Source organism: Lolium perenne, chromosome 6 (genome assembly GCF_019359855.2).
Source record: "Lolium perenne isolate Kyuss_39 chromosome 6, Kyuss_2.0, whole genome shotgun sequence".
Lineage (NCBI taxonomy): Eukaryota > Viridiplantae > Streptophyta > Magnoliopsida > Poales > Poaceae > Lolium > Lolium perenne.
In genome coordinates this window covers 202,113,319-202,185,407 of record NC_067249.2, presented here as the reverse complement: position 1 = coordinate 202,185,407, position 72,089 = coordinate 202,113,319, and the positions used below count along the sequence as shown (strand labels likewise).

At 43.2% G+C, this 72,089-nt stretch overlaps 2 protein-coding genes across 2 annotated transcripts; one reads left to right on the top strand and one right to left on the bottom strand.

Moving 5' to 3' along the window:
• Positions 1-23,527: 23,527 nt before the first annotated feature.
• Positions 23,528-25,269, bottom strand: LOC127306380 (aspartyl protease family protein At5g10770). The gene is made up of 2 exons (XM_051337005.2): positions 24,973-25,269; positions 23,528-24,880 (listed from the first exon to the last, which is right to left on the bottom strand). The coding sequence occupies exons 1-2, from the start codon at positions 25,097-25,099 to the stop codon at positions 23,658-23,660; spliced, it is 1,350 nt and encodes a 449-aa protein (XP_051192965.1). The 5' UTR covers positions 25,100-25,269; the 3' UTR covers positions 23,528-23,657.
• A 10,049-nt stretch (positions 25,270-35,318) lies between these two features.
• Positions 35,319-35,939, top strand: LOC127310105 (aspartyl protease family protein At5g10770-like). The gene has a single exon (XM_051340807.2). The coding sequence runs from the start codon at positions 35,319-35,321 to the stop codon at positions 35,931-35,933; it is 615 nt and encodes a 204-aa protein (XP_051196767.1). The 3' UTR covers positions 35,934-35,939.
• Positions 35,940-72,089: the final 36,150 nt, after the last annotated feature.

Sequence of the window (72,089 nt, the reverse complement as noted above, 5' to 3'; positions counted from 1 at the left end):
TAACATAGTATTCTCTATCCATCGGATCCCAACAAACACAACATATAGTATTACAGATAGATGATCTTGATCATGTTCGGCAGCTCACAAGATCCGACAATGAAGCATAATGAGGAGAAGACAACCATCTACCTACTGCTATGGACCCATAGTCCAGGGGTAGACTACTCACTCATCACTCCGGAGGCGACCATGGCGGTGTAGAGTCCTCCGGGAGATGAATCCCCTCTCCGGCAGGGTGCCGGAGGCGATCTCCTGAATCCCCCGAGATGGGATTGGCGGCGGCGGCGTCTCCGGAAGGTTTTCCGTATCGTGGCTCTCGGTACTGGGGGTTTCGCGACGAAGGCTATTTGTAGGCGGAAGGGCAGGTCAAGGGGCGTCACGAGGGGCCCACACCATAGGGTGGCGCAGCCAGGGCTTGGGCCGCGCCGCCCTATCATCTGGCCGCCTCGTGGCCCCACTTCGTTAGCTCTCCGGTCTTCTGGAAGCTTCGTGTGAAAATAGGCCCCTGGGCGTTGATTTCGTCCAATTCCGAGAATATTTCCTTACTAGGATTTCTGAAACCAAAAACAGCAGAAAACAGCAACTGGCTCTTCGGCATCTCGTTAATAGGTTAGTTCCAGAAAATGCATAAATATGATGTAAAGTATGCATAAAACATGTAGATATCATCAATAATGTGGCATGGAACATAAGAAATTATCGATACGTCGGAGACGTATCAGCATCCCCAAGCTTAGTTTCTGCTCGTCCCGAGCAGGTAAACGATAACAAAGATAATTTCTGGAGTGACATGCCATCATAACCTTGATCATACTATTGTAAGCATATGTAATGAATGTAGCGATCAAAACAATGTAAATGACATGAGTAAACAACTGAATCATATAGCAAAGACTTTTCATAAATAGTACTTCAAGACAAGCATCAATAAGTCTTGCATAAGAGTTAACTCATAAAGCAATAATTCATAGTAGAGGCATTGAAGCAACACAAAGGAAGATGAAGTTTCAGCGCTTGCTTTCAACTTATAACATGTATATCTCATGGATATTTGTCAATGCAAAGTAATATAATAAGTGCAATATGCAAGTATGTAGGAATCAATGCACAGTTCACACAAGTGTTTGCTTCTTGAGGTAGAGAGAAATAGGTGAACTAACTCAACAATAAAAGTAAAAGAAAGGTCCTTCAAAGAGGAAAGCATCGATTGCTATATTTGTGCTAGAGCTTTGATTTTGAAAACAAGAAACAATTTTGTCAACGGTAGTAATAAAGCATATGTGTTATGTAAATTATATCTTACAAGTTGCAAGCCTCATGCATAGTATACTAATAGTGCCCGCACCTTGTCCTAATTAGCTCGGATTACCTGGATTATCATCGCAATGCATATGTTTTAACCAAGTGTCACAAAGGGGTACCTCTATGCCGCCTGTACAAAGGTCTAAGGAGAAAGCTCGCATCGGATTTCTCGCTATTGATTATTCTCAACTTAGACATCCATACCGGGACAACATAGACAACAGATAATGGACTCCTCTTTTATGCATAAGCATTCAACAATTAATTTTCTCATATGAGATTGAGGATATATGTCCAAAACTGAAACTTCCACCATGGTTCATGGCTTTAGTTAGCGGCCCAATGTTCTTCTCTAACAATATGCATGCTCTAACCATTAAATGAGTGGTAAATCTCCCTTACTTCAGACAAGACGGACATGCATAGCAACTCACATGATATTCAACAAAGAGTACTTGATGGCGTCCCCAGGAACATGGTTATCGCACAACAAGCAACTTAATAAGAGATAAAGTGCATAAGTACATATTCAATACCACAATAGTTTTTTAGGCTATTTGTCCTATGAGCTATATATTGTAAAGGTAGAGGATAGAAATTTAAATGTAGCACTCAAGCAATTTACTTTGCAATGGCGGAGAAATACCATGTAGTAGGTAGGTATGGTGGACACAAGTGGCATAGTGGTTGGCTCAAGTATTTTGGATGCATGAGAAGTATTCCCTCTCGATACAAGGTTTAGGCTAGCAAGGCTATTTGAAACAAACACAAGGATGAAGCTGTGCAGCAAAACTCACATAAAAGACATATTGTAAACATTATAAGACTCTACACCGTCATCCTTGTTGTTCAAATTCAATACTAGAAATTATCTAGACCTTAGAGAGACCAATTATGCAAACCAAATTTAAGCAAGCTCTATGTATTTCTTCATTAATAGGTGCAAATCATATGATGAAAGAGCTTAAACATGAGCACAACAATTGCCAAGTATCACATTATTCAAGACATTTTACCAATTACTACATGTAGCATTTTCCAATTCCAACCATATAACAATTTAACGAAGAAGAAACTTCGCCATGAATACTATGAGTAAAGCCTAAGGACATACTTGTCCATATGCAACAGCGGAGCGTGTCTCTCTCCCACACAATGAATGCTAGGATCCATTTTATTCAAACAAAACAAAAACAAACCGACGCTCCAAGCAAAGCACATTAGATGTGATGGAATAAAAATATAGTTTCAGGGGAGGAACCTGATAATGTTGTCGATGAAGAAGGGGATGCCTTGGGCATCCCCAAGCTTAGACGCTTGAGTCTTCTTGATATATGCAGGGGTGAACCACCGGGGCATCCCCAAGCTTAGAGCTTTCACTCTCCTTGATCATGTTGTATCATCTCCCTCTCTTGATCCTTGAAAACTTCCTCCACACCAAACTCAAAACAACTCATTAGAGGATTAGTGCACAATCAAAATTTACATGTTCAGAGGTGAAATAATCATTCTTAACACTTCTGGACATTGCACAAAGCTACTGAAAGTCAATGGAATCGAAAAATCCATCAAGCATATCAAAACAGGCAATGCGAAATAAAAGGCAGAATCTGTCAAAACAGAACAGTTCGTAAAGACGAATTTTATTGAGGCACCAGACTTGCTCAAATGAAAATGCTCAAATTGAATGAAAGTTGCGTACATATCTGAGGATCACTCACGTAAATTGGCATAATTTTCTGAGTTACCTACAGAGAATTTTGCCCAGATTCATGACAGCAAAGAAATCTGTTTCTGCGCAGTAATCCAAATCTAGTATGAACCTTACTATCAACGACTTGACTTGGCACAACAATGCACAAAACTAAGATAAGGAGAGGTTGCTACAGTAGTAAACAACTTCCAAGATACAAAATAAAAATAAAATTACTGTAGTAAAAACATGGGTTGTCTCCCATAAGCGCTTTTCTTTAACGCCTTTTAGCTAGGCGCAGAAAGTGTGTATCAAGTATTATCAAAAGATGGTGCATCTACAGCGGGGTGTGGAGTTTTCTCAACTATGCATTTTATATTTTCTATGTGAGTTTCAGAGGCTCCCTTTTCATTAGTCTTAGGTTTGCTATCCTCATCAAACAAATTTTCAGGTACAAGCCAATCATAATTATTTTCTAGAGCGTCACTCATTCCTAGGAGCTTACACGGTATTGTTGTCTTAATCTCTCCACCATCATTAATATTATTAGTGTACCTTACTCTCTCCATGTCCATCTTTTCAAGGATACTAACAAAATTGGTATAAGAACCAAGCATCTTATATTTAATAAAGACCTTTCTAGCCTCTCTTGCTACACCACCAAATTCTTTAAGAAGGGTTTCTAAAACAAAATCTTTCTTTTCCCCTTCTTCCATATCACCGAGTGTAAGAAACATGTGTTGGATTATAGGATTTAGATTAACAAATTTAGTTTCCAACATGCGAACTAAAGAAGCAGCAGCAATTTCATAAGTAGGAGCAAGTTCTACCAAGTGTCTATCTTCAAAACCTTCAACGGTACTAACATGATTGAAAAATTCTTCTATATTATTTCTCCCGATTATAGACCCACGTCCTACCGGTATGTATTTTAGGGTGAACTTAGGAGGAAACATGATGAAATAAACTAAAGGTAAATAAAGTAAATGCAAGTAACTATTTTTTTTGTGTTTTTGATATAGAGTGCAAGACAGTAAATAAAGTAAAGCTAGCAACTAATTTTTTTGTATTTTGATTTAGTGCAGCAAACAAAGTAGTAAATAAAATAAAGCAAGACAAAAACAAAGTAAAGAGATTGGGATGTGGAGACTCCACTTGCAGCGTGTCTTGATCTCCCCGGCAACGGCCAGAAAAAGAGCTGCTGGCGTGCAGTTGACGTGGGAGTTAGAAATCTCTGTGGTGTAATTTTCCTTCACGTTCCCCGGCAACGGCGCCAGAAAAAGAGCTTGATACGCGTACAGCACGCGTCCGTTGGGAACCCCAAGAGGAAGGTGTGATGCGTACAGCGGCAAGTTTTCCCTCAGTACGAAACCAAGGTTTATCGAACCAGTAGGAGCCAAGAAGCACGTTGAAGGTTGATGGCGGCGAGATGTAGTGCATCGCAACACCAGGGATTCCGGCGCCAACGTGGAACCTGCACAACACAACCAAAATACTTTGCCCCAACGAAACAGTGAGGTTGTCAATCTCACCGGCTTGCTGTAACAAAGGATTAGCTGTATAGTGTGGATGATGATTGTTTGCAGAAAACAGTAGAACGATTGCAGTAGATTGTATTCCAGATGTAAAGAATGGACCGGGGTCCACAGTTCACTAGAGGTGTCTCTCCCATAAGATAAATAGCATGTTGGGTGAACAAATTACAGTTGGGCAATTGACAAATAGAGAGGGCATGACCATGCACATACATGATATGATGAGTATTGTGAGATTTAATTGGGCATTACGACAAAGTACATAGACCGCTATCCAGCATGCATCTATGCCTAAAAAGTCCACCTTCAGGTTATCATCCGAACCCCTTCCAGTATTAAGTTGAAAACAACAGACAATTGCATTAAGTATGGTGCGTAATGTAATCAATAACTACATCCTCGGACATAGCATCAATGTTTTATCCCTAGTGGCAACAGTACATCCATAACCTTAGAGGTTTCTGTCACTCCCCCAGATTCACGGAGACATGAACCCACTATCGAGCATAAATACCCCCTCTTGGAGTTAAGAGTAAAAACTTGGCCAGAACCTCTACTAATAACAGAGAGCATGCAAGATCATAAACAACACATAGATTGATAATCAACATAACATAGTATTCTCTATCCATCGGATCCCAACAAACACAACATATAGTATTACAGATAGATGATCTTGATCATGTTCGGCAGCTCACAAGATCTGACAATGAAGCATAATGAGGAGAAGACAACCATCTAGCTACTGCTATGGACCCATAGTCCAGGGGTAGACTACTCACTCATCACTCCGGAGGCGACCATGGCGGTGTAGAGTCCTCCGGGAGATGAGTCCCCTCTCCGGCAGGGTGCCGGAGGCGATCTCCTGAATCCCCAGAGATGGGATTGGCGGCGGCGGCGTCTCTGGAAGGTTTTCCGTATCGTGGCTCTCGGTACTGGGGGTTTCGCGACGAAGGCTATTTGTAGGCGGAAGGGCAGGTCAAGGGGCATCACGAGGGGCCCACACCATAGGGTGGCGCGGCCAGCGCTTGGGCCGCGCCGCCCTATCATCTGGCCGCCTCGTGGCCCCACTTCGTTAGCTCTCCGGTCTTCTGGAAGCTTCATGTGAAAATAGGCCCCTGGGCGTTTATTTCGTCCAATTCCGAGAATATTTCCTTACTAGGATTTCTGAAACCAAAAACAGCAGAAAACAGCAACTGGCTCTTCGGCATCTCGTTAATAGGTTAGTTCCAGAAAATGCATAAATATGATGTAAAGTATGCATAAAACATGTAGATATCATCAATAATGTGGCATGGAACATAAGAAATTATCGATACGTCGGAGACGTATCAGAGAGTACCACCATATATTTTTGATTTAGTGCACTAATCTACTAACGATGTCTGCTAGTGATCATAGAATTGTTAACCAGGAAAACAAGAGTGATGCAGATATCATCACATGGAGGGAGTATGAGGCTCTTCGTAATGAGATGCGACGTGAATTCCGCGCTCAGGACGAGGTGCTTAATGGGAAGATTGATGAGATTTCCCAAAAGCTGGATGCTACTCATGTGACCGTCACTACAGTGCAAGATCAAATGACGGATGTACAACGCAATCTTGCTGATTTGCGCTTAGCTGTTGAGAACTTGACCACGCAACAACAACAAGATGATGACGATGATCCTGAGCTTCAAGATGACGCACACAATGCTCGTGATGCGCCCCGTGGTAATCGTGCTCGTGGTTGGGTTCCACTTGGCCGCAATGGTCGTGGACAAGATGAAGAAGATGGTTTGGGTAAGCCCAAATTTTCTATACCCAAGTTTGAAGGAGGAGCTGATGTTGAAGAATACCTCACTTGGGAGCTGAAGATTGAGAAGTTGTGGAGCTTACATCCGCATTATACTGAAGACCGGAAGATCAAGCTTGCTTCTTCCGAATTTGATGGCTATGCTTTGCGTTGGTGGGATGCTTTTTTTCGTAACCGCGAAGAGGATCGTGAGCAGCCTATACGCACATGGCGTGCCATGAAGGAGGCGATGACTTCTCGCTTTGTGCCTACAAATTACTTGCGGAATATATATGATAAGCTGACTCTTTTGAGACAAGGTGTGGAGACTGTGGATGAATACTACATGGAGATGGAGATGCTTATGCAACGTGGCCGTGTCCGTGAGTCTCTTGAGATGACAATGCAGCGTTTCCTTAACGGTTTGAAGTATGACATCAAAGGCATTGTTCGTCACTACAGCTACACCAATATGAATCAATTGTTACATGATGCAAGAGAAGCTGAATCACAGTTGGCTGACGAAGCAAAGATCAAAGGTCGAGCTACAGGAGCTGGGCGTTTCACACCCCGCGCGGCCCCATCTATGGCGCCGGCGCCTTCGACACGCTCCGCCCCTCCGCCTAGTAAGTCGGTCTCCAATGTGTCTAACACAAAGAAGTCCGAATCTGCTGCAAGTACAAGTGGCTCTAATGTGTCTACTGCACGTAACCGTGATATGGTTTGTCATACATGTGGTGGCAAGGGTCACTTCAAGAGAGATTGTCCTAACCGCAAAGTCATGGTTATCAATGAGGACAATGAGTATGAGACTGGAGATGATGTTGATCCTAATGCTCCAGAAGATGATGACTATGACACTGATGGTGAAGATGCATATCCGTCTGATGCTCGCACCATTGTTGTGTCGCAGCATGCTCTTAATGTGTTGCCTAGTGCATCTACTCAGCGCTGCAATTTGTTCCAAACAAAAGCTTTAGTTGGTCCTGACAAGGCTTGCAAGGTAATTATTGATGGCGGGAGTTGCCGCAATTTAGCAAGCAAGGAGTTGTGTACCAAGCTGAAGTTGAAGTATCTACCGCACCCGCATCCATATTATATTCAGTGGTTGAGCGACAATGGTGAGATGAAGGTAAACCACATGGTGCGTGTTGAGTTTGCTATTGGACCGTATAAGGATTGCATTGATTTTGATGTCGTTCCTATGACGGTGTGTCACCTACTATTGGGTCGGCTTTGGCTCTATGACCGTTCTGTGCAACACAATGGCCGTGCCAATACATATCACTTGGAGTTCAAGGGCAAGAAAATCAATTTACAGCCTATGACACCACAGCAAATTGTCAATGAGTCTTGTCAGAAAGTTGAAGTCAATTTGGAGGATGCTTCTTTAGATAGGCGAGAGAATTGTAATGTTGTGAGTGATATAACGAAAAGTGAGAGAGTGAATTCCTTAGTCTCATTAGCCACCAAAGAAGACATGAGAGAATTTAGTGAGGATCCTACAGCCATGCCTCTTGTGCTTTTGTACAGGGGAACGGTTTTGGTTTCTAACGACATGACCCCTCTTCCTCTTGGTGTTTCTAATATTTTGCAGGAATTTGGCGACGTGTTTCCGGATGAGGTACCCGCAGGACTTCCACCATTGCGAGGTATTGAGCATCAAATCGACTTGATTCCCGGAGCTTCGCTACCCAATCGGGCACCATATAGAACGAACCCCGAAGAGACGAAGGAGATACAGAAGCAAGTACAAGCGCTACTCGACAAAGGTTATATCCGCATAAGCCTTAGTCCTTGTGCTGTTTCTGTTATTCTTGTTCCTAAGAAAGATGGTACATGGCGTATGTGCGTAGATTGTAGAGCTATAAACAATATCACTATTCGATATCGTCACCCTATTCCCCGTTTAGAGGATATGCTAGATGAATTAAGTGGTGCTGCCGTGTTCTCTAAAATTGATTTGCGTAGTGGTTATCATCAAATTAGGATGAAAGAAGGGGATGAGTGGAAAACTGCCTTTAAAACAAAATTTGGTTTATATGAGTGGTTAGTAATGCCTTTTGGTTTGACTAATGCACCTAGCACTTTCATGAGACTGATGAACCATGTTTTGCGTGAATTTATTGGCAAGTTTGTGGTTGTGTATTTTGATGACATATTAATTTACAGCCGCAATGAATCTGATCATATTATACATATTCGACATGTTTTGCAAGTGTTGCGTGATAGTAAACTTTATGGTAATCTTGAGAAGTGCACATTTTGCAAAGATAAGGTCATATTTCTGGGTTACGTTGTCTCTAAGCATGGAGTAGAGGTAGATGTGTCTAAAATTGAAGCTATTCAAAATTGGCCTACTCCCATAAATGTGAGTCAAGTTAGAAGTTTTCATGGTCTAGCTGGGTTTTATCGCCGTTTTGTGCCCAATTTTTCTACTATTGCTGCACCTTTGAATGAATTGACTAAAAAGGGTGTTGCATTTGAGTGGGGCGTTGCCCAAGATCATGCTTTTGATGAACTGAAACGATTGTTAACTTCTGCACCGTTGCTTGCACTTCCTGATTTCAATAAGCAATTTGAGATTGAATGTGATGCTAGTGGTATTGGAATTGGTGGTGTGTTGATGCAAGAGGGTCGCCCAATTGCATATTTTTCTGAGAAACTTTCTGGTGCTAAGTTGAATTATCCAATATATGATAAAGAATTGTATGCTTTAATTAGAGTTCTTGAGGTTTGGCAACATTATTTGTGGCCAAAGGAATTTATCATACATTCTGATCATGAAACTTTGAAATATCTGAAAGCCCAATCTACTTTGCATAGGCGTCTTGCTAAGTGGGTTGAGTTCATTGAGTCTTTTCCGTACATTATTAAACATAAGAAGGGAAAAGATAACATTGTTGCTGATGCTCTATCTAGGAAAAATATGTTATTAACTCAACTTGATGTTAAAATTCCTGGTTTAGAGGTGTTTTGTGATTTATATGCTACTGATCATGATTTTGCTGAACCATATCGCTTATGTGCTCTTGGTAAAGCATGGGAAAAATATCACATACATGATGGGTTCTTGTTTCGAGCTAACAAACTATGTGTTCCAGAATCGTCTGTGCGTTTGCTCTTATTGCAGGAATCACATGCTGGAGGTTTGATGGGTCACTTTGGGCGTGAGAAGACGCTACTCATGCTCGCTGATCATTTTTATTGGCCAAAGATGAGGCGGGATGTGGACAGGTATGTGAAGAGTTGCATTACTTGCAACAAGTCCAAGTCCAAGCTGAAGCCTCACGGTTTGTATACTCCATTACCGGCACCTACTACACCTTGGGAAGATATTAGTATGGATTTTGTGTTGGGTTTGCCGCGTACTAAAAGAGGCAATGATTCTATATTTGTGGTAGTGGACAGATTTTCTAAAATGTCACACTTTATTGCCTGCCACAAAAGCGACGATGCGTCGCATATTACTAACCTGTTTTTCAGGGAGATTGTTCGACTACATGGAGTCCCGAAGACTATTGTTTCTGATCGTGATGTGAAGTTCATGAGCTACTTCTGGAAGACACTTTGGGGAAAGCTAGGGACAAAGCTACTGTTCAGTACTACTTGTCATCCCCAAACTGATGGTCAAACTGAGGTGGTGAATCGAACCTTGTCACAGTTGTTGAGATCCATGATCAAGAAGAAACTGAAGGAGTGGGAAGAATGTTTGCCGCATGTCGAGTTTGCTTACAACAGGGCGGTACATTCTACCACGGAGCTATGTCCTTTTGAGGTGGTGTATGGTTTTAAACCCATTACTCCACTTGACTTGTTGCCTTTGCCCATACATGAGAGAGTTAATATGGAGGCATCCAAGAGGGCAGATTTTGTGCGCAAAATACATGTGAAGACTAAAGAGTTGATAGAACAGAAAGGCAAGAGCAATGCTGCAAGGATGAATAAGAAGCGCAAAGAGATGTTGTTCAAGCCTGGTGATATGGTCTGGGTACATTTTCGCAAGGATAGGTTCCCGAAGCTGCGGAAGTCTAAGTTGAAGCCTCGTGGTGCTGGTCCTTACAAAGTGCTTGCCAAGATCAATGATAATGCATACTCGATAGATCTTCCAGTTGATGAGTTTGGTGTCAGTAATTCTTTCAATGTTGCTGATTTGACACCATATGACGGAGAAGACCTTGGAGCGTTGGGGTCGACGCCTTTTGAAGGGGGGGGAGATGATGAGGACATCCCTACTACACCACTACCTCCGTCATTGATAAATGAAGATGAACCTGCTGTGGAGCTCAAGTCCAATGAAGTTCGGATTGGACCAATTACAAGGGCTCGTGCGAAGCTACTTAAACAACAGGTGAACTTGTTTCTAAACGGTACTTTGATTGATGAGAACTTTATATTGCCTAAGTCCTATTACTTATGTATCATCAGGTATCAAGAGGAGACGAGCTTCGCACGAGGAGGAGAGGAGCAGCTGGACATGAAGACGGACGTCAAGATGGACGTGAAGCTGGACATGGAGCTGGACATGAAGATATCTCATGGACGCGCGAGGGAGGAGCGGGAGGCATGCGCGAGAGGAGAAGAAGACGTCCAGGCCGGTCCAGCACCCGGTCCGACCGGCCGCCAGACCGGCCAACCCGGTCACTGACTCGGTCGACCGGGCGCCAACCGGACGAGATTTATCGTACCGGATGAAAACCGGAAAACCTCGCAACTATCCGGTTGCCGCCCGGTTGACCGGACCCCAGACCGGCCAATCCGGTTGCCACCCGGTTGACCGGACCCCAGAGCGGCCGACCCGGTCCCTGGCCCGGTTGACCGGATTCCAGACCGGATTTGTCCGAGTCTGTCTCGACCAGATCTATTCTGGGTCGGTTATTTTTGTATCTTTTCGACCAGAACTCGTCCCGGACGCCTATATAAGTGCCCAGGACGCCCCCCTAGCTGCTTTGGACCACGTTTAAGATAAACCCTAGTTCTTAGTTGTTTGCTCTAGCAAAACTATTGAATCCCTACACCATATTGCTTGATATTGTGTAGATCCTGAAAAAAGTCTTGTGTGATCTGCTGTTCCATTGGGAATTAGACGGTTGCAACTTACCGCTTCGTGGTCGGCGGCTACGTGCGCAAGTGTGTGGAGTTGCGAATATCTTGCAGGGTTGAGAGCTGTTGCATTGGCGACAGGGACCAATCGAGAGATCTCGTTACGTCATACAAGTTATCATCCACTTCATCGTCGTGTATCTCCGCTGCCATCACCCCGTGATCATCATCACCACCGTTGCTTACTGAGAAGATCGGGACACCCCTTATCAGAGGCGGCGGCTGCGTGCAGCGGCGACGGTCAGAGCTCGGCCGAGAAGGTGTCGGACAGCTGGGCGGCAGCGCGGCGGCGGCGCCTGGGACTGGGCCGCACGAGTGAGCTGAGGCAGACGGCGAGCCCCGATGCCTGGCTGTTCCTGACCCCGCTCGCGAGCACGCACGCCATGACCGCAGCATCGTCGTCGCCGCGCCGTTTGCGAGCACGCCTGCATGCGTCCGCCACGCCGCCCCTCCCAGCGCGCCCGCCGCGACCGCCATGGCCACCGCGACGTCGTTGCCGCGCTTTTCGTGAGCACGCCCGCGAGCACGCACGCCATGGCTGCCGCGTCGTCGTCGCATGTGCAGAAGTTTCGACATCCTTTTTCGACTTCGGAATATAGACAAATTTCGACATCCTTTTTCGAAATTTAGAACCGGCGCCCTGACATGGTGCAGAGGCGGCGGCAGGCGATGCAACATGGCAGAATATGCGGCAGAGTGGCTGGGATGCGGTCTCTGTGAGAAACGGGAGAAGCGGCACCACTGTGGCTCCAGATGCGCCCATGACGGGAAAGAAGGTCATGTCGGTACGCAACAGGTTGAGTGCGCGTCCACCTTCGCCGGCGGAACCTTCCTACAGCGGGCGAAATACCCGTTACGCCACCCGAGTTTCCTTCGCCTGCGGTCCAACACAGCGCTGCCGCCCCGTCTCCTTGCGCCGGCCGACCAGACAAGAAAGCCGCATTCACCAACGCCCCGCTGGGATCGATGGAGTTTACAGGAGAGAGAAGAAAACGATTTGAAGAAGACAACCGGAAGGAGAGAGAGAGAAAAATGATTCGGGGAAGACGTCTGACACTTTAACCAGCTTTAACTTCCTCTGTCCCGATGGATCCCACTCGGTGTATTCATACCTGTATTGTTTTTTTTTTTGAGAACTACATACCTGTATTGTTGATTGCCCTCAAACAAAATGCCACCGCTGTTGCAGGGCCCACTCTCCCTCAGCCAATGAGAAAACGATTTCAGCCCGGTGCATGTACCGCCCTGTTCATCTCAGCGTTTTCGGACACGACCCACTCTATAGAAACGGAGTTACAGGAACGTCCGTTTCCGATAAATTCATTGCCTTTATATACGACATTACACTCTTATAAACCCTACACTCGGTCAGGTAGAGACGGTTTATTTAGCTATACCATGTATTATTTGCTAGTATTATAAAAATATGATCGTATTGTTTGTAAAAAGAAGTCTCGGCTAGTATGGCCCTGTCAGAAATATCATCGGTCTGCAAGGGACCAATGTTAGTTACTCGCAATGTATTATGGGCCGATTATGGCGGGCCTAATGCTTCTTTTTAAACCAAGATCCTCTCGTTCGCTATCAGAAGTAGGTCCAAAGCTGCAAGTCTAAATCTATTGTATCTATCGAAATGCAAAATACGGATGTTTAAAACTAAGACACCATATTAATTCACATCATTCTAATTATTGTGATTGTTAGATCTATAATTTACGGTATAAATTTAAAGATAACAAAGGTTACGTAAAACCGTGGTTTAACAGTGGTCAATGTTGTCACATGTGGGAAGTTTTTTTAAGAGAACCATCACGTATGCTGAGTTAGTAAAACACATGATTTGGCATGTAAAAAAACAAAGGGATGGGCGGGCACAGAACAAATAAGATGCCGAATATCTACTGGCCACGAACCAACAAAAATCTATCTATCTATTATATACTAAAAACAAAAAAAACAGATATTTAAAATAGAGACACCATGTTAATAAACATCATTAAGTGGTTGTTGCCACTTGAATGGAATGGTTGTTGCCGAGAACCTCCTCCTTCTTCCTAGTGTCATGCGGCCTATCCCCCGTCCCCGCTTCCTTGTAATATGACGGCTATGGCATGTAATAGATGGTGCGTAGGCTGTCTTCTATCACTGCGCAAAGGTTTCGCCCAAACCTTAAATGCGCCCCTGTAGCTGCTTCACAAAATAAACCCAGTTTCGGCACTCCGAAAATGGGAAACGGTTTGTCCGTGGGTCAGATTGGAAATCCCTGCCCGGGGCCTTACATCCTATCGCAGGGCCCACGCACATGCTCAATATGGTCTCGTTCCGGCAAACTATGCCATGTTGGAGGCCGTTCCCTACGTCAATAGCCCGAAAAGCCATAGAACTCCGGATGTTATAGCCCTATTCATATATCATATCTCACGATTCCCTATGGTGTTTTCCGGCGAAACACTAACCCGTTGACCGCGCGGTCTGCCCCTTCTATGTGATGTATTATTAAATACAAAAAATATCATGCAAACATAACTAAGTTACACATGAAATGAAGCAAAAACAAAATCTGTGCGGCATACGTCTGACTTGTCAGGGCACAACGGCCCTAACGGTACGACAGCTATCCCGAGGTTATACCGTCAGCATATGTCAGCGCCGTCATTTGACATTAGTCGGTAGTCCATATTGCCACGTGTCAGGACCTAAACAACGAAGGTTGATATGCCGATGGCCATCGTCGGTCTAGGTGCATGTATGCCGACGATTATTTTGTGCCAACATCTAGGTTTCAGATGTAGGCGTCCAACGATAATACCGACAGTCCCAACCTTTTGCCATTAGCATAGCTCCAGGCCATCGACATAGTACCGTTTTCTTGTAGTGTAGTGACTAAGTCAAGGAGAAAAGGTGCAATAGCCTTACTGTTGGATCAGTTGTAATCACGTCGAATACAAGTATTGCATGCACGGTGGCGAACAACATCGACGACGTCAAGAAGTCAAGCGGGGAGTAACATAGGTATACCTACTAGGCATGTCGAATAAGTACCCCAGGTCCACAGGAAAGCACGAAGCCCATGGACTCAAAGTTTTGGAGGCCGAGAAGGTTGGAAGTACTTGGATTAGGAAAATAGAGTTACTATAGGAAACTTGTATTAATATAAAAGAAGGCCCAATGCGGCCCGACAGTTTATAACTTGTACGACACGACTAAGTCTCGGCTTCACCTCCTATATAAAGGGGAAGTCGAGGGTGAAAAAAATGACCAAAATCATTGTAACCTAGCCACCGTAATATTGAGTTGAGCACCTTTGTTCGGCTTAACCTTTGAGATCTACTTGCCCTCTAATTCTTAAGAAACCCTAAGTCTACAATATGTAGACATTGACGAGTTAATCCCTCGCCAGGGAGAGCTTTAGTGGTTGCGGATCAACTATCATGTCTCTCGCAAGAGCATCACTTCTATGATAACAACAACAATGCGGCGTTACTGGACACCATGTCATCGTTGCTCTGGTGCATTGTGCATGAGAGGGAGAAGAAGAGGAGAAGATGCTCCAATGACAACCCAGATGGCCTCCTATAAGGTGGCATCTAGAGAAGCGTTGCACTAGCTCCAAGCGATGCACGCCAAGGAAGCCCTCACCAACACCAGTGTCCATGTCGCCCCCGGTGCTGCGGGTGCCTCTGGCTCCTTCGGCGTCCTCGGTGTCCCTCGCTAGCTCGACGGAGGGGTCTACTCCGACCTCCTCCCCTCCGCCGGCTAGGTCTACTCCGCGCATGAGTCCATCATCGGCATCGCCCAAGGTTGTAGTTCCATCTCAGCCGGTGTGTCCCGTGCCTGTCCTCCAGCCGGAGGTTAGGCGTAGCGGTCGCATGCGATGGCTGGGGATGGTTCGACTGTCACATGCGAGAATATGATGCAGAAGGCCATGCGGCGCAAGGCGGTGAAGAATCTGGATGCTGCAGGTTCGAAACCGTCTAAAGCTTCTTATACCGCTTTTTTCGATTCACGCATTTCTTCAAATTTGGGCTAGTATATGTGTGTCTTTGGGGCAGCATCCTGATGAGATATCAGTTTCGGCTAATGTGTTGAGACATATAGAACACGACCGTCTAACAGTCGCTTCTAAAGTTTCCATTGGCCTTGGGAATCCTGTACTAGATGAAGATGAAGCTGATGACATCCTAGAGGGTCAGCTTCTCTCCGCTCTAGTAGGGAACATTTCAAAGGTTGATTCGGAGCAATCGGCGCTAGGTTCATTATATGAGCTTAAAGCATCTCCATGCTGTTTCAGATCTTCGGCTGAGAAGAATTCTCGACGGAATGGTAGATCAGTAAAATCTAAAATAGTTTCTCGATGAATGACATGTTTAGGAATAGCAGAGGTCTTAGTGACCTTGCTAAACATTCCCACATTGCTGATTATTGTAGAGAATATTTGTTAGATTTTATTGCTATTTCCGAGACGGGTAAGAAGAAGTTCTCTCAAAATCTCCTCGACTGGTTATCTGGCGGGATTAATTTCGAGTGGTTCTCTCGCCCTCTTCGGGGTAGATCTGGGGGCATTTTACTTGGCATCCGAGCAGACACCATGAAGGTTTTGGCTAGTTGGGATGGATAGTATCATATTAAACTCGACATTAAGAATAAAGTTGATAACTTTATTTGGAGTCTGGTCGTCATGTACGGTGCGGCCCAGGGATGCCTTTAAGGCTGACTTCTTACGTGAGTTGGTTAATCTTGCGAAGGATAATCCATATCTGATAATTATCAGAGGGGATTTTAATTTGCTACGATTTCCTCATGAGAAGAGTAGAGGCCATTTTGATAACCACTGGCCCTTCTTGTTTAATGCTGTCATCGACATTTTAGATTTACAAGAGGTGGCTATGAGTGGTCGACAGTTTACATGGGCCAACAGTTTAACTGTTCCCACATACGAAAAGCTAGATCGCGTGTTAATGGATACTGAATGGGAAGATAAATACCCTATGGTGTATGTTCGTGCACTAGAACGTATTGAAAAATTGTTAGATCATGCTCCCATTCTTTTAACAGCCAGAACTCCTAGACCTTTGTGTAAATGACCATCCAAGTTTGCCTCATAGGGACGGTTTTTTAGATATGGTTAAATTTTTTTAGGAAAGACCGGTTGTGGGAAACTCTCCAATTGTGAGGTGGAACAATAAGATGCGTGCAATGCGCAAACACCTCTCTGGTTGGGCTGCACATATCTCCGGTATTCTTAAAAAGGAGAAGGCTCGTTTATCGTCTATTATTGATGATCTGGAGGCTTTGGTGGAGTTAAGACCACTATCCCCGCAAGAGATTGAATTAAAAAGCTAATCAAATGCACATATAGCGGATCTTCTTCGTGAGAAGAAGCTCAAATGGTACCAGCGATCTAAGGCTCAATCCATTTTGGAAGGAGATTCGAATACGAGATATTTCCATGGCATAGCCAATGGCAGACATAGGAAAAAAACGTATTCATTCTCTTATACAAGATGAAGGGCTGATTGAGGGTCATGAGCAACTAAAGTCTTATATATAGAACTATTATAAATATCTGTTTGGACCTCTAGAGGAGAGTTCTTTCTCTCTATATGAGGCCGTAACGGATGATATACCTCAAGTTTCCATGAAGGAGAATAATCTTCTATCAGCACCTTATTCGGAAGAAGAGGTTCAGAAGGCTATTTTCCAAATGGAACGTAATAAAGCACCGGATCCGGATGGTTTTCCTGTAGAGTTTTATCAAACTTTTTGGGAGACTATTAAAGGAGACCTTGGAGATATGTTCAGCTTTCTTCATGTTGGGCAACTAGAATGATTTCATCTAAATTTTTGTGAGGTTAACTTGCTACCGAAAGTTAATGAGGCAGAAAGGATTCAACAGTACAGACCTATCTTCCTATTAAATGTAAGTTTCAAGATTTTCACGAAAGTGGCCACCATTAGACTAAATACGGTGGCGGATCATGTCGTTCAACCGACGCAAACCACATTCATGCAAGGACGGAATATCCTTGACAGAGTAGCGGTCTTGCATGAGGTTGTGCACGAAATGCATACGAAGAAATTAGATGGGGTTATTTTAAAGTTACATTTTGAGAAGGCATATGACAAGGTCAAATGGTCTTTCTTAAAGCAGACTCATAGGATGAAAGTTTTTTCTCCTGAGTGGCGCGCTTTGATTAATGATTTTGTATCTGGAGGGAGTGTGGCTATTAGAGTCAATGATGACACCGGTCACTACTTTCAGACACGAAAAGGTTTACGCCAAGGTGACCCATTATCTCCAATGTTATTTAACATTGTGGCGGATATGCTAGCTATCTTGATCAATCGAGCTAAGTCCGAGGGCTAGATTGAAGGTGTAATCCCACATCTTGTTGATGGTGGGTTATCAATCCTTCAATATGCCGATGATACAATTTTATTTATGGATCATGATCTAGAAAAATCTCGCAACCTCAAATTGATTTTGGTGGCGTTTGAGCAACTTTTGGGTCTAAAGATTAACTCCATAAAAGCAATTTGTTTTGTTTCGGTGATGCTTAGCAGGAGGCAACTCTATATGCAGAGTTGTTTGGTTGTGGGCAAGGCCAATTCCCTATTCACTATTTGGGAATCCCAATTCATTATCGGAGACTCACAAATGCTGAATGGAAAGTTGTGGAAGAAAGACTTTAAAAGCGCCTTAGTAGTTGGAAATGTACATTGTTGTCCCTTGGAGAAAGACTGGTACTCATAAATTCAGTACTGACAAAGATGGTACTATATATGATATCTTTCTTTCTTTTACCCAAAGGAGTCATACACAAACTCAATTATTATCGATCCAGATTCTTTTGGCAAGGGGACAACGAAAAAAAGAAATATTGACTGGTTAAGTGGAGTATAGTTTGCAGACCCAAAGACCAAGGTGGGCTTGGAGTTCATGACCTCGAAGTCAAGAATTCGGCATTACTAGGTAAATGGCTATTTAAGCTTACCGAAGAAGAGGTTTGGCAAACTATTCTACGGAGAAAGTATATTGGCTCGAAGGCTTTGTCCCAAGTGGTTTGGAAACTAGGGGATTCGTATTTTTTGGCTGGTCTCATGGCGTCTAAGAAATTCTTTTTCCGTCATGGTACTTTTTCTACTCCCTCCGGTTCATATTAATTGACTCTAATATGGATGTATCTAGACACATTCTAGTTCTAGATACATCCATATTGAAGTCAATTAATATGAATCGGAGGGAGTATAAATAATGGAGCACATATACGGTTTTGGGAGGATATTTGGCTAGATAATGCCCCTCTTAGTGTACCGTATCTAGCTTTATATAGTATTATTCGTCGCAAAAGTGATACCATTGCTGCGGTAATGGCTACCTTACCTCCAAATGTGACGTTCAGAAGGAATTTGATCGGATAGAGGCTAGTTGCACGGAATTCATTACTAATTCGCCTAGGGAATATTCAACTATCACCACAACCTGACGAATTTCGATGGAATCTAAATGCTAATGGGGCCTTCTTGGTAGATTCCCTATATAAAGCAATACTCCAATCTGCGGTAGCAGTTAATAGCAATAAGAAAATTTGGAGGATGAAAATACTGTTAAAAAATAAGAATTTTGGATGATATCTTCGTCGTGGGGTCATTCTCACAAAATATAATCTTGTTAGGCGCAACTAGCATGGAAGCCCTCGGTGTGTTTGTAGTCATCAAGACTAAACTCTCAAACACTTATTTTTCCAGTGTCAGTTTGCTAGATCTATATGGTTCATCATCCAAGTAGCTTCCAGCATTTATCCTCCGACCAGTGTCACCAATGTATTTGGCAATTGGCTTCATGGTATTTATTTATGTAAGGTTTAGAGTGCTCCTTAGGGTGGGTGCGCTAGCAGCTGGGCGCTATGATTATGTAGAAATGATAAGATTTTTAATGATATACTAAATTATACTATTTTGCAGGTTATCTACAGATGTACTGGTATTCTTTGTTTGTGGTCACCTCTTCAGCGGATGGAGAACCACGACCTATTTATAGAGGTATGTACACGGTTGGAGGCTATAGCGAAGGATACTTTTTTTTAGAACACAGTACAACGCAGACGCTCACAAACACGCACGTACAAACACCCCTATGAGCAACTCCGAGGGACTGAGCCGGCATATCTTGAGGTTGACGAAGTCACCACTGGCGCCTCACTGTTGACGGACACGTCACCTACCACTGAAAGCATAGCGCCGGTTAAATCCTGAAATAAATCCAGGTAAATGCAAACACTCATGTCAAGTCTAGAACTTGAACTTGGGTGGACTGGTTCCACCACAAGGGACCTAACCACCAGAGCCAAGCAGTGAGGGATACTTTTTCCCTCATGGATGACCACATAATCTACGGATTGAAGCTTCACCTTTCCATAGGCGTTTTACAGTTTATCGTCACGAGATGTATTATGCCTTTTACCTTTACACTTTGGTTTAAGATTTGTGAACGGCTGTGTGTAGACCGGAAGTAATTGCTTATTTAAGTAATAAAGCGTCTATTATCGAAAAAAAAATCGAAAAAAAAGCTCCAAGCGAACGACGATGGGCGCCGTGCTACTAGATGTTGTTGCGGCGACCGCCAGCTCTCTCCGGTGTAAGGTTTACCGTGTCTGACAACTATTTTAACCGTGTGTGGAAGCCCAAAGAGAATTGGAACAAGTCTCAATATCTGATTTACATCATTGGGATCGGTCAGTTTTACAACGTAATAGAAAAAGGATCCGAGCAGCCCAAAGAGAATTGGAACAAGTCTCAATATCTGATTTAACATCTGATAATGTGAAGAAGCATGAAGAAATAGCAAGAGAGATAGAAAAGCTTCTCGAACAAGAAGAACTACACTGGGCTCAAAGAAGCCGGATAAATTGGCTACAGCATGGTGATAAGAATACATCGTATTTTCATAATTTTGCAAATGCGAGGAAACAAAAGAATAAAATAAAAAAGCTGAAAAATTCGGATGGTGCTTGGATACAAGGAACAGCTTATCTGAATCCGATGATATCAGACTATTTTTCAGGTCTGTTTGCCACAGAAGTCTATGATACTGATCCTGAAGTCTTAAATAAGGTTGTTCCTAGAGTTACAAGGGTAATGAATGATAGATTGAGAAGGCCCTTTGAAGCAGCTGAAGTAAAAAAGGCTCTGTTTTCTATTGGAGATATGAAGGCGCCTGGCACAGATGGTCTTCATGCAATTTTCTTCAAAAAATGCTGGAAAATTCTTGGCGATACTATTACGAAGGAGGTCTTGGATGCTATCAATAATAAAATAATACCAGAGGGTTGGAATGACACAATCATTGTCTTAATACCAAAAACTGAAGAACCAGAGCTGATTTCCCAATACAGACCTATAAGTCTGTGTAATGTCATCTATAAGGTAATTTCCAAAATGATTGCTCTTCGGTTTAAACATGTTCTTGATGATGTAATTTCACCTGTTCAAAGTGCTTTTGTTCCTGGAAGAATTATTACTGATAATATTCTTGTTGCTTACGAGTGCCTACATGCAATCAAAAACAAGAAGAATGGTAAAGCTGGATATTGTGCAGTCAAGTTAGATATGCACAAAGCTTATGATCGGGTGGAGTGGAACTTTCTGGAGAGAATGCTTATACAATTGGGTTTTCATGAGGAGATTGTAGAGCTAATTATGGCCTGTGTTCGATCCGTCAAATACAAAGTTAGATATAATGATCAAGAGACAGAAGAGTTCACACCAACTAGAGGTTTGAGGCAGGGAGATCCCTTATCTCCCTACCTGTTCCTTATTTGTGCCGAGGGTTTATCAAGTTTGTTGGCTCACCAAGAGGAGGTTCGTGGCATAGAGGGGGTAAGGGTGTGCAGAAATGCACCATCGGTATCACATCGACTTTTTGCTGATGATTCCCTAATCCTTATGAGGGCAGATTTAATTAATGCAACTTCGGTGAGACATGTTCTTGATTTATACTGTGCAAATTCGGGTCATCTTGTTAGTGAAGCAAAGTGTGGCATATACTTCAGTCCTAATGTGGAGGTTCAATTGAAGGCAGATATCTGTTCGGAGTTAAATGTGATGACAGAAGCACTTTCTGATAAGTACTTGGGCCTTCCTGCTATGATTGGAATTGATAGAAGTGACAGTTTTGTTTATTTGCTAGAGAGGATTATAGCTAGACTAAGTGGGTGGAAGGAGAAATTACTCTCAATGGGAGCAAAGGAGATTTTGATAAAGGCTGTTCTACAAGCAATCCCTGTGTTTGCCATGGCAGTGTTTAAAATCCCCAAGAAATTAATAAAAGAATTGACTGATGCTATTGCTGGGTTTTGGTGGGGGGATACAGAAATACAGAAGAAGATGCATTGGTGTGCGTGGTGGAGAATGTGAATTCCTAAGAAGGACGGTGGTATGGGGTTTAGAGATCTATACTCTTTTAATAGAGCTATGTTAGCAAAGCAATCTTGGAGGCTCTTATCTAGCCCTGAATCTTTATGTGCCAGAGTGCTAAGGGCTAAATACTATCCCGCTGGAGACCTCTTGAAAGCGGGACCAAAGAAGGGCTCTTCATTCACGTGGCAAAGTATTTTGGAGGGGCTCAAAACCTTCAAACGAGGACACATTTGGAGGGTTGGGGATGGCACAAAAATTAATATCTGGACTGATCACTGGATTCCTACTAGTGCTTCTCGCAAGGTGGTGACTGATAGAGGCCGGTGCATTCTGAGAACTGTTGATGAGTTGATTAATCCGATAACTGGTACTTGGGACGATGATCTAATTAATTCTATCTTCAATCCGTTTGATGTACAACAAATCTTAAGAATCCCTTTGAGTCAAAATCTGGAAGATGACTTCATTGCTTGGAATAAGTCAAAAAACTATATGTTCTCTGTTCGATCCGCCTATTATTCGGAATGGGAACTTCAATTTGGGGCAAGAATGAGACGAGCTGATGGACAAGGTACTGTATCGATCAACCCTGTGTGGAGTACTCTTTGGAGTTTAAATGTGCCTGCCAAGATTAAATTTTTTGGATGGAAAGCTCTCCACGGTTTGGTTCCGGGAAGAGGGATTTTAGCTAACAGACATATTAAAGTTTCTGCCCAGTGTCCTGTCTGTAACGCTGGTTGTGAAGATATAAAGCACCTGTTATTTACTTGTAAGCGTGCAAAGGAGGTCTGGAAGGAGCTGGGATTAGAAGATTATATAAAAACGGCATGTGACATTGACCACTCTGGATCAGTAGTGTTGGAAGAAATTCTGCGAGGCCCTATGAAGAATAACCCAGTTATTGGTCTGTTAGGCCTAAAGGAAACAATCCTTGTTGCTGCTTGGTATATTTGGTGGCAACGTAGGGAAGTAGTGAAGGGGGAAACTGTGGCTCCGGTGAAGAAATCGGTTTTCTCAATCTAGGCAATCACGGCAAACTATAAGGCGTCATCACATGTGACAGTTCCGAAGGAAAACGGATGGACGAAACCTCCACCAAGTAATTATAAGTTGAATGTTGATGCATGTTTCTTTCCCTCAGGTGCTGGCGCGGTAGCGGCAGTGATTAGAGATTCAAAGGGCTCAGTGATGGCGGGAGGAGCGTGGCTATTGACTAATATGTTGGATATAGGTACAGCAGAAGCTTTGGCGTTAAAGAAGGGGCTTGAATTACTAGAGAGAATAAAGTGTTCACCTACAATAATCGAATCTGATAACATGGCTCTGGTGGATGCTTGCAACGGAGAGGGGTATATTTGGACTCCTAGCACAGCCATTCTCATGGACTGCTTCGAAATTATACAAAGAATAGGAGCTGTTTCTTTTAATTACTGTCCCAGGGAGTCTAATAGGTAGCTCACAATTTAGCTAGATTTAGTTTTGAGGCTAACAGAGTTATAGCTTGGGATGATGATCCTCCTGATCATGTGCTTTCTGATGTAATTGCTGATGTAACTCTGTTTTGAACTCTGGCAGCAAGTTTCAGACGCACTATTTTCCTTACCAGGATACCGAAGGGGACTGGAAGGTTTTTAATGAGCCGGCTTGCTAGCTTAATATATTGTGTTTTACCCTCAAAAAAAAAAAAAAAACCGTGTGTGGAAGCCTGTTCTGTACTAGTGTCGTCAATCCAAAAGGATTTTCTTTTGCAGGTAAATCCAAAAGGATTAAGCCAATTGCAATCACATTTCACAATCAGACGATGCGGTTTGCTGACAAGGACCATTTTAGCACGCGGCCGAACGGAACCCGAAGACGCTCTGGCCGACGTTGTGCAGCACCTCAAACGTCCGCTGTTGCACGTTGCCGATGAGGCTGAGGCCGCTGGTACCTGCGAAGGCAAGGCAGTCCTCCAGGATGATCCCGTTGGCGTCGAGGTCCACCACGGCGCCGCCTCCGAACACCAGCGCAACGCTGGGTATGGTGACGTTGTCCAGCCCCGTGAAGTCGTAGCATGTGTCGAAGGGGCTGAGCGGCGGCGCCTTCGGGTACTTGGTCATGCGCGCCCTGAAGGCCGACCTGAGCGCCGAGTACGCCCTCGTCGGCAGCCGCGTGATGACCGTGCCCGAGTCCATCACCGACCCGGCGGTGAAGACGGTGGGCGAGATCCCGAGCGGGCTCCCGTCCACGCGGATGTCCTCGAGGAGAAGGCGGTAGAACGTCGGCGCCGTCTTGCTCCGGAGCATCGGCGTCGTCACGAAGCCCGACGTGCTGTTGGGCGCGCCCAGTGTGAGGAACCCCGGCGTGCTCGTGGTCGCTGGGAGGCAGTACGAGAAGGCCTTGCCGTAGGTCGCCGCCGTCTGCGACACCAGAGACTCCACGTCACCGCCCAGCCCCATGAGCCCGTCGGTCTGGTCGTCGAACCCGTCCTCGTTGTGGCTGCACCCGAACTGGAACTTGCTGACCGTGCTGGTGGCGGCCAGCGCCAGCGTGTCGGAGCCGTACGTCCCCGTGGTGTTGGAGCCGTCGCCGTACCTGACGATGTACTGGCACTGCGATCTCGAGCAGCCGTTGCCATCCCCGCCAAGCTGCGCGCACGGCGCGGAGCTGCAGGAGAACGGCACGTAGGTGGTGGACTTGGCGGGGTCGAACAGCGAGCCGTTCGGGGCGTGGCACGGCGGGACCGGGCAAGGTTTGCACTGCACCCATGACACGTCGCTGCCGGTGTCGATGATCATGGTCTGCTTCACGGCCGGGGAGCCGATGCCGACGGTGATCACGTACTCCAGCGTGTCCAGTGCTTCCCCAAGGTTGGTCGGCACGGTAACCGCCGCCGATTGCTCCAGCTCATCGTTGCCGCTGCTGAACTTCCGTTCGATGTATTCAGCTCGGAGCTGGTCTCGCCGGAGCAGCTCCCGGATGCTTGGCCCGTCGGTGGATGCCACCGGTGAGCACGGGCCATACCGGTGGCTTAGCTGCACCGTGGCTCCACTGGACGACGATGGAGTCACTGCAAACGATAGTGATTAACTAAAATTGCAGTTTCAAAAATTGAATGTGGGCATGCCAGTTAATCATGTGTGCACGACTGCACGTACGTACCGAGTGGCTCGCCGCAGACGACCCCAGCCTTCTGTGAGCCGGTGGCGAGAACCTTATAATCCGCACGAGCAGGGAGACAATGGTAGCCGCAAAGCACGAGAAGCAGCAGCTTCTTAACCGACACCATGACTGTTCGATCCTTGCTAGCTTCTTTTTAAACTGAACCTTGCTATGCTAGCTTCTTTCTCGAAGCCAATGTTGGTTTGCAGCCCTGAACTGAAATCCCAATTTAAATACAGTAGATACTAGAGGAGTAGATAAGAGTGCAGGAACGCAACCCCTCGCAATTTAGACCCTGCTAAAGCGATGCAGATTGCAGACAAACGCACTGCTTAGTGTTCAAGTATTTTTCTTCGATGCTGATCTGTGATGGTATTGAATATTGATAGGTTGGTTTACACGAGATTTTCAAATTTGGTGTCACTGTCTGCTACGATAACTTAATTAGAAGGTCGCTGCCGAAACCAAGTCGACACGGTATCCATGGAAAGGGGATATTCATGCAGATGATCTTTAACCAAACTTACAGTTAAGAGTCAAATTATTAAGTATTTCTTTCCGTGCGTACCCGTGTAGGTAGCATCTTCGTTGTCAAGATATATATCGCTGTCTTTCCATATGTGTATGCTTTATACATTCCTACTGTTTTATTTGTTTTATTTCTTGAATTCTTCCGAGCAATTATGCTATGCATCTTTCGTATGCATAGAAAGGTAAAATCCATTCATAAGTGTGATGTCATACGAGTATACACTGAAATGGTCCACATGGCATCATATTGGAATTTTGATTTAACTAGAACCATGTTGGTGAAGTTACGCGAAAAACACATCTTGAAGTAGTGTATATAATTTTGAGGTACTTGAAGGGGACTCCAGAAAGGGGACTGTTATTTGAGAGTAACAAGCATCTCGTGATAGATGGGTACTATGATGTAGATTGGGTAAGGTTGCCTAGATAATCGTAGATCCACCTCAGGTTTTGTGTCTTTGGTATTGTGGAGAAGCAAAAAGCAGGATGTTGTGTCCAAGTCGACTGCTGAGGCAGAATATAGATCTATGGCTCAAGGGCTAAGTGAGATGTTTTGGACAAGAAATTTACATAAAGAATTGTAGATAGTGAAAACTAGTTGTCTGAATATGTTGTGTGGTAGCAAATCAATAATCAGCATAGCAAACAATTCAGTGCAACATGATAGAACCAATATTGTGAAGATAGTGAGGTTTTTCATCAAAGAAAAATTAGATGTTGGGACTATCAAGATAAAGTATGTGAGTTAGGATAACAAATTGCAGCCTGCTTGACTAAAGGATTGTGGACTAAGAAATGCATCCTAGCACATTGATAGGAATGATAGATATCTATCACACCTCTTGAGGGAGAGTGTTGTATGTGTGACCCAGGCCCATACAATCCATGTATATAAGGCATGTGGTCTGCCTGACCTAATTGAGGAATAGAGAGAGAGCACGAGCTACTCCTGAGTGCGGCTGCTAGGGACAAACAAGCTACATGTACCTCCCTATTCCACATTATGTAATTAGCCCTTTTATATAAGTACTATAGAAAGCAGTAGGGGTCTTCCCAACTGTTCAAGGTTTTAAAAAAGCAGTTGTGGTATTGCTTGATCTTTAAATTTCTAATGTTGTTTGGCAATTGCTAGAGAAGAGCACCAGAAGATTTTCGGGTATCCGGTTGATAAGATTGTTCATAAAGCATCTACAACCGCATTCTCAACAAAAGAAACAGGGCTATAGCCTTTAGAAGGCCAATTGACATTGACTTTTTATAGTTCCAGTTGCTTACGAAGATCCAAGTCCAGCTACTTACGAAGAAGGGCAAACAGACTACGCCATTCCCATCCCTGCAAACAGACTAACTAAGCGTGGTAGTCGAGTGAACGGGCTATCAAAAAGCTCTCGTTTTGTTGCATTTGTCGGGATGAATACCTGTGTCAGGGCAGAATCTGTAGGTGACAGGTCATTTGACATGTTTTGGTTGTGTAGGTTTTGAAGGGCGAAAACTAATGACTAGAGTTTTGTTAACTTAAGGCATTTTAGGTTTGTAAGGCTACTACAACCAGTTTTTGCTTTTAAGTGAACTTTCAATTATCACGCAACACTAGTAGAAAAAAAAGGCTTATGTTTGCAGCTGCCCGGAGCATTAGCACCGGTTGGGCAACGAATTCAAACTAAAGAGTGTATTAGCACCGGTTCGAGCGGGACCTTTGACGTCGCGGATGAACCGGTGCTAAAGGGTAGATCTTTTACACTGGTTCGTGCCACGAACCGGTGTATAATGATTTCTAGGTTTTTTTGCTCCCCACGCATCCCCATGTGGATCACTTTTTTAGCTTTGTAAAATACAAAGAAAATGATAGAAAATTAAAAAATAAAATCTTTAGAGATTCATGTACGCTAAGCAACCTACTATTAGGGGAAATTAACAAATTTGAATTTCGACTTTTTTTGCAAAAAAAGTTTAGAAAAAAGGTAAAATAACATTAACTTTTGCATACGATGTCGGAAAAAATGTATAATATATCAAAATGATCGTGGGAGAAAGTTACTTCCGAATACACCGAGGCTTACCTGGTGTGCCAATTTTTATATTCTCAAAATTCCAAATGAAAATGTGAAAGAAGGAAGATTTCAGTGTTTGCCAGAAATTCAGGATTTTATATATTTTTATTTTAAAAAAAATTAAATTAATAATTCCTTCCTGCATAAATATTACTATTACTTAACTATAAAGGTTCGCCAATTTTTAGATTTACAAATTTTCAGGTTTTTGCAAAAAAAATTAAAAAAAATATTGTTTATTTATTTAATTATTCAAGATTACTTTTGTTTATTAAAAGAATTATTTGGAATTCAAACAATAAAGAAGTGCGATATCGTGACCCAGTGGAAAATTTTACCACGAGTAAGTAATTTAACTAGAGATTAAGTGTAGTTAGAGACTAAATTTGTCAAATAACTAAAATACTAGAAATTCTAAAAAAAAATAGGAAAAATAGGGAGTGGAAAATAATTAGAAACAAAATTGGATAAAAAATGGCACTAGTAGTGGGTTCTGCTGCGGCAGCGTTTTGGGGCATTTTTTCTGCCGCATCAGACCCTGTAGCACCGATTCGTGCGCTTTGTCGCCGCCACGTGATACCCCTTTAGCACTGGTTCACAGTACAACCGGTGCTAAATTAAAGGGGAGAGCCTTTAGTGTTGATTGCTTTGCACCGGTTGCACAACCGGTGCAAAAGCCAGTTACGAACATGGTCGTACTTATTTTATGAGGTTAGTGTTCCTCACAAATTAGAGAGGAACAATATGTGTCACTATTTCTCATTGGCCAAAGATTATGTGGTACTTTGAGATTCAGAAAGATGAGATTATATAGTACCTGAAGTAGGTTGGTGAAACTTCGGTAATCCAAGGAATCATAAAATATCCCTGGCTATGATATGTGTGATGCGGTATTTCCAAATTTACTTCTTATCATCTGTTACCTGCACTGGAAAATGCCGAAAATGCATGCAATTCTACAACACAGGTCACAGCATGTCAGTGGGCGAAGGTCGTTTGTCCATCTACTCGAAATAAAGGTTGTATGCACCTATTTGATAGAGAGCCTGGTGTTTGTTTCCCTTTTCTAACAAAGTATAATCAAGGCCTAAACTGTAAGACTATAAACAATTATTTTTCGAAAATCCGAACAACATAGGCAAGAGCCATAACAAATAGGTGCTGCCTATTTCATGTGTATCTTTTGCGCGTGTTCCACTCACTCTGCCCAGAGAGGGGCGGGGAGTTGAATTTGTTACTACAATCAAGGTTGAGAGAACCACCTCTTATTAACCTTGAAACCTGACCATTTACAAACCATCTTATTACAAGCCACACAAGCAAGCAACATGCCTTATCGACGACTACTACCTCCATCACATATGTAAGATGTTACTACAACTAATATACTTCTTAACCTTATATTATAACAGAGGCATTATAAGTTTAGAACAGCTGACCAGCAACACATAAGCATATGTTGTTGTCACAAAACAACCCAACGTCAACGTGTAGTAGTTGACAACTTTTGGTGCACCTAGAGCTTGTTTGTATGCACTCTAATTCTACCCAAACGAGCCCTTCGTGTCCCTCCCTTACCTCGCAATCACAATCCACAAACATGTGGGCGGTTGTAATATCCCAGGTTTAGAGTCTACAAAAAGAGAGAATAGAGATGTGTGTATTGCATTCATGCATAGAAAATTTATGGAATTTTCGCGCTTTCAAATGAAACTTGTCACAGTAACTGAAGTTTCACTTGACTTGGTGGAACTGAAGTAGATCATCAAGTCAAGCGCTATAAACTTCACTGTGATCTTTGCTAAAACCTTGTTTTGGGTAGAGATGATTTAATCTTTGGGCTAGATCAAATGGGATTAACTTTACTATAACAACACCTTAAGTGAGGATCAACTATCAGATTTTATAAAAGATCTCAATATGGTATTCCTTACAACAACACATGAATGTTTATTCCACTATAAACCAAAGAACATAAATAATTAAGAAACTATTCTTTACTTATCTTTTCCATGTACTTTCCACTAAATCAATATTCCTACTATGATTCACATGGTATATTTTCAACTATAATCTTGAACTCATTTCAAGGACATTCATATTAGTTCTTTATAAAACCTTGACTATTCCAATCTTGTCTATTGCTACTAAACCTCAGAGAAAGGAGAGGACCATCCATATGTATTTACATTATCTCTGGAGTAGAACCTTAGGTTATCATTCAAGCCATATTCAAGTGAGGTAAGTTATGGAGATTAACTAAGGCTATGAGAAATACAACCTAAGAACTTAACACTATTTAACCTAGCCAACAATTGATGGTAATTGAGAATCTATTTCACTAGTGATTAGTTAGGAGACCAATGTTATGATCATCACAACTTGGTAATGATAATTAAACCTAGGAATCTAGATGAGTGTGATAAGAGGAATAATAAAAAGAGATTAGTGAGGAATAAGTTGATCATGTCCAATGCAAGACCATACCTTGTGGATTTAGATGATAAGATAAACCTATGTGATAATCAGATATCATCCATCACATGAAATGATAGGTAGATCATTAGTAGTCAACCTTAGATCATTCCTCATATCTTGAGTGGAGGAGTAATGGCATTAAACTTAAACCTTACTTATCCAAACACTTGAGACAACCCTAGTATTGTCTTAATACACTAATCCTATCAAGGTGAGGAAGAGTAACCCTAGCCCAATAAAACATAACCATAACTAATGCCCATATCCCAATCTTAGTTTGTGCATCACTTGGGTGATCATGACTAAAACCCTAGACCATATTTGAGTTCCAATCCATGTATCACTTGGGATCATAAGTAGAACCCTACCACACCTCATGTCCACTTATACTTCAATTAGTGAAACATAACCAAAACCCTAGACAACTTTCCTATTTCCTTACTACCTCAATTGATAAGTATATGGGAAACCCTAGATCATACCCACATAGAACATATTCCTAAACCCTAACTTGTGCATCAAAAGTAAACCCTAAGACCATACCCTAAACTCAAGTACTAGTAAATAATTAGTTGATCAATCAATAGCTAGGATTTTAAAATAAACCTAAATAAATTTCCATGCCCTTAGCAACATTTGGGCACATGAAATAATGCTCATGATGTCATCTCCAAATTGAGAAACCAATGTAGTATTAAATTAGAAAGTGTTATTTACAAGGAAATACAAAATACAACTAACACTTGGTTAATGGAGTATTTCCTGAAAAGTAATTTGAACACTCCCCAAATTTAAAATATTAAATCCTACTTATGAAGGGTATTTCATCTCTTTCCCAATAGTGTTTATGGATTTATATAAAAACATCAAACAGAGTATATTAAATAAAAAAAACCAAGTATTTATTACTTGTGACCTTTTAGTAGAATTAAGCCTCGTACAAAAATCTACAAAACAAAAGTGAATTCAAAGTTTGAATTCAAACAACAAATTCAAAACAAAAATTTAAAACAGAAAATAAAATAGACATAGAAAAAGGAGAGGAGAGGCTTACCTTGCCACCACAGCAGCCCATCAGCAACCCACGAAGCAGCCAACACCATTCCTACGTGCGAGCCCAGCCCGATTAAATAGAAGAAAAACGAAGTCGTCTTCTTCTCCGTGGTCGAGGTGAGTTCGCCGTCCATGTCCTTGTCGATGATAAGCTCGTCCTGGACGTCGTCAGTAATTCCAGAACCATACCCAATCCATCTTGCGTTCGAGCTTATCCAAAAACGCCACGATTCGCGCCGGAAACCCTAACCCGCTTGACCGCCACATCCTAGCCGCCGGTCGCCGCTCGTTGTCGATATAGACCTCGTCGGGAGCCATAAGTAGGAGAGGAGAATCGCCATGATCTCCTTGATCTTCACCACCACTCCATTCACAGTCTAACCCTATCTATCTCTCATGATCATCCACTACCTGTCCCTGGCATCGAGGAAGAAACCGGTGATAGGAGCCACCCCAGCCTCTAGCGAGTGGTCGAGGAGACGTGCCTCGTCGAGAGAAGCATCTCGGCGCAAGCAATCATCAAGGGGAGACTGGTGCAACGTGATTTTTTGCGTCCCTTCCTCAGTACCTCGTCGGAATCGTTGATTTCCCGGCCATCTCCATCGACAATCGACGTCGCCGACCACACCAACAGCCTCGGGGCGAGCAAGCAGATCTTTAGAGCCTATTCCTGCATCCTAGCATCGTTTGTAGCTTGCATTGATAGTTGGCTGGAGTGCACCGCCGCGGGACATGAATTCCGATGAAGCTTCAGCGACCTATAGATCATTCCAACACCACCATAGTGTTCCCAATCCTCTTCTCGTTCAAATGAGACCAACGATAGGTCTGGGGATGCTCTGTAGCGGCAGCGCCGTCATCTCCTAGTCGCCGGAGGCAAGGCCGACATGGCGGTGGGGTCCCAAGTGCATGTTGACTGGTCGTTGCCATCGTGGCAATTGACCTAGTCAGCGGCCCCACTAGTCAGTAGCAGTGGCTAGAGCACGAACCGGTACGTTTACTATTTCCACTTAATTCAAAATCTAGAAAATACTAAAACTTTGCAAAACTTTATAAAATTCATTTCAACTCAGAAAAATACAAATAAGATATCAAAATACTCACAAAAATAAACTCTATCCAATACAAATATAAAATGAAAATCTTTGTCAAAAAATTCAATTATTTAACCTTTCTTAATTATGCCTTTTCTTTTATCCAAAATACAATCTGAATTCAATAATTATTTAAGTTTAAAAAATAAACAATAGCTATTCAGTAAGTGAATAAAATATTAAGATTAATTTTATTTATCATATTTTCATTAACTTAAATATTAGTGGTATTTTAAAAACCGTAATTTGCAAATTACCATTTATCATTTTCTTTAAATAATAAAAAGGAAGAAAATGTTAAAAACCTAATATTATTTTTTAAGGTCAAAAGTTATTTATTTACTTAAACCTTTTTAGTTAAAAAGTTATTATTTTAAAATTTAATAACAACTATCAAACCCTAATTCCTGCATTAAATTCTAAATACTATTTATCTTAATTATTAAATATTTTAAAATAATAAATTTTAAATCCATTATTAATTTTATTTCATAGTAATTAATGAATTTAGCTCCATTACCAATTATTATTTGAAGAATTGTATCACCATTTAGAAACCTAGTTCTAATATGAGTAAGAACCTTTATCTCATTATTTTATGTGAAAACCCTAAAATTATTTTCAACTCTAAAACCGTAGGGGTTTATGAAAATGTGATCATATGAACTTCACCTTTACCTATAGATACTTACTATAAATAAATAAATGCATGTTCATGATTTACTAGAATAAAACAAGTCAGATACACATGAGGTTATTATTTTATGTATTTATTTTTTTAATAAACCTTATAAGACCAACTAGTATCACCTCATGGTAAACAATAATTTGATACTTTCATGTTCATGTTAACACCATTTATCATCATTCATCAGCATAACACCACTATGATCAACTAAAGCAGTAACCATGTGTAATATTTTACCGTGTGTGCTAATACTTAACCAAATCATACAAGCCTTCAAGCTTATGAACTCAACTATATAAAGTACCTCCAGTACTTATTTGGAAGACTCAATTGAACATAATGGTGAACCCTAATTAACTTGTTTACTGCATGTCCTTAACCTTAACCCATAACTTAGTATAATCATAGTGATCAACCACCATACCAACCTTGTATAGTAATTCACTTTACATGCTCCTACTCAACTAAACTCTACTTGGGGTTAATGAACCACCTAGTTTAGGAACCATTATTGATTACTTTGTGAAACAATGAGAAGGTATAGTAAACCCTAATGTTTAACTCATGGCACCACCTAGATAACCATCTTTTGATATAATACCCTATTATCAAATCTAGTAATAAACATGCTAGTACTTGCTGCATATGGACCCATTCTTCCTAAGAACCAACTAGTCCCTATTAGTGACCTAAATGAACATAAGAGTAAAATCTTAGAAGCACATAGCTCCTATTTGTAGTAGATCTTTTTCTTTATTAAACATGTTCTTCAAAAGTTATTATTTTGAAGTAAATATCAAGTAAACCATAGAAGCAAATAGTTCTTACTTGAAATACTTATTATTTCTTAAATAACATGTTCTTCAAAAGTTATTATTTTGAAGTATATAATAAGTAATCATCAACTATGCACTATAAGACTTAAAACTGACAACTGCTTCATATATATTAAGGTTCTGCCAACTACTATTCCGTTGTGTGTTAGTATGATTGTTATGATTCATTATACTACTCCCATATGATACCAAAACAACCAAACCCTAATAAGAACCTTGTTTGTGGAACCATCCTAAAGGTGCAATACACCCTAAAGAAGTCATTATAACTCACTAATCCTAAATCATCGGGGTTAGGTTACGCTTAGGGCGATTGCATTCCATACTATGCATTATAGCATCTTTGCCAGTTCTTTAAACATTGTCCTTACCGGACGATGATGATATTTCAGAATTTGAAGTTATCGCATTGAAGTCCTTGTCTGCATAATCTTGCAGTCAAGAAAGGCAAGTTCATCGCTTGCTCATGTCATTTGATTATTTTATCAAATTACTTGCAAAGTACTATACTTATCGCTCCTGCAATGGAACCATGGTATATATTGATGGTGGAGGTTCCATTGCAAGGGTTCTACTCATCTAGGATTAATCACCAATGCCGTCTAGTGATTCTAGCGTCATACATATCATGTTAACCATAAGATCTATAATGACTCTGGGGAAGTCAGGTGTATCTTTTTTCCTTCTGCATATCAACGAACATGATAGGGCCTGACTGGGTGTCGCGAGAACACCGCAGCGGTTTGGATATCCTTTAAATGATGTACCTTAATAGAAAAGTTTTACTCATGACATATAGTCTAGTAAAGACAACATTGAGCATTTCCTTCTCTCATACCCATGTACCACCACCTACCATTATTAAAAAAAAATGGGATTGAATTGGTTAAATGAAAAACGATTATAGTTCTTTTTTTGCTTTGTGTTGGTCGATATGGAACTGTAGAAGTAGTATCATTTTTTACAAGCTTAGACTTTCAATTTGTTGTGCGGTGTTATCTGTAGGGCATCTGAGGACTAGTGGGAACTTATGGTTGTTGGTTCCAACTATGTGCTGATGGTGACTTAGGATATACTACATCCATCCCAAAGCTTAATGATTATATTATTTTTAGAAAGTAAAACAACATCAAGTTTCACTAAGCTTTACCAAAAATCATTAATATGGAAAATACAAAATCAATATCATCAGATAGATAATGAAATATATTTTTACTTGGTATCTACAAAATATTATATTTGCTGATAGATTCTTCTAAAAGTTTGATCAAACTTTACTTGGTTTGACTTATCAAAAAATATAATCCTTAAGTTTTGGGATGGAGGTAGTATACACCTGGGCTCGTTGGTGGCCTTATTATTAGAATGAGACATGTCTGGTTGCTATTTTTTCAGATGGTATTTTTTTGTATTGACTTTGACCTTTCAGTTGTAATAATTTGATACTTTAAGCTTTATAATAAACGAGTCCGTCTGCATCATGATGCAGAGGCCGGGAGCTTCCCCATTTCAAAATAAACGTTATGATAATTGTTTCTAGATTTTTGTTTTGCAAGAAACTGTTGATTCAATCTGCCATATTTTGTGTGTGTTTTTCCTTTATTCTAAATGTGGTATGAGATTCCTACTCATCTCTCCTGCGAGGCTGCAGACCGCGGCGACCTACGGCAAGGCGTTCTCCTACTGTCTCCCGCCGACCACGAGCTCGTCGGGCTTCCTCACGCTCGGGGCGTCCACGTCGTCGGGGTTCGCGACGACCGGGATGCTGAGGAGCCAGCAGGCCCGGACCTTCTACGGCGCGCTCCTGCAGGGCATCAGCGTGGGCGGGAAGCAGGTCGGCGTGGCGCCCTCGGTGTTCTCCGCCGGGTCGGTGATGGACTCCGGCACCATCATCACACGGCTGCCGCCAACGGCGTACAAGGCATTCTCGTCGGCGTTCAAGGAAGGCATGAAGCAGTACCAGCCGGCGACGGCCAGGAGCATCCTGGACACGTGCTTCGACTTCAGTGGCCAGGACAACTTCACGATACCGTCAGTGTCGCTGGTGTTCGACGGCGGCGCGGTGGTGGACCTGGATGCGAACGGGATCATATATGGCAGCTGCCTTGCGTTCACGGTCACTGACGACGAAGGCACCACCGGCATCATCAGCAACGTGCAGCAGAGGACGCTGGAGGTGCTGTACGACGTTGGAAAGAGCGTCTTGGGCTTCCGTGCCAACGCGTGTTGATCAGCGGCACAGCACTCGCACGTTATATAAGACACGGCACACGGCACACCGCCCACGGCACACTGTATGAATGGCCGAGTCTAGCTAGCTATGCTACTCTTACGTCGAACAAAAAAAAAAACACGTAACCCCTCCCGTGGCGCTCCCCAGGGCGCCGCCGGGGACCGATCTCCCTCCTTCCGCCGTTCCTCCCTCTGTTTCTCTCCCTCCGTCGATGCCGTCTGCGCTGGCCACGGTGGCGGTGGGCCCCAGCGCCAAATTGCCTCGGGGGTTGTTGGAGGCGGCGACCGGCGGTGGCGGCTGGGGCCTCCGGCTTCAGCGTGCTCCGCCTCTAGGGCGGCGTCCCTGAATGTGCGGCGGCGGCTCCTCCTCCACAGCCTCCGGCGATGGATGGTGGTGGCTGCGGCTGTTGGATCTTGTGCCCACCGAGATCCATCGTCGGCTTCTGCTGGCGGCGCGAGGAAGGGGGTAGTGATGTGCGGGGCGAGGATGGTGTGGTTGCGGCTTCCGCCGTCCACCGAATTCTCCTTCGTCATCGTTGGTCAGCGGATGGTGGTGTGGGGGCCTGTTCGTCTGCTTCGAGTTTGAATGTGGTGGTCCTAGGGTTCATCTTCTGCGAAGATGAAAGACCTACCGGATGCTGATCCTTTTCATCTAGCCGGAGTGTTGAGTTCCGGAAGGCTCCGCCGGCGAATGCATCAGCGCATCTTTTACCTGTAATTTGTTGGATCGGGTGGTATTCGGTCGCGTACCCATGCTTTTATTCCGACCGTTTGGTTCTGTAGGGAGCGGCGCGAAGCTCTTTTTCTGTGTTGACATCAAGTGACTATGGATCCATGATGAAAGTCGGAAGAGAATTTCATGAAGGCCGGATGGGAGGTCGACTAGCTAAGGGAGGTTCAAGTCTCCGTGTTGTTGAGGGACTTGATTGGTGTTCCGGGCTTCACAACAGCGGTATGAAAGTGGGGGAGACAACACAGGTGAAGTTCAGAGTCCTACCTTTCAGGGTGAAAACCCAATGTCTGGCCTTAACTGGTTGTGCCTGGCAATGACCTTGTTGGAGGCATTGTTTTGAGAAACGGGGACTATCTTCAGGATGAAAACCTAAGATCTTTGATCGGGCAACGATGGTGTTAGAGCATTGTTCCCTTTTTGAAGACGTCGTTCTTGGAGAGTCTGTATTTCAGGTGTTGTCTTGGTGGTGGATATATTGTTGTTGTTAGGTCCGAGATGGCGGACTTTTGTTTCTTAGTTTTCTTTTCTTTTTTTCGGATGTGTGCATCCGTAGTGCCATTAGGGTGGTGCGTTGTTGCAGAGACTAGGTGTAATTGGTATTTTTTGATATTAATATATTCCCTTTATCAAAAAAGCTATGCTACTCTCACGTGCTGTGTGTAACTGTTTATCCTGGTAGTTGCGATGTGAACATGGATTGGAATCGAAGCAGGTTCACAAATCACAAGGAACAGAGCAAGTGGCATCAAGTATTACATATCATAGTACCAACTGAAATCACAGACTAAATGACTGAACCAACGTAGTTTCATGGTGTTATCTGGAGTATCAGCCATGAAACAAGTTATTAGGTATATAGGACTGCAAACAAGACGAGTACATCTGCTTGACCTCAGCCTTCCTCTTCTGCCACAACCTATATCTTTGTTCCCTACAAAAACAGTCATTAAACAGCATAGATGAGCAGCAATTAACCCAAAATAAACAAAACAGCATAGATGAGCAGCAAAGCTTTCTACTAAGATGTGAGGTTACAGTATTTTTTGTTGTCATCTTTGGTTTATATAAAGAATATAGTGGAACAACTACATGCTTTGGTTGATACGAAATTCTGAATCAGGACTAGTAACTAAGCTTGGAACTATTATTCAGTTCCTTCACTGGTATGAAATAATGTCTCTTATTTGAACGAAGTGCAAAAAATGCTATCTTTTTCGTCTAATAGAACAAACAGTACTAGCTATCAAATTCATAGGTGGTGAACATGTAGTCTATTTCAACTTAACATGTTACTCCCTTTCAATTACTTCTCCATTCTTTTATTTTGTTTTTATTTCGTTCTCTATAAAAGGGGATATCTTGCACACATGGTAACCGATTTTTCTGTAGGGTAGATCTGTGGTTGTGAATCAAGTCTCGACAGTATTGTACCTCTACCAGCAATTTTAATCCATAAGCAAGTTGTACCACAATCTAAGTGACATATTCAAACGATCTCACGTATTTTGCATTAGTTAGCCACGGGCACAAGCTGCCACGTCAACCATTGCTAGTAACTATGATTTTCGTGCATCTTCGCCGAACATGGTTCTAGTTAAATCAAAATGGAAAAAATATCGAGTAAAAGAGGCAGGCCCCGCCCGAAGCCCCGCTCCTATCCCCCCACCAGGTGGCATCTCCTCTTCCCTTCACCATCACCGCTGCCAGGCAAAGCCCGGGCGGTGTTGGCGGCGGCCTCCCTCTCTCCTGCGCGCGGTGATGACCCGTTGCAGCTGGGTTGACCCGATGGCGGTGGAAGGCGCCGGTCCCGGCCCTAGTCGATGCGGCTCCTACTGTGGTTGGTTGCATGGTGGTCGGGCGCAGGGTTGACGCCTATGTTCACCGGTGTTGCTGGGTGTTGTTGTGAGAGCGGGCAGATCTGGGGGCTTCTAGTAGTTTGGCGTCAATGCCAACGACGTTCCTGCTGGTTATCTAGGGTTGGGTCCTTAGGCCCGCGGTCTCTCGCCGGGTAGGCAACATGTTCAGTACTGCAGCAGTTGTCGCGGCTGTGGTTTGTATTCCCTCTGAATAGTTTGGTTGCGCTAGTGCAGGTGTTGGCTCGCTGGGGATGGTGCGTCCAAGATCGTGTCGTCGATAGATGACCCTGTTGCGGTCAGAAACCCACCGGCGAGCAGCGACGGGCAACACAGTAGAGCCGGGAGGCTCCCAGGACTGCGGCTGGCCCTGGTCCCTCCGAGCGACGGCCCGCAAAGACTTGGCACGCACGTCCGATGCTGGTGCAAGGGCGTGCCACCTGACCTATACCTGGTCAGGAAGGTGATGGATGTGCCTCGCTTAGTTTCCTGCATGGCATACACGTAAACATTAAATACGAGCCTCGATCGGCTCTCAGGTTGTCCTGTGAATCGGCTCAAAGAGCCGATCCACCCATGATTCGCACGAGGTGTACGAATATATGGTGGTCCTGCTTGATCAATATACAGCTAAAACGATCTACTACGATTTAGGATTTTCACCACATAATCGGAACATCCTACTCGTGATTGAGCCTGGCGGCCACGCACGGTGATCGTAAACCGTCCCTAGACAAGGCCTAAAAACCAACACGAGGTTGATCCCCGGAACATCCTGTCTAGGGCTAGCAAACTACACCCTACGCGCCACTGGATCCTTCAATCCGTTTGTAAGGCCTAACTATGTAGATATTAAACTAATCCTTGAAGAACAAGTAGCAACCATAACGGATCGGATCTACTAAATAATGATCAAGCGGGGTGCCGCCCCTACACCTAAGATAGGTGTAAGGGCGGCTAGATGTCTCAGGGTTGCACGACGACAGCACATGATACGATGAACAATGCTAACCCTAACACATCTAAGATAACTACGTTGATCGTCAAAAAAAGGCTTCAGTACGAGCAACGCATGAACAGCGAATAAACTTGTACTGCCTAGATCGTAAGATGCGATCTAGGCAGCATGATGCTTACCCGGAAGAAACCCTCAAGACAAGGGAGTTGGCGATGCGCCTGGATTGGTTTGTGGTGAACGTGATTGTTGTTTATTTCATAAACCGTAGATACATATTTATAGTCCGTAGACTTTCTAACGTGGGAATAATCCCAACCGTGCACGAGCCAAACTCTAACTAACCGACACGTATCCTACTATATTACAGATACACGGGCAAACTAGCCCAAACTTTGCATATAAGGCCGATTCACGTATATTCTTCCATGTATATTCTTCAAGCCCATCTTGATCGCGGCCCACCTCTAACTCGGTCAAATTCTGGTGATAACACATGCCCCCCTGGTTTTGGAATTGATAATTCCAAAATCACTCTACTTTTTCTTCGTCGGGTCATGTCGTGGCAGAACCGTCGCAGTATCCATCATCATGATGCCCTGCCTTCTCAACTTCTCCGCGTGACCTGGCAGTTTTTTTTTCGTTGGGCACCACTTCCTCGGAAACTGCTGTGGCATTGAATTTCCACTATATCCCCTTTTATTTAACCGCTCCAAACAGTTTGCTTCTCCATCCCCTTCGCATTAGCACTCCAAAAGCCCTCCTGCGCCACCATGTCTTCTTCTTCCTCTGCCTCATCGGGTCTTTTCACCCAATCCTCCTCCTCCCGCGAGCCGACGCCGGAGTGGAACCCGGAGGAGGCCCATGCGGCCAACATCCGTCGCGCCATCGAAGCCGGGGAAGAATCCAGTCACGACTTCTCCGTCTGGTCTGAGGATGACAAGTCCTCGACCGACGGGGAAAGTGACCTCCGCTTCCTCGCCGACGGGGAAACGGAGGAGGAGAGCGATGACGATCGCGTCTCCTGTGATGACTTCACCTCCCCCGAGGAGGAGGAGGAGGAGAAGGAGGAGGAGGAGGACGACACCTCCTCCGACGAGCCGCCGGCCAAGCGCTTCTGCCCCTGGCCAGGGAACCTCAGCGACTTCGACAGCGACGACGACGACGCTGACGAGGAGGACGAGGACAACGAGGGCCCGGCCGGCGGCCGCTGCAGCAGCGACGACGAACCCACCGGGAGTAGCGCCGACAGCGGCGACGACGGCGACGACGAGGGCAGCGACGGCCCGTAGATAGGACCCTTAGCATAGGATCAGCAGTAGTAGATGGGGCAATGTACCCCCTAGTATTTCCTTTTGAGAGCAATCAGCTCTTTATGTAAGAAATCCTATTTATCAATGAAGAATTTCCCCCAGTTTGATTTTGCCGATTTCTTTTAAGCTAATTTAGCCGATTCCCCTTCATACTGACTTTGCCGATTGTTCACTTGGCCAATGCTCAATGAGCCGATAGCAACGCATCGGTTCTTCACAACCATCCTACAATTCTTTAACTGATGACTTTGAGATCTGGTGGATAATGTGGAGTCTTCAAGAGAGCCCTCAAATTCCTCCCACCAGGTCCAGTGATCCTCTTCTGCAAGAACTCACCATTTTGAAGAAGGTTGCGACGAAGGGTCAGCCGATGACACCCCAATCGGCTTTTAAAACAGAGCATCTACCAGGCCAGCTGCCCCCCGAGCCTGAATCAAGGCGAGAATATCGGTGAGGATGCACAGATCAGTCAAAAGGCTTTGAACTCAGGTAATTCTGAGACAGCCACCATGCCGAGCTAGCCAAACTTGCCCCCATCGATCGCCTCTTCTTCCGTTGAAAGCCGATATTGTAGACGAAACACCAACGGCCTAACGAGTAAAAGGTTGGAGGTTGGCCTTGAGGCTGAACTGAAAACCGACTTGGTCGAAATCCGTGTCTTGAACACGCCGCTGGTAGATCTCGTGTAATTTGTACTAGAGTCGATGGCTGTGCATCGGCTTTGTTTCTTAGCTCTAAAGTCGATGTCCGTGCATCGGCTGTATACCATGAGAATTTTTTTTTACTGGCCGATTTTTCTATCGGCCCCCAATATTTCACTGCACACATGTTCATCTGCACATGTTCGTCTGACTAGGTGCCCCCCGAGCCGAATCTGCCAGGTAACTGCGGATATCGGCTCTGTAGTTAGCCAAGGCACTGTATTTGAACGTCGGCTCCAGTAGGACCAATGCTGATTTTTTAGCTCATCAGCCGACGTAAAACCGCTGCCCATTAGATCGACGTTGAACACAGGCAGAATGTGTGGTGAGGATAATTTTGGCCGATTGCTGGAATCGGCCTCCACGTTGATTGAATTGCTCAATGAAGGTTTTGCAATGTTCCTCCATAGATCTTTGGGGCCGATCCCAAGGGTCGGCCTCGCCACGTTTGTCCATAGGTTTGTTCTTGCTATACGGTCAGGCCGGTGGATAAGACCAGCCTAACCCCATCCTTTGTCACGTCGATGCGCTCGCAGTCGTCCAAATTGATGCCTGAGAGTGGCTCTTGGCCCGCTGTCTCCCAAGCGTTCATGCCAGCCGTTGAAATCTCGGCTGAGTCATCTGCATGGACGACCTCTACCTCATCTCCATCCCACTGTATTACGCATTGGTGCATTGTGGATGGAATGCAACAGTTGGCGTGGATCCAATCTCTTCCCAGCAGGACAACATGGGTGCTCTTGCTATCGACAATAAAGAACGTCGTAGGGATGGTTTTCCTTCCTACGGTCAGATCCACGTTCAGAACACCTTGTGCGTCAGACGCTTGGCCGTTGAAATCGCTCAATGTCACGTTGGTCTTGATCAGATCCGAGCTAGAGCGTCCCAACCGACGTAGCATGGAGTATGGCATAATGTTGACTGCCGCTCCGGTGTCCACCAGCATCTTGTTGACAGGCTGCCCATTGATATAACCTCGCAAGTACAGGGCCTTCAGATGTCTGTAGCTTCTTTCTCGTGGCTTCTCAAAGATAACTGGCCGTGGGCCGCAGTCAAGTTGTGCCACAGGTGCTTCGTCTAATCGTGGAGCATTAAACTCCGTCGGAAGGATGAACACCATGTTTGTGCCAGCCGATGTTTCATCATCGGCTTTCCTTTGCTTGGGGCGCCACTCCATTTTTTGTGGTCGACCCTCTTCATCCAGGGTTCGCTGAATTTTCGCGGCCAGATCAGGCCGCGCCTTCCTTAGCGTGTGCAGGTATAACCTTTCGGCTTCCTCCAAGCCACGCAGTCGCTGAACCCTACGCTTTTGGGAACGGCTGAGTCCATCAGGGCACCACCTTGGCCGGTGGTACCTGTCTTCTTCTTCTTCATCATCGTCTTCCAAATCCTCGAGATCTTCCACCCGAGGGGACTCAGCGTGCTTGTACCGAGGCGGGAGAGGCCCTAGACGTTTGAACACGGACATGTTAGCTGCATCCTTCCTCTTCTGTCTACATTCTGGGCAGTTGCCGATGGTAGGCAATCGGCTCATTCCTGAATCCCAGCAGTGTCTGAAGAAGGGACAGTCCCAGTGCCTATCCTCGTCGTCTTGCTCCCTTGACTTTTCCTTGGCACGGCGCTCGTACTTCTCCTCATCGCGATCATGCCGACGATGTCTCCTGGCATCGCTAGCCAGACGGTCTCTTTCACCATCGTCGTTGGGTCGTCGGCGTTGGTCATATTGACTCACATACTTGTTGAGGAGGTGATCAGAGAGAGGTCGCTGATATCTCGCGTTCCTCACTTCTCCCTCTGTGATGTAGCGCTTGCCATCGTGACGGAGCCGATCGCGTGGAACGGCTTCCTCTGTGTCCTTGCTACGAGAGCAGCTGCCCTCGTCTCCGTCCTTACCAGAGTGGTGTCCAGGTGCTACCATGTTGATGTTGAACGAGAATCCTGGCTGGCACCCTCCAGGGTAAGAGCACTCCACCATGTTAACGGCGGGGAAGGGGTGAGTGTCGACTTTCATGGCGTACTGGTTGAAAATGAGACGTCCTTGTTCTATCGCCATTTGGATCTGCTGACGCCACACCCTGCAGTCGTTGGTGGTATGGGAGAACGAGTTATGCCATTTGCAGTATGGCTTTCCGTTCAGCTCCTGTACCGTGGGGATTTTGAGGCCTTCGGGTAACTTCAGCTGCTTCTCCTTAAGTAAGAGGTCGAAGATTTGCTCAGTTTTAGTTACGTCAAAATCAAATCCTCTGGGCGGACCTGGTGGCTTAACCCATTTGCAGGACACGGGGGTTGCCCCCCGAGTCCATTCAGCCACTGCTACCTCTTGATCTCCCGCAGAGCCTTCGTCTTCATCCGCCTCAACCAGGACTACCGCACGCTTGAATTTGTCCTGGTACAAGTCTGGGTGGCGCTGTTCATATAACGACAGTTTCTGAACCATGTGCGCCAGTGAAGGGTAGTCTGCTTGGGAGGCCATATCCTTGATTGGTGATGCAAGGCCCACCACTGCCAACTCGACTGCTTCTTTTTCAGTCACACGAGCCGAATAACATCGGTTCCTAACAGTTCTGAAGGGGCTGGACGTATTCTGCCATAGTTTCTCCACGCTTCTGACGTACTTGTGCTAGATCGGCAATGCCGGCCTCGGAAGCCTCTGAGTGATACTGCATGTGGAACTGCTCTTCCAACTGCTTCCACGTAGGGATGGCACCCGCAGGGTATGGGTACGGGTAGAGCCATCCCATACCCGTACCCATCACATTCAACCTTACCCATCACCCGTACCCATACCCGTCAACGGGTACATGTTTTTCCCATACCCGTCACCCGACAGGGTAAATGGGTACCCGTGGGTAAAAATACCCACGCTTACAACACATCAAATCGATCAAAAAAATATGACATGAGGTGTTGCAATCCTAAATAGGGGACTAATCCTTACTAACCTACCAGCAATTGTGAGACCGGTAAGCGTGAGGTTCAACCTAGCTATGTGAAGGCGTGATTAGGGGAAATGTTAAGTACTTTAGAATATTACACTGGTTACTTATCAAATTTAGGTGGGTACATGGGTACGTGGGTATGGGTTCTGTGATCCCATACCCGTACCTGCCGTACCCGATGGGTATGATATTTTCCCATTTACAAACCCATGGGTAATATTTTGTCCCATACCCGTATTCCTATTGGGTTTTTACCCGGCGGGTACACGGGTCATGGGTACCCATTGCCATCCCTACTTCCACGTCCGGATTGAGTCTGGTGGCAGCGATGTGTACCACCCGAAAGCCGATCCTGTGAGGGACTGTGCGAAGAACCTCACACGCAGCTCATCCGCTGCTGAGATCGTGCCCAGCTGTGCCAAATACCGGCTCACATGCTCGATGGAGCTGGAACCATCTGATCCATTAAACTTGGAGAAATCAGGGAGCCGATATTTGGGTGGTAGCGGGATCAACTCGTACTCGTTGGGGTACGGCTTGGAATAGCCGATTGTCCTCCTTTTCGGCACCATGCCGAACTGGTCTCTCAGGATGGTACTGATCTGATCCGCGGTGCTGGCTGCAGGAGTCGAACTCTGAAGATTCGCCGGAGTGGCATACTTAGCCAGCCATGCTTGCTTTTCCAGCTCTGAGCCAACTGCAGGAGCTGAGCTCTGGAGGTTTGTCGGAGTGGCATACTTAGCTAGCCACGTCTGCTTCTCAAGATCTGTTCCCGAAGTTCCTCCTGTTGTTCCAGAGGTCCCTGCTGTTGCAGTCTGGTTTGTGCGTGCCCAGTTACTGCAGTCTGGCACGTATGTGCACGTGTATCCGTGAGGGATCTCCTTCGGCGCCTCATGCAAGAACTAGTAGTCACTAGGGTCACCACCGATCTTGTAGACGACGTATGCCGGTGAACTCGGCACTTCTGGTGCTGCCAACGCGAATGGCAGCGGTGGACGGGACTGGAGTGGCATCTCTCCTTGGTAAGTCCCGAGAGCTGGTCCTGACGGAGAGTACTGATGCCTCATGATTTCCTGGATCACCCGAAGAGCGACACGCTCCAAAGTGTTCACCAGGCTCTCAGAATGGCGGTGTAGCGAATGAGCTACCATGAAGTTAACCTCCTGACGCAGGGACCTGGTGCGTTCTTCTGACGGGGCGGACAGGTCCACTCCATCGAGCGCGCCTTCAGGTGAGAACCCTTTCCACCTGATGCCATGTGAGCGGGTTCTGTGAAAAGAGCCGATGAGGTCGGCTTCGAGGATCGCTTTGACCTCGTCATACTTCTTCTTGAGCTCCTCGGTCAGATCCTCGTACGTGACTGGAGTGCCGTCCGCCATCTCAGATGTAGATGGCGATGCGGTTGATGTCGAAGACCATCCCACCGGGCGTGCCAGAATGTGTTGCGGTCAGAAACCCACCGGCGAGCAGCGATGGGCAACACAGTAGAGCCGGGAGGCTCCCAGGACTGCGGCTGGCCCTGGTCCCTCCGAGCGACGGCCCGCAAAGACTCGGCACGCACGTCCGATGCTGGTGCAAGGGCGTGCCACCTGACCTATACCTGGTCAGGAAGGTGATTGATGTGCCTCGCTTAGTTTCCTGCATGGCATACACGTAAACATTAAATACGAGCCTCGATCGGCTCTCAGGTTGTCCTGTGAATCGGCTCAAAGAGCCGATCCACCCATGATTCGCACGAGGTGTACGAATATATGGTGGTCCTGCTTGATCAATATACAGCTAAAACGATCTACTACGATTTAGGGTTTTCACCACATAATCGGAACATCCTACTCGTGATTGAGCCTGGTGGCCACGCACGGTGATCGTAAACCGTCCCTAGACAAGGCCTAAAAACCAACACGAGGTTGATCCCCGGAACATCCTGTCTAGGGCTAGCAAACTACACCCTACGCGCCACTGGATCCTTCAATCCGTTTGTAAGGCCTAACTATGCAGATATTAAACTAATCCTTGAAGAACAAGGAGCAACCATAACGGATCGGATCTACTAAATAATGATCAAGCGGGGTGCCGCCCCTACACCTAAGATAGGTGTAAGGGCGGCTAGATGTCTCAGGGTTGCACGACGACAGCACATGATACGATGAACAATGCTAACCCTAACACATCTAAGATAACTACGTTGCTCGCCATCAAAAAGGCTTCAGTACGAGCAACGCATGAACAACGAATAAACTTGTATTGCCTAGATAGCAAGATGCGATCTAGGCAGCATGATGCTTACCCGGAAGAAACCCTCAAGACAAGGGAGTTGGCGATGCGCCTGGATTGGTTTGTGGTGAACGTGATTGTTGTTTATTTCATAAACCCTAGATACATATTTATAGTCCGTAGACTTTCTAACGTGGGAATAATCCCAACCGTGCACGAGCCAAACTCTAACTAACTGTAATATCCCAGGTAATGGGGTTACAAAAATAGAGGAAACAGATGTGTGCATTGCATTCATGCATAGAAAATCTGGGGAATTTTCGCGCTTTAAAGTAAAACAATCACAGTAACTGAAGTTTCACTTGACCTTGGTGGAATTGAAGTAGCTCATCAAGTCAAGCGCTATAAACCTCAAAGTGACTTTGCTAAAACCTTGTTTTGGGTAGAGATGATTTGATCTAAGGGGTTAGATCAAATGGAACTAATAACCAACTCAACAACACTTTACGCAATGATCAATTGCTTGATCTTATAAAAGATCATAATATGGAATTCCTTGCCATAACATATGAACATCCATTTAAATTGGAAATCAAGTAACAATAATTGGAAAAACTATTCTTCACTTATCTTTTCCATGTCTTAAACAAATCCATGATCCTACCATGAACCTCATGATATTTATTCTACTTCATACTGGAATTATAACAAGGAGATCCACTCAAGAAGTATATGTTCTTCTCCATTCCAAGTTATTACACATCAAACCTAGAGAGGTGAGAGTTCTATAATATTTATTAGAGAAGCAGTACCAAAACTTGAGCTAAACCTTGGATATACATCCAAGTATTTAAATCATTCTCTTTAAGAGGAACCCTAGGAACTTATTCAAGATATTTCCTAGAGAGAGGATCCACCTATGTTAACCATAGATAGTGGTGATCACATCATTCTCTATGGAGCCTAACCATAGGTTAGTATTAAAGACCTTTCCAAATGAGAGAGACCAATCATACAAATCATAGCTTTACCTATTTAAGAATAAGTGACAACCATTGAACTAAAGCATTAGGAGTTAAACCATATCATTTGGGAGTGGTGAGATAGCCAATGCCAAATGGAATAATAACATATCCATGAATTGATAAAGTAAGGAGGAGATTAATTCAACCAAGATAGCCAAGTGGAGTTTAGACTTGATATTCATTGAGATATGGGAATACACCATAAACCCTAGAATAAACCATACCTTTGTAGGAGAGCTCAAGCTAAGGTATTACACACAAGAAAGTTAAGCCAACAATTGAATGTGAGGGAGAGAACTATCCTTATAAACCCAGATGATTATATCATCATTGCTAAAGTAGAACCCTAACAGAATATCTCAGGCATTCTCCTGGGATATAAGCTATTGAGACAATCATAGCCATGACCACTCAAGAAACTATAAGAAAGATATTATACCCTAATTGATCAAGACAATGTTTGATCATGTAAGTGAGAACCCAATTTAATGAGAGATCCTTAGGAAGCCAAACCTTGATCATTATTAATTCAGTAATGATCATAAACCCTAAGAACTTGAGATATTGAGAATAAACCCTAATAGGATAAGTAGATCTCATCTCCACATGAAATTACTGGGAGATCACTAGTAAGCAACCTTAGGCTTGTATCCCAACCTTAACTTGTGAACCACTTGGTGATCATAAGTAGAATCCTACCATATCCATACTTCATAAATTAAACAACCTAAGAAAACCTTAGAGTTAAACTCTATGCTTTATATGGTGAGAAACCATATACCCATATGACCAAAGTTAACTATAAAAAGAACTATAACCATTGTAGTTACCTTAATGATAAAGTGAGGTTAATAATAGAAGTTAATTGGTAGAAGATAAAACCACTTCTCAAATCCTTAGTAACTAGGAAGCACATGAAATATTAAGTAAGTAAACACCTTACCATGGTTAGGGAAGATTAAACCCTAGCATGCAATATGGTGTCATCTCATTTCTATAACCTTGAATTAAATCTCAACACTGGTTTATGTATCACTATGGTGCTCATAATATAAAACCAGGCCATAATTGCGATTCAAACCAATTCCCATTAGGTGAATATGCTTAGAACCCTAGGATTGCTCACTAGTTAAATCCTAGACTTGATTATGGAGCATAAGATGAACATAGTTGAAACCCTTTATTTAAAACCATGGGAGGTGATCAATCACTTACCTTTGTAATCAAGACCAAACCATTATGAGAACAATATTTACTCTAGACATTTTCAATATTAATAATAGTGTTCATCTTAAAAGGGGGTTATAAGAGAATTTACAAAACTCCAATAAATAGGTGATTCCATAAAATAATATGTAAGTGAAACAAACTCTCAATTAAGAACCCAAGACCTTATAATAATCTTTAAAATGCTTTGAGCACTAATTATACACTTTAAATAATCCAAAAGAAAGTTGTATTGCAAGGAGGAAAAGGAGTTTCAAAGACCACATAAATTCATGGCTAAATTAAAAATGTAAAAAGGAAACCACAAGGATACAAACAAAATCATGCATTACACATTTGACTTGAGCAATAAAATAATGCAGTGACCATTGTTACCAAATCCTAATATCAATTGTCAAACACCTGCAAAATAAGAAGATTCAAATTTGAATTATAAAAACCAGAATTGAAAACAGAAAATAAAACAGAAAAAGAAAAGAGGAGAGAAAAATCTTACCTGGACTCACCTGGCCGGAGCAGCCCAGTAGCAGCCCAGCAGAGTAGCCCAGCAGTAGCCCACCAGACCAACCCAACCCAACTCAAATACCGGTTCACCTGCTTCAAAGATCGTGCGAAGACGTGGTCTTCGTCTTCCCCGCATGGTCGACACGGCGAAGCCGTGCTCGGCTTCGATGCGACGCTGGCAGCCTCTCCTTCCTCGGCAACGTGACGGGGATCGTCCGAGCGCCTATATAAACCTCATGACGAACCCTAGCTCAATTTCTTCCTCCCTTGCTCCAATTTCACCCAAATCGAAACCCTACCGTCACCCGGCCACCATGACCGCCGTCGTTGTAGACCTCCCCAGGCCTCGCTATGGACGTCATCGGGATCGCCGTCCTCGACATGCCCATCCAGCGCAAGGAATCGAGGTGGGGCGTCCCAGAACACCGCCATCGAGTTCATCTTCCCCGACGCCGGGAGCGACGAAATCCGGCGATGCCGTCCACCTCTGGCCTCGCCGACACGCCCAGCGTGCTCGCGGTGAGTCACTGACTCCCTAGCGCATCACGGCATCCTCCCTAGCCCCCTGCATCGCCGTAGCGACATACGCCTGCGAGCGCCGCCGCGGTACCCCGCCGGAGAGCACGCTCCGGTGACCAAACCGGAGCGGCGCTACCACCAGTAGCATAGTCGCATCGCCCTCGTTCGATTGTGCACACGCACGCTTCCGGGGGAGCGCCGAATCGTCGGCGGCAACCTTGCCTGGCCGCCGGTCGGCCACCTCAACGCCATCTCGGTGATTTTGACCTCGGTCAAAGGCCACCGTGGCACGTGACATGGTCACTGGTCCACTAGCCAGTGGCTGTGGGTAGGTTTAACCGGGTAGCTTTAGTGATTTCATTGTTTTAAATTCAATTCAATAAATTGCTGCAACTTTAGATAATTATAGGAAATTCATAAAAGCTCCGAAAAATACAAATGAGATATCAAAATTCCTATAAAAGAAAAATCTACCCAATAAAAATATAAAATGAAAATTTTATTTTTAATAAAATTTTAATTATTTAGTACTTATTAAATAAGCCTTTTCTTTAATTCTAAATTGAATTAAAATTCAATAATTAGGAAAACCTTCTAAAATGAATAAAAACCAGTAAGAAAATAAAGAAAACATTAAAGCTATTTTTCTTTATTTGTTATTTTGATAAATCTTTATTAGTGGAAATTTAAACCCTAATTAATAATTACCCTTATTATTAATGGTTTAAAAAGAATAAAATGCCACATTCAATATTATTTTATTTTAAGGTTACTAATAACTTCAACTTTAAATTGAAGTTATTAACCATAAGACTATATGGTAAATAGCAAACCCTAATTCCATAATGAATGGTATTATAACCATCATTTTATGTGGAACCCTAAAACCCTAGCTCAATTATGCACAAACCCTAGTTCCATTATTACATGTGAAACCTAAATTGCTTCTAAACCTAAACCCTAAGTAACATGTGATCATGTTACTCCATTAGTAACCATAGATTCATATTTAGCAACTAAATGCTTGTTCAAATTCACATAATATATGGGAACCCTATCACTACTAATTAGCATCACATGTGTTCATCTTAAGCAAACCTAGTTCCTATCACATGGATCTCATCCTTTATTAACCTTAACTAGCATCACACCATTGTGATGAGCTCCAATAGCATCTATACCCAATATTTATCATTATATCCCTTACACACTAAACCCTCTTAGTGTGAGATAATAATTAAACATCCTATTTAGGAAACCACCATTTCTTACTTAGTGAATTAAATAGCAAACCTAAACAACCTCAACCTAATTGATATACTTCCTATTATTTAAGAAGTATGTTCTTCAAAAGTTATTCTTTTGAAGAAAATAAGGAATCATCATCAAACCTGCTTATAAGGACATATAAACCCTAGCCAGCTATCATTAGCAAGATAAACCAACCTTGACAACAACCATGTATAATGAATTGCTTAGGATGCCTAGGCTTATCTTAACCTTACAAGCCCCAGGTGTTGATGAATCCAACTTTGTTGGGATCCATCTAATACCTATCCCAGCAAATGCATAAAGCCATAGTCAACCATAGAAAACCACCCACTTAATTATCATACTTGTTCTTTATTAAAGAAGTATGTTCTTCAAAAGTTATTCTTTTAAAGTATATGATAATTAATCATTAACCATACCATATAATACTAAAACTGACCACTGTTCTTTACTTGTTAACATTATGCCAATTATCATTCTTTGTCTGCTCAATTGATTATTATGCTCTATTAATTACCTATTTATAATACCAAGTAATCACACCTGAATAAGAACCTTGTATGTGAATCACTCTAAAAGTGCAACACACCCTGAACCAATCATTACCACTCACTAATCCTAAATCATCGGGGTTAGGTCACGCTTAGAGCGATTGCATCTCATACTTATGCATTATTGCATCCTTGCCAATCTTTTAAACATCGTCCTTACCGGACGATGATGCTATTTCAGAATTTGGAGTTATTGCGTATCGAAGACCTTGTCTGCATAATCTTGCAGTCAAGAAAGGCAAGTTCATCACTTGCTCATGTCATTTGAGTATTTTTATCAAATTACTTGCAAAAGTATTATGGTTATCACTATTGCACAAAAATCAAAACCACTACTTTCATAACTATGAATATGACTATGTGGTGGGCAATGGAACCATGGATTGTGTTGATATGGTGGAGGTTCCATTGCACGGGTTTATATCCACCTAGGATTAAACAACAAATGTCGCCAGTGATTCTTGTGCCGTAATACCCGTGTTAACCATAAGATCCGGAGTGGGACGGAGTAGTCAAAAGTGTTTCCACCTCTCGTTCATCAACGGATGCGCTTACCGTAGCAGTTGTGTCTGGCGGAACAACCGGAGGGTGGGGATCCCATTCTAATTCCCCACGGTAAAGCATTGCTTGCCGTAGCAGTTGTGTCTTGCGGAACAACCGGAGGGTGGGGATCCCATTCTAATTCCCCACGGTAATGCGGTCTATGATGGGTTGCAGCCACCGGCGTAGGAGTGTATGGTAGAGCCCAAAGATCGTTGTCGTGGTCGGGGTCCACCCTGAAATTACGGGAATAATGGGACCGACGTGGACCCAGGGTCGGCGCATGCAACAAAGGGTGGGTGTTCGAGGTAGCGGAGGAACATGATTGGCTAGACCTTATACCGGGCCTCACACCATAGGAAGTGTGGACGGGGAATATGCCCGGTTGGCACCAAGGTTAAGATCTCTTATGGGTAAAGCAACACACCTCTGCAGAGTGTAAAGAACCGTGACCTGTCACTCCCTCGTTCCGGGATATGGAATCGCGAACGCGGCCTAAAGGAGCTCCATGAAGTTCTAGTGAACCGGTGAAGGCTGACGGACATAGTTCTTCTGAATAAAAGCAACCTTTTGAAGAAATGGTTATGAAAACCTGCATTGGTATTAGACTTTCTGGTCTAATGCTGTAGCTAGTGCATTAAACACCTCTTTCCTATAATGAACTTGTTGAGTACGCTCGTACTCATCCCACTCTTAAATCCCCTGCTTAGATATGGAGGCATCGAAGGAGGATCTACAGTGCAACTCGAAGGCCGAGGAGTCAACAACAACTTCAAGAGACAGGACCTCGTCAATGAGTCAGATACCACATCCAACAAGGAGGAAACCTAGTTTAGCCATAGAAGGGAACTAGCTTCCTAAACCTAGCTCCTATTTAGCTAGAGTCTATTCTTAGCCTCTGTAGTTAGTGAAATACTCTACAAATAGAGTTCGTGATAAGAATAGACTACGAGTCGTTCTTCTGGAGTTTATTTGCAGTTTTACCTCATTGTAAAGTAGGAGGCTATGATGATCTTATGTAACAGAGTCGATGTTGTAATTCTATAGACATGCCTTGGACCCGCATATGTTTCTGTTGTACCACTCTGAGCGATATAATACTAGTGGAACGGTGTTTCATTGGTGTTATATCAGACTTGCATACTACACCATGCAGTGGTATGCCGGGTCACCACAGTTGGTATCAGAGCAAATGCTTTGACCTTAGGATTAAAACCCTTTAAAGGAGACCTATAGGATTGGTAGTGTCTATAGGAAGTTGTCTTAGTTGAACCAAATTTTCTTATGACTTGAGATGGATATTCAATTGAGAATAATCCTGACACACTTGAGTCAACATTTCCTACCTATCCTTTCTAAGTGAAGTTAGTTAGCTAATCCAAAACATGTAGCACATCAAGAAGTCCTTAAAACAATAAGATGGGTAGATCACAGTTGGTATACAACACATGGTAGTCCAAAGAGAGGATACAACCATAAGGAAGATATCCTATTGGAAGATGTGTACCAACATGTGTCATGGTTAAGTAAAAGTTATCCAGACCTGTATTAGGAGTAATATCAAGTGATGAAGATAATTATGATATCCTAATAGAAGATGTAGACCCAGATAAGTAATGAGCAAGAAAAGATTAACAAGTTATGGGAAACAATTGATAGTAAGTGATAACTATGAGTTATATGAGGTAGTATAGACCATGATGAGTCAATCATGGGAGGTAAGGAAGAGAGACATGAATAAAATATGTCTACATACATGCTAGGGATAGTAATCATATAAGATTCACGTGAGAATCATTATGTGATGAATTAGAGCACCATAAAAATTTAGGAGAAGTACAGTAAGAAGCCAGTGTTCCACAATAGTGCAAGAATTATGTTCCAAAACCATGGGAACTATGTCAAGTACATCAGAACCCTAGTTATATGGTAAGAACATATGGAAGTATATGAGCTATATTTCCATAGTTATGTGTTTAGAGTAGCAATGTTAGAAGCTAGACATATCATGTGAGATAGTCTTAAATAAAATGAAAGTTAAGTAGTACTTCCAAACAAAACTAGGTTAACCCTAACTATTCTAGACCACTTTGTTTCAAGTTTAGCTCATTGCAAATGTGCAATTAAGGTAAATGTTGAGGCAAATAGTAGAATCCCAAATATTCGTGCTAAGTATCACGATATAAACCTATATTATGTGGTGTTATATACTACACATCAGAGCCTGATGTTTAGAGATGTCTTACTCAACTATTATATTCAGGCTTATGATGATGTGTATTATATGCACAAAGTTGAATCTTCTTGGATTTTATTGGATTTTCATTGATTGACTAGATCCATACATGAAGTATGACTTTGATATGCAAATGCATGTTGCAATATCAAGTCCTTACTTGATGCTATAGATCTAGAGGGTAATGGTATTCGTGTGAGGAAGTGACGAATTCTGGAGATTCTGAAGACAAGATGAAGGTTCACCAGATAAAGGAAACAAAAGTTGTGGGAAGCAACCACAATATTCAGAAGGAAGTACCAATTAAAACTCATGCTTTACCTCAACAGAAGAGTACTTTAGTACATGGGAAGCATGAAGGTGAGAAATATGATGATTATGGTGAAGCTCAAGCAGATCCATAGTTAATATAGAAGAGGGAATGCATGGGAAATCACTTAGGATACTATAATCATAGTGTCAGCTAGTGGTTTTCTTGCAACAATAAACCCTCGAAGAAAGGAAGATGACTTGTGAAACCATAGCAGATATAAGAAGACCATAGTCGATATCAGAAGACCACAATTGGTATAGGATCAATTCTGCGAGATAGAGTAGAAGATGTCTCGTACAGTTGATCAAAACCTATAATAGAATCCATTTTTAGATATCAAATAGCCACAGTTGGTATAATAACCACAGCTGGTATCAGTTGGTATTACAATTAGTCCACGATTTAATTAGTTGTAACAAAAGTTTGTGAACAAATAAAATTTTGCCAGCCAAGTAACAATGACATTTAATCATTTAGTCGAAGGATTCATGTTGGATGTCCACAATTGAGTGGATACACCACAAGGATTCTTCACAAGACCTTAGAAGAATATAAACCATAAGCTACACCTAGACCAATATTCTAATCATAAGACCAATAGCTTGAAGAAAAGGAGTTGAAGACCATAAGAAAACTCGAAGGGGTAGAGTAAAGATTGAGTTAGATATACAATAACTCAATATTTTGAGCTTGATAGAAGCAGAATGTCTGAACTGAAAGGAAGTTCAATCTTATTTTCATAAGATTGTTGAACACTACTTTCAGAAGTATGTCAGACCAGAAGCCGAGGTTTATACCTCGAGGAAGTAAGAAGTGGACTATAACTTGAGAAAGTGGGTATTATTTACTCAGAAGTACGAAAGCTCAAGTAAGTTAAGCATAAAGAAGTTGGACGAAGAAAATACTATAGACCAAATACATTTCAAGAAGGCCAAAGAATGAAGAAGATTGACCATACCAAAACTAAAGTCTATTTGAAAGATTCCTTTCATGGAACCTAAATAACTCAAAATAGTTATAGGTATCAACTATAAACCATGATTGGATGGACTAAATGAGTCTAATCCATTCTTTGGGAAATAAACCATCATGAACCTTTCCATATTAAGTACCTTACTTAGTACCATTATTGCAGTTTTGGTAGTAAGGGAAAACAAAGACCTATTTATCAATTAAGAGTGTATTATCAAATTAGTCTTCAGATAAGACTAGCAGCACCAGAATAAGTCCTAATCATTGATTCTTCAATGAGAAAGGAGATAAGCTTATAGAGTTGGAAGAAATCAATGAATCAAGTTAAGAACCATGGTTCGGAGACAAACCTTAATGGATTCCAGGAAGAATCTGGACAAGGGATATATTCAATTATATCCAGTGAGATCACCAAGGAGTTTGAGAAAAGATGTAGTCTGCACAAGTCCGATCCACACTCCGAAACGTGAGAGATATCAAACTTCGAGGACGAAGTTTAGTTTAAGGGGTAGAGACTGTAATATCCTGTAATGGGGTTACAAAAATAGAGGAAACAGATGTGTGCATTGCATTCATGCATAGAAAATCTGGGGAATTTTCGCGCTTTAAAGTAAAACAATCACAGTAACTGAAGTTTCACTTGACCTTGGTGGAATTGAAGTAGCTCATCAAGTCAAGCGCTATAAACCTCAAAGTGACTTTGCTAAAACCTTGTTTTGGGTAGAGATGATTTGATCTAAGGGGTTAGATCAAATGGAACTAATAACCAACTCAACAACACTTTACGCAATGATCAATTGCTTGATCTTATAAAAGATCATAATATGGAATTCCTTGCCATAACATATGAACATCCATTTAAATTGGAAATCAAGTAACAATAATTGGAAAAACTATTCTTCACTTATCTTTTCCATGTCTTAAACAAATCCATGATCCTACCATGAACCTCATGATATTTATTCTACTTCATACTGGAATTATAACAAGGAGATCCACTCAAGAAGTATATGTTCTTCTCCATTCCAAGTTATTACACATCAAACCTAGAGAGGTGAGAGTTCTATAATATTTATTAGAGAAGCAGTACCAAAACTTGAGCTAAACCTTGGATATACATCCAAGTATTTAAATCATTCTCTTTAAGAGGAACCCTAGGAACTTATTCAAGATATTTCCTAGAGAGAGGATCCACCTATGTTAACCATAGATAGTGGTGATCACATCATTCTCTATGGAGCCTAACCATAGGTTAGTATTAAAGACCTTTCCAAATGAGAGAGACCAATCATACAAATCATAGCTTTACCTATTTAAGAATAAGTGACAACCATTGAACTAAAGCATTAGGAGTTAAACCATATCATTTGGGAGTGGTGAGATAGCCAATGCCAAATGGAATAATAACATATCCATGAATTGATAAAGTAAGGAGGAGATTAATTCAACCAAGATAGCCAAGTGGAGTTTAGACTTGATATTCATTGAGATATGGGAATACACCATAAACCCTAGAATAAACCATACCTTTGTAGGAGAGCTCAAGCTAAGGTATTACACACAAGAAAGTTAAGCCAACAATTGAATGTGAGGGAGAGAACTATCCTTATAAACCCAGATGATTATATCATCATTGCTAAAGTAGAACCCTAACAGAATATCTCAGGCATTCTCCTGGGATATAAGCTATTGAGACAATCATAGCCATGACCACTCAAGAAACTATAAGAAAGATATTATACCCTAATTGATCAAGACAATGTTTGATCATGTAAGTGAGAACCCAATTTAATGAGAGATCCTTAGGAAGCCAAACCTTGATCATTATTAATTCAGTAATGATCATAAACCCTAAGAACTTGAGATATTGAGAATAAACCCTAATAGGATAAGTAGATCTCATCTCCACATGAAATTACTGGGAGATCACTAGTAAGCAACCTTAGGCTTGTATCCCAACCTTAACTTGTGAACCACTTGGTGATCATAAGTAGAATCCTACCATATCCATACTTCATAAATTAAACAACCTAAGAAAACCTTAGAGTTAAACTCTATGCTTTATATGGTGAGAAACCATATACCCATATGACCAAAGTTAACTATAAAAAGAACTATAACCATTGTAGTTACCTTAATGATAAAGTGAGGTTAATAATAGAAGTTAATTGGTAGAAGATAAAACCACTTCTCAAATCCTTAGTAACTAGGAAGCACATGAAATATTAAGTAAGTAAACACCTTACCATGGTTAGGGAAGATTAAACCCTAGCATGCAATATGGTGTCATCTCATTTCTATAACCTTGAATTAAATCTCAACACTGGTTTATGTATCACTATGGTGCTCATAATATAAAACCAGGCCATAATTGCGATTCAAACCAATTCCCATTAGGTGAATATGCTTAGAACCCTAGGATTGCTCACTAGTTAAATCCTAGACTTGATTATGGAGCATAAGATGAACATAGTTGAAACCCTTTATTTAAAACCATGGGAGGTGATCAATCACTTACCTTTGTAATCAAGACCAAACCATTATGAGAACAATATTTACTCTAGACATTTTCAATATTAATAATAGTGTTCATCTTAAAAGGGGGTTATAAGAGAATTTACAAAACTCCAATAAATAGGTGATTCCATAAAATAATATGTAAGTGAAACAAACTCTCAATTAAGAACCCAAGACCTTATAATAATCTTTAAAATGCTTTGAGCACTAATTATACACTTTAAATAATCCAAAAGAAAGTTGTATTGCAAGGAGGAAAAGGAGTTTCAAAGACCACATAAATTCATGGCTAAATTAAAAATGTAAAAAGGAAACCACAAGGATACAAACAAAATCATGCATTACACATTTGACTTGAGCAATAAAATAATGCAGTGACCATTGTTACCAAATCCTAATATCAATTGTCAAACACCTGCAAAATAAGAAGATTCAAATTTGAATTATAAAAACCAGAATTGAAAACAGAAAATAAAACAGAAAAAGAAAAGAGGAGAGAAAAATCTTACCTGGACTCACCTGGCCGGAGCAGCCCAGTAGCAGCCCAGCAGAGTAGCCCAGCAGTAGCCCACCAGACCAACCCAACCCAACTCAAATACCGGTTCACCTGCTTCAAAGATCGTGCGAAGACGTGGTCTTCGTCTTCCCCGCATGGTCGACACGGCGAAGCCGTGCTCGGCTTCGATGCGACGCTGGCAGCCTCTCCTTCCTCGGCAACGTGACGGGGATCGTCCGAGCGCCTATATAAACCTCATGACGAACCCTAGCTCAATTTCTTCCTCCCTTGCTCCAATTTCACCCAAATCGAAACCCTACCGTCACCCGGCCACCATGACCGCCGTCGCTGTAGACCTCCCCAGGCCTCGCTGTGGACGTCATCGGGATCGCCGTCCTCGACATGCCCATCCAGCGCAAGGAATCGAGGTGGGGCGTCCCAGAACACCGCCATCGAGTTCATCTTCCCCGACGCCGGGAGCGACGAAATCCGGCGATGCCGTCCACCTCTGGCCTCGCCGACACGCCCAGCGTGCTCGCGGTGAGTCACTGACTCCCTAGCGCATCACGGCATCCTCCCTAGCCCCCTGCATCGCCGTAGCGACATACGCCTGCGAGCGCCGCCGCGGTACCCCGCCGGAGAGCACGCTCCGGTGACCAAACCGGAGCGGCGCTACCACCAGTAGCATAGTCGCATCGCCCTCGTTCGATTGTGCACACGCACGCTTCCGGGGGAGCGCCGAATCGTCGGCGGCAACCTTGCCTGGCCGCCGGTCGGCCACCTCAACGCCATCTCGGTGATTTTGACCTCGGTCAAAGGCCACCGTGGCACGTGACATGGTCACTGGTCCACTAGCCAGCTGGCTGTGGGTAGGTTTAACCGGGTAGCTTTAGTGATTTCATTGTTTTAAATTCAATTCAATAAATTGCTGCAACTTTAGATAATTATAGGAAATTCATAAAAGCTCCGAAAAATACAAATGAGATATCAAAATTCCTATAAAAGAAAAATCTACCCAATAAAAATATAAAATGAAAATTTTATTTTTAATAAAATTTTAATTATTTAGTACTTATTAAATAAGCCTTTTCTTTAATTCTAAATTGAATTAAAATTCAATAATTAGGAAAACCTTCTAAAATGAATAAAAACCAGTAAGAAAATAAAGAAAACATTAAAGCTATTTTTCTTTATTTGTTATTTTGATAAATCTTTATTAGTGGAAATTTAAACCCTAATTAATAATTACCCTTATTATTAATGGTTTAAAAAGAATAAAATGCCACATTCAATATTATTTTATTTTAAGGTTACTAATAACTTCAACTTTAAATTGAAGTTATTAACCATAAGACTATATGGTAAATAGCAAACCCTAATTCCATAATGAATGGTATTATAACCATCATTTTATGTGGAACCCTAAAACCCTAGCTCAATTATGCACAAACCCTAGTTCCATTATTACATGTGAAACCTAAATTGCTTCTAAACCTAAACCCTAAGTAACATGTGATCATGTTACTCCATTAGTAACCATAGATTCATATTTAGCAACTAAATGCTTGTTCAAATTCACATAATATATGGGAACCCTATCACTACTAATTAGCATCACATGTGTTCATCTTAAGCAAACCTAGTTCCTATCACATGGATCTCATCCTTTATTAACCTTAACTAGCATCACACCATTGTGATGAGCTCCAATAGCATCTATACCCAATATTTATCATTATATCCCTTACACACTAAACCCTCTTAGTGTGAGATAATAATTAAACATCCTATTTAGGAAACCACCATTTCTTACTTAGTGAATTAAATAGCAAACCTAAACAACCTCAACCTAATTGATATACTTCCTATTATTTAAGAAGTATGTTCTTCAAAAGTTATTCTTTTGAAGAAAATAAGGAATCATCATCAAACCTGCTTATAAGGACATATAAACCCTAGCCAGCTATCATTAGCAAGATAAACCAACCTTGACAACAACCATGTATAATGAATTGCTTAGGATGCCTAGGCTTATCTTAACCTTACAAGCCCCAGGTGTTGATGAATCCAACTTTGTTGGGATCCATCTAATACCTATCCCAGCAAATGCATAAAGCCATAGTCAACCATAGAAAACCACCCACTTAATTATCATACTTGTTCTTTATTAAAGAAGTATGTTCTTCAAAAGTTATTCTTTTAAAGTATATGATAATTAATCATTAACCATACCATATAATACTAAAACTGACCACTGTTCTTTACTTGTTAACATTATGCCAATTATCATTCTTTGTCTGCTCAATTGATTATTATGCTCTATTAATTACCTATTTATAATACCAAGTAATCACACCTGAATAAGAACCTTGTATGTGAATCACTCTAAAAGTGCAACACACCCTGAACCAATCATTACCACTCACTAATCCTAAATCATCGGGGTTAGGTCACGCTTAGAGCGATTGCATCTCATACTTATGCATTATTGCATCCTTGCCAATCTTTTAAACATCGTCCTTACCGGACGATGATGCTATTTCAGAATTTGGAGTTATTGCGTATCGAAGACCTTGTCTCGCATAATCTTGTAAGCCAAGAAAGGCAAGTTCATCACTTGCTCATGTCATTTGAGTATTTTTATCAAATTACTTGCAAAAGTATTATGGTTATCACTATTGCACAAAAATCAAAACCACTACTTTCATAACTATGAATATGACTATGTGGTGGGCAATGGAACCATGGATTGTGTTGATATGGTGGAGGTTCCATTGCACGGGTTTATATCCACCTAGGATTAAACAACAAATGTCGCCAGTGATTCTTGTGCCGTAATACCCGTGTTAACCATAAGATCCGGAGTGGGACGGAGTAGTCAAAAGTGTTTCCACCTCTCGTTCATCAACGGATGCGCTTACCGTAGCAGTTGTGTCTGGCGGAACAACCGGAGGGTGGGGATCCCATTCTAATTACCCACGGTAAAGCATTGCTTGCCGTAGCAGTTGTGTCTTGCGGAACAACCGGAGGGTGGGGATCCCATTCTAATTCCCCACGGTAATGCGGTCTATGATGGGTTGCAGCCACCGGCGTAGGAGTGTATGGTAGAGCCCAGACCGATCAAGAAACGTGGTCGGGGTCCACCCTGAAATTACGGGAATAATGGGACCGACGTGGACCCAGGGTCGGCGCATGCAACAAAGGGTGGGTGTTCGAGGTAGCGGAGGAACATGATTGGCTAGACCTTATACCGGGCCTCACACCATAGGAAGTGTGGACGGGGAATATGCCCGGTTGGCACCAAGGTTAAGATCTCTTATGGGTAAAGCAACACACCTCTGCAGAGTGTAAAGAACCGTGACCTGTCACTCCCTGTTCCGGGATATGGAACTGCGAACGCGGCCGGAAAGGAGCTCCATGAAGTTCTAGTGAACCGGTGAAGGCTGACGGACATAGTTCTTCTGAATAAAAGCAACCTTTTGAAGAAATGGTTATGAAAACCTGCATTGGTATTAGACTTTCTGGTCTAATGCTGTAGCTAGTGCATTAAACACCTCTTTCCTATAATGAACTTGTTGAGTACGCTCGTACTCATCCCACTCTTAAATCCCCTGCTTAGATATGGAGGCATCGAAGGAGGATCTACAGTGCAACTCGAAGGCCGAGGAGTCAACAACTACTTCAAGAGACAGGACCCTGTCAGCGGAGTCAGATACCACATCCAACAAGGAGGAAACCTAGTTTAGCCATAGAAGGGAACTAGCTTCCTAAACCTAGCTCCTATTTAGCTAGAGTCTATTCTTAGCCTCTGTAGTTAGTGAAATACTCTACAAATAGAGTTCGTGATAAGAATAGACTACGAGTCGTTCTTCTGGAGTTTATTTGCAGTTTTACCTCATTGTAAAGTAGGAGGCTATGATGATCTTATGTAACAGAGTCGATGTTGTAATTCTATAGACATGCCTTGGACCCGCATATGTTTCTGTTGTACCACTCTGAGCGATATAATACTAGTGGAATGGTGTTTCATTGGTGTTATATCAGACTTGCATACTACACCATGCAGTGGTATGCCGGGTCACCACACTAACCGACACGTATCCTACTATATTACAGATACACGGGCAAACTAGCCCAAACTTTGCATATAAGGCCGATTCACATATATTCTTCCATGTATATTCTTCAAGCCCATCTTGATCGCGGCCCACCTCTAACTCGGTCAAATTCTGGTGATAACAGACCCACAAGTATAGAGGGTGTATCATAGTACTTTTGATAAATAAGAGTGTCGAACCGAACGAGGAGAAGAAGATGTTGATGAGCAGTTTCGATCAAGGATTCACTGTAAACACTAGCAAACAGGTTTGCAGAGGTATTTGATATTGCAAATAAATAAAGTACGAGTAAATAAAATGCAGTAATAATAATTGCAGCGAGTGGCCCAATCATTTCTATAGCAAAGGACAAGCCGGTTGTTGTACTTATCACGACAAAACGTTCCTAAGGACACACGAGAATTTCGTCAAGTACTTTCGCTTCACATAGCTAAATAATCTTCAATGGTTTAGTACGTGTTGTGTGGGTGAACCTATGCTAATGCACTACCCCATACTCGGACTAATACATACTTGTGATTATACCTTTTGCAAGCATCTGCAACTACGAGAAAATAATTAAGATAAATCTAACCACAGCCTTAAACTTCGAGATCCTACAATCCCTCGTGCAACCGGTTTCCTAACGGGGGTTTGGGTTTATGTCGCTCCCGCAACCCCACAATTAGTAGCCACATACACGATGCATTCCCCTAGGCCTATAAAGGTGAAGTATCATGTAGTCGACGTTCACATGACACCACTAGAAGAATAGCACCACAACTTAAATATCAAATCATTGCATATTACTCAACATAGTTCCACTACTAACATCATTACTTCTCCCATGTCCTCAAGAACTAAACGAACTACTCACGAGACATCATATGGATCATAATCAGAGGTGATACAATGATGAATAACAATCTGGACATAAACCTTAATTCAATGGTTTCACTCAATAGCATCAACTACAAGGAGTAATCAACACCGGGAAAGCTTCCCCTATGAACTAGACAAGTATCAAACCCAAGATGTTACTGCGGGACGGCGTGGAGACGGCGGTGATGATGGTACTGGTGGTGGAGATGATGGTGATGATGATCCCGATGAAGTCCAGCTCGATGGCGGTGACGATGGTGACGATCCCCCCCTCCGGGAAGGAATTTCCCCGGCAGAATTCTGCCTGCTGGAGAGCTTTTCTCTCTCTCTCTGGTTATCCGCCCCGTAGCGGCGGCAGAATATTTCTCTGGTCGCTACCCCCGTATTAGGTTCCTCGGGGGTTGAAATACGCAAGGGGGCGATGTCGGAGGTGAGCTAGGGCGCCCAGACCATGCCTAGGCGCGACCAGGGCGTGGCCCGCGCCTAGGGGTGGTCTGGCCCCCTCCTGGCCCATCTCGCTGTCCCCTTCTGTCCTACTCCGTCATCTGGCAAAATAGGATTTTCTGTATATTTTCTAGGAAATTTTATTCTTCAGAAATATGGTGTCTTGATGGTCCTTTTTCCAGCAGAATCCTGGCTCCGGCGTTTAATTCTCCAATAATCATCGAACATGCAAAAATAGATGGAATAACATAATTATCACCTCTAAATATGAAAATATCAAGGAATAACAGTAAATTATGATATAAAATAGTGATGTAAATTGGACGTATCAACTCCTCCCAAGCTTAGACCTCGCTTATCCCCAAGCGAAACTGAACTTAGTAAACCAGACCACGGGTTTATGGAGTAAAGTGTCGATAAACAAAATACAGACAAGAGGAATCATACTTACCACTACACAAATCATTATAGACAATAACTTCTTCTTATATAATTCAACTTGCAATGAGTAAGGAATGACTAAATAGATGTGCATAGAGGAAATCATAATTGGTGATGGCAAACTTTTGTTCTTGGTTAGAGAACAATTAACAAATTGTACTTATCTTTTGAGCAGAGTTTTTATATTAGAGCGTATTGCAGAAATGACATGCTCAATCATTACAATCTCTTTACAATCATAGATAGCTTTCAGATTTATACTCATTCAGATAAATGCATTGTGCTACACAAGGAAAAATAAAAGATTTGATTGAATGCATCACCGTACATATAAATTATTGGATCACAACAATTCAAATGCTTGCTTGAGATAGAGGGAAATAGGTTTACTGACTCAACATAATATTAAAAGAAAGGCGCTGCGCAGAGGGAAGCAAGATTACTCATGTGCTAGAGCTTTTTGTTTAAAATGCAATAGGAGTGCTGATTTTTTTTTGAGAGGTATGCATGTCTATGTCAATGAATGGCATTGAACAATCTATCATCTTTTCATATAGTGACCTCAAGAGCGGCTCCCATGTAGTTCTCCATTGCACACCATTATTTAGGATCTCTCCAATACATAATGTGCGGAGCATTGTTTGTTTATTTATATTTTGTTTGGGATGGGCACCCAATGCCTTGCTCTTTTTGCAAAATTAAGGACTTAGCACATTATTCATGCTAGTCACGAATGAAGTCATGAAAAGACAATAAACCATTCGATACTTCCTCATGAGCTAAGAACAAAACACAAAACAGGTAGTAATGTTTGAAGGTTTAAATGGTAGCACACAAGTAATTCACTTTGGAGTGGCAGTGAAATACCACATATAGCTAGATATGGTGGACACAAATGGCATGAGTTTTTGGTTCAAGGTTTGGATGCACGAGAAGCATTCCCTCTCAGTACATGTCTTTGGCTAGCAAGGTTGGGTAGCAAGCATAAGAGTTGAGCAAAACAAACAAATATACATGTGATAGAAAACAATCATGCAATCTTCCTTGGAAGTACAAACGATTCAATCTTGAGAATACTAAGCTTATGAGCCAACAAGAATGAAAGATAATGGAATAATATATCTACATGTATTTCTCTCTTTTCTACTTAAGCGTCAAAGTAATGTTGCTACTGACCAATCCTAAATTTGTCAAAACCAACTAGAATTACTTTATGCTCCCAAAGTGAAACCAATACTAACCAACAATATTAATCATATGATAGAAATTACAAACCAAAATAAGATGTGCAGAAAGTAAATGATAAAAACTTCTCATTAATATTCCATAACGGCAACTCACACCAAGGGATACATAGATAATCGACTAAAGGAGAGATACTTCCACACTTCAAACTATCCTATATGATAACTCCACTACACATGGTATGACTCTACTGAAAAGTAAATAGGTAAAAGATAATAGTGTGATACCGCGACACTCCCCCAAGCTTGGAACAAGCCAAGGGGATGCCAATACCAATGAAGAATTACTCCTTCGGTGGAGGTGGTGCATCCTTAATAAGCTTATCAACTAGTTCCTTCAACTCATCAATCTTGGAGGTGAGAATACGGATCCACTCCGTGTTGTGATCAATACAATTCATGAATCTGTCAGATGACTATCTACAACTGGCGTGTGGTTGACGTGGGAGGAAATCTCTGTTGTGTAGCTTTTCGTTCCCCGCCAACGGCGCCAGAAAATAGCTTGATGTCTACTAACGCTTCTTTTCCTGTAGACAGTGTTGGGCCTCCAAGAGCAGAGGTTTGTAAAACAGCAGCAAGTTTTCCCTTAAGTGGATCACCCAAGGTTTATCGAACTCAGGGAGGAAGAGGTCAAAGATATCCCTCTCAAGCAACCCTGCAATCATGATACAAGAAGTCTCTTGTGTCCCCAACACACCCAATACACTTGTCAGATGTATAGGTGCACTAGTTCGGCGAAGAGATAGTGAAATACAAGTGGTATGAATGTATATGAGTGGAAATAGCAATCTGAATAAAATATGGCAGCGAGTAAACATGCAGTGGAACAGTAAACAAACAGTGACCTCCCCGGCAATGGCACCAGAAAATACTTGCTGGCGTGCAGTTGACGTGGGAGATAGGAATCTTTGTGGTGTGACTTTTCTATTCGGAAACAAGGCCTAGAGATCATACTTTCACTAGTGGACACTCTCAACATTGATCACATAATAAAACCACTCTACACTCTCTTGTTGGATGATGAACACCACTAATTGTGTAGGGCTACAAGAGCACCTCAATGCCGGAGTTAACAAGCTCCACAACATTCGATGTTCATATTTAAATAACCTTAGAGTGCATGATAGACCAACGCAATTATACCAAGTACTAACATAGCATGCACACTGTCACCATCATACTATGAAAGGAGGAATAGATCACATCAATACCATCATAGTAATAGCTAACTTCATAATCTACAAGAGATCACAATCATAAACTACGCCAAGTACTACATGATGCACACACTGTCACCATTACACCATGAAGGAGGAATAGAGTACTTTAATAACATCACTAGAGTAGCACATAGATTAATAGTGATACAAAGCTCATATGAATCTCAAACATGTAAGGCAGCTCATGAGATCATTGTATTGAAGTACATGAGAGAGAGAGAGATTAACCACATAGCTACCGGTATAGCCCTTAGCCTCGAGGGAGAACTACTCCCTCCTCATGGGAGACAGCAGCGGTGATGAAGATGGCGGTGGTGTCGATGGAGATGCCTTCCGGGGGCACTTCCCCGTCCTGGCGGCGTGCCGGAACAGAGACTCATGTCCCCCCAGATCTTGGCTTCGCGATGGCGGCGGCTCTGGAAGGTTTCTCGTACCGTGGCTTATTCCTCTAGGGTTTTCGCGACGGAGTCCTTAAGTAGGCGGAAGGGCAGCCTCGGAGGGCCCCTGGTGGAACCAGACAATAGGGGGGCGCGCCCCCCTTGGGCCGCGCCGCCACCCTGTGTGGTGGCCCTGGGCCTCTCCTCTGGCCCCTCTTCGGTGCTCTGGAAGCTTCCTTGAAATATAAGATACTAGGCGTTGATTTCGTCCAATTCCGAGAATATTTCCTTACTAGGATTTCTACCAAAAATAGCAGAAAACAGGAACTGGCACTTCGGCATCTCGTCAAAAGGTTAGTGACATAGGCATCCCAAATGGGCCTGCCGAGGATAGTACCCGGGGTTTACTGAAGGCCCACTACCCGAAGAATAAGAAGATTCGGGAGCCCAAGATATATCAAGGAAAGTCAAGAGTTGTAATAGGAAGTGTTATTTGTAATCTGGCGGGATGAGTTAGAAACCGTTCCGAACTATGTAACTTGTATAGCACGAATCCCTCGGCTCCACCTCCTATATAAAGGGGGAGCCGAGGGACGAAGAGGGAATCGAATCATTGTCTACAAACCCTAGTTTTCATAATCGTCGAGTACTTTTCGGCTGAAACCTTCGAGATCTACTTACCCTCTACTTCCAACTAAACCCTAGCCTACAATCCATAGGCATTGACAAGTTGATACCTTGTCAATTGGCGCCGTCTGTGGGAACTAGAGGCGTAAGGATCTGATCTCGATGGCACGCTCAAGATCTTCGACATCGTCAACCGCAAGCAACACAATGGATCGAGGTAAACAGATCGCTGCTGGTCTTGTCGATTTTGTTCCTCACCCACCCTCCTGTTTGGATGCATATGCGTATCTGGCGGAGCCCATGGAGATGACGTTCGGAAGGTTTCACTTTCGCGTCGAGAAGGAAGGATCGTATCGTGTCGAGATTCCGATTTCGTCGGGATCGTCGGTGGTCGATTCCGATTTTTCAAGCTATGCATCGTCAATCGAGTCAGGAGAAGAAGAAACCTCGGCGACACGTTACGTCAGCACCAGAACAAGAGAGAAACTCGCCAAGATCTTCAACGACATGTCGTTTGAGTCATCTGCGGACTCATATATAAGCGATGGCTCAAGCGATGTCGACAGTTACGACTTCATCGACAAATCTATCACAGTGGGCAAGGTCTTCATCAATCTCAACGATGATGTCACCAAACCCAACGTAGATCTGAGTACAAAGTATCATCAGATTTACGCCATTGAAGATCAAGAGGAGACATCTGAGGCTTTCGACAGTCTGGGAAATCCATACGTCGATCCCTCCAATCTGCGACAAGGCCTGGGCAACAAATACGTCGGGCCAGAGCCGCGAGATAGAGTTCAACTTTCACAAGCAGCGTGGGACAGAGCCGCGAGAGCTATGAACGGCACAGAACCAATGGCTACCACAGCCACACCAGAAGAATTGCAAGCATATCAATATAGGCTCGCACGAGCTGCCAGGGAATTGGAAAAACAGACAGCTGAGTTGAATAGGAGAAAGGAGGCAGCTTCTGCATCCAGCAGGAGAAGGGCAGATCTAAGTCGACAATCTAGAACTACGGGTGATAGCCACCGGGAGGCGCGGAACAGAGCAAGATCAAGGCTGCAACACATACCCGAAGCAGAAAGAGAACACTTGGTCCAAAACCTCGACATGTCCTTCATGTCGATAGATACAAGAGGAAACATCATCCCTAAGACACCAGAGGCTGGGTATATGGCGGCACATGCTTTTATCCTTGCATCTAAACCACCTCCAGGTGATCCAAGGGAAACACTGTACAATATGGCGGTAGCAGGAGTTGGAGCTATGGGGACAGCGTTTGTATCAACGCCTCCCGAAGGAACGGCAAGGCAAAATAGTCCACGACCTGCAAGCAGCAACAGCGGCAAAGACTCTGAAGGACCAAGTGGAGCAAGAGATACAAAGAGCACAAGCAAGGGTCGACGAGCGCGGCAAAGCAGAAGGGATCATCGGCAATCTCCAGAACTTAACGACGAGGATATGTGCGGCTTACCATGCTTCACGAGGAGAGTCCGAAAAACTCGAGTCCCCTCAGGATTCAAGTTACCCGATAATTTCAAGAAGTTCGACGGCCTCCAAGATCCAGAGGATTGGCTAGTCGACTATCTGGAGACGGTGAAGCTGATAGGAGGAACCAGGGCAACAGCTATGCAAAGCATCCAGGTACATTTGAGTGGAGCCGCACGATCTTGGATAAAGAAACTCGCTCCAGGATCCATCGACAGCTGGGAAAGTTTCGAGGATGTGTTCGTCAAGAACTTCAGATCCACGTGCAAAAAACCCGCGTCGTTAGAGGAATTGAGAGCATGTCGACAAAAGCCAGATGAGCCAATGAGAAAGTACATCCAAAGGTGGAATATCATTAAAAATTCAGCAGAAAATATATCTGACGAGAGAGCGATAGATGCGTTTGTCGCAGGAGTCAGGCGTGGAGATTTTGTCGAGGATTTGGGAAGGACCAATCCAAAGACAGTATCCGCGTTAATGGAGATAGCAAATAAATGGGCAGATGGAGAAGACGCTGTCCACAACAAACGGCATAGGTCGCCAGAGGAGGACCGTGGTCGAAACTATCAACCGAGGCGAAGATTTCCTCGGCAGTACCAGAACTACGACGCTCCAGGACAAATTTCAGCAGGTTTTCGGACAAATACAGGAGGAAGCAACAGAGATGATTACCAAAGAAGCAATGAACAGCGAGGTGATAACAGGGATGATTCACGCAGCAGGCAAAATAGCGGGCCTAGGTTCCCAAGACCTTTCGTGTCCCCTGAAGAGATGATGAATGGACCATGCCAGATGCACTTTTTCCTCGACAGCAACGGTAAAAGACAGTCAGGGCACTTGCAGAAAGACTGTCGAAATTTTCAGGCAATGTTGCGGTATGCAGAAAACGCTAACGCGCGGGCAGCACAGAGAAATCCTCGAGAACCTAGAAGCGAGATTCACTTGCCACCACCTCCCGCGATTACATACGACAATCGGCATCAGCTCAGAATAGCGGCAGCACCTGCACCACCACCTTATGTTGATCCTAACTCCAATGGAGCAGTGTCGATGATTCAGAAGGGAAGGCCGTCCAATAGAGCTCAGAAAGTAATCTCACGACATGTGTTTATGGCAGAGAAAATGCCTCCACCAACAGTTGAGTACCTTAATTGGTCAGGACAAGATATCGGCTTCACAATAGCAGATCATCCGCAGCAAGTTCCTCGACCAGGGCAGTCAGCACTTATTCTACCAGCAGTTATCGCGGGATTTGATGTCTCTCGAGTGTTCATAGACGGCGGCAGCAGCTTGAACCTTATGTATGCAGATACATTGAGGAAGATGAACATATCCTTAGCAAACTTGAAACCAACAGACACAAGGTTCCACGGCATCACACCGGAGAAACCAAGTTATCCATTGGGAAAGATCAATCTCGACGTTCAGTTTGGGACCCGCGAAAATTATAGAATCGAGAAGCTCGAATTTGAAGTCGTAGATTTTCCGTCACAGTACCACGCTTTGTTGGGACGACCAGCATACGCTAGATTTATGGCAGTGCCACATTACACATACCTGTTGTGGAGGATGCCTGGACCAAAGGGACCAATCACAGTAAAAGGAAGCTTTGCCTTAGCCGATAAGTGCGACAAGGATTTCCACCGGTTGTCAGAAACTTTCGGGATGCAAGCTGAGTACTTGGCGTCAAAAAGCATGACTGATTACGACGTACTGCCAGACGTTGGAAGACCAAACAAAGAATCAACTTTCAGTACTGAGAAAAATTCAAAAGAGGTGCAGATTCACCCGACAGACCCGAAAAAGACGACATCTATCGCAAACGACATGGATATCGCATAGGAAAGCGCGCTCGTCGAGTTCCTCCGTGAGCACTGGAAAATCTTCGCATGGTGTCCAGCTGACATGCCAGGAGTACCCAGGGAACTTGCCGAGCACCACCTAAACTTGGATCCACTAGCGAGACCAATCAAACAACCTTTGCGGCGTTTTTCGGAACCAAACCGCAAAGCCATGCTGTCAGAAATCAATCGACTACAAGAAGCTGGTTTTATCAAAGAGATATTCACAGAAGCCACATGGGTAGCAAATCCTGTGCTGGTGCCGAAGAAAAACACTAAGGTCCTTCGCATGTGCGTCGACTTTACGTGTCTCAATAAACATTGTCCAAAGGATCACTTTCCCCTCCCGAGGATCGATCAAATTATCGACTCCACGGCTGGATGTGAACGTCTTTCCTTCCTGGATGCATATTCTGGTTATAACCAGATCAGATTGAAAGAAGAAGATGAAGTAAAGACCGCGTTTATTACACCTTACGGCGTGTTTTGCTACAGAACAATGCCCTTCGGTCTAAAAAATGCGGGAGCAACATATCAGAGAATGATGCAGAAGTGTTTGGCGACACAGATCGGAAAAAACGTACAAGTATACATCGACGATGTCGTC

What these genes read in the sequence shown, in the direction of transcription:
- LOC127306380 (XM_051337005.2), bottom strand. Translation starts at nt 25,099, where the DNA reads ATGGTGTCGGTTAAGAAGCTGCTGCTTCTCGTGCTTTGCGGCTACCAT. An exon ending in CGTCTGCGGCGAGCCACTCG is followed by an intron (nt 24,881 to 24,972) that starts GTACGTACGTGC and finishes TATCGTTTGCAG; the next exon opens with TGACTCCATCGTCGTCCAGT.
- LOC127310105 (XM_051340807.2), top strand. Translation starts at nt 35,319, where the DNA reads ATGAGATTCCTACTCATCTCTCCTGCGAGGCTGCAGACCGCGGCGACC.